The 60948-nt window shown below is 54.7% G+C and overlaps 3 protein-coding genes across 5 annotated transcripts in view; 1 reads left to right on the plus strand and 2 right to left on the minus strand.

The window, feature by feature from the left end:
- LOC119090430 (calcyphosin-like protein) overlaps window positions 1–8114 on the plus strand; it is a 9126-nt gene extending 1012 nt beyond the window's left edge. Inside the window, exons 2-5 of one of the 2 annotated variants that reach the window (XM_037213232.1) lie at window positions 2026–2175; window positions 4177–4354; window positions 4965–5174; window positions 7508–7609. In XM_037213232.1, coding sequence (XP_037069127.1) covers window positions 2027–2175; window positions 4177–4354; window positions 4965–5174; window positions 7508–7609 — 639 coding nt within the window. In that variant the 5' untranslated portion in view covers window position 2026. Of the gene's footprint in view, window positions 1–2025; window positions 2176–4176; window positions 4355–4964; window positions 5175–7507 lie in introns of those variants that run through there. The other variant, XM_037213231.1, reaches the window with a different exon arrangement.
- A 3458-nt stretch (window positions 8115–11572) lies between these two features.
- On the minus strand, window positions 11573–12757 carry LOC119090617 (DNA fragmentation factor subunit beta-like). The gene is made up of 2 exons (XM_037213457.1): window positions 12514–12757; window positions 11573–12157 (listed from the first exon to the last, which is right to left on the minus strand). Exons 1-2 carry the CDS (start codon window positions 12714–12716, stop codon window positions 11959–11961), a joined length of 402 nt encoding a protein of 133 aa, XP_037069352.1. The 5' UTR covers window positions 12717–12757; the 3' UTR covers window positions 11573–11958.
- Window positions 12758–23426: 10669 nt separating this feature from the next.
- On the minus strand, window positions 23427–53199 carry LOC119089674 (protein N-terminal glutamine amidohydrolase). Of its 2 annotated transcripts, none has more exons than XM_037212468.1 (6): window positions 53107–53199; window positions 51276–51385; window positions 44246–44399; window positions 37495–37640; window positions 27245–27369; window positions 23427–24532 (listed from the first exon to the last, which is right to left on the minus strand). In XM_037212468.1, exons 2-6 carry the CDS (start codon window positions 51356–51358, stop codon window positions 24417–24419), a joined length of 624 nt encoding a protein of 207 aa, XP_037068363.1. In that variant the 5' UTR covers window positions 51359–51385; window positions 53107–53199; the 3' UTR covers window positions 23427–24416. The 2 variants fall into 2 exon arrangements, with proteins under 2 accessions (XP_037068363.1, XP_037068364.1); XM_037212469.1 differs by lacking the exon at window positions 53107–53199 and adding an exon at window positions 53066–53100.
- Between the last annotated feature and the right edge of the window lie 7749 nt (window positions 53200–60948).

The raw sequence follows: 60948 nt of genomic DNA on the forward strand, positions 1-60948 counted from the left end.
GACGGCGCCCTGAGACGTTTCCTCATACTGAGCTCCTAGTTGGGAAGATGGCTTACCGCAACAGAACTGAGTACCATTGCAAGCCACAACTGCACTTTACCAAATAAATTTAGAAACGCCCTCGATACTTGACCTCTGCCCCAAGCAAACATTTGACTGGAACCCAAATGTGGTAAGAGGCCAAGACTGAAAGGTAACGGGTACGATTACGAGGACCTTTACGACTGCGGCAGTCGGTTGGGGCCCCCAAGTCGCGGTTACCTATCGCTTGTGTGCCCCGCAGACCCGTCGTAAACAGGTCATTTGCGCTAATGGGGCCAAGTGCATGCCACTCAACACAAGAATTGTTTTACTATGTCATCGTGGGAGATTATGGCATGCGTTGTAGACAATTCTTTATTTAGGAACAGATAAGTGGGCATATTGGTATAATGCGGCGTGAACCTCACGGGACACGACAATGCCTTAACCTGACAGCACGGCCCTCAGCCTTAACGGTGTTGTCGGTGTCGGTGTCGGTTTAACGGTGTTAATGTTGGCGTTTTTCATCGCAGCTCTGTGCATCACACCAGACAACGATTGTTTTAGATGGGGCCGCTTGTTTGACAACAGCTGTCAGACACTTAAGTATGAATCAATATAGTTACGTGAGCAATAATTTGGATGTCCAGCACCATAACGGCTGCGACAAAAGTTACTGCTACGGCGCCGTTATGAAGATTTAGTGACTTGATATAAGGAAGAAAGACCTTCAGCTCCTGGTTTTTTGGCATTATAAGTTGGAAGTTATTATGGCGAGTTAGCGACCTCATGTTGAATAAGAGACGTTCAATACAGCAGAAGATACTGGTCAAATGACGTTACAACGCTAAAGAACTATTAAATTGACGCCATTCAATATTTCGAGCTGTGCTCATCCTCACTATCGTGGATGAGCCCAGCCCGAAATAGTGCACTGGGCGTAGACCTGAGCTTGCACCTGACCTCCCGGTCACTTTGCAGCTCTGAGATGTGACGCGGGGCCTTTATTGGGGTGTAACCAAGACGCGACCCGGATGACCTAGTGACATGCGCGCTCCATACTGCATGCAAACGCTATCGACGCGGGTGATAGGGCCGGTGTGGGCGCTGGCCTCGCCCTGCAGGGCCGGCCGCATCCGAATGAATCACCATCGCCAGGAGGAGCGGCGCAGGGGCCGCAGACATTGCACAATGCAGCCGTTAGCAGCGGCGCGCAAAAGCTGCAGTCGCGTGCACGAAAAACCCAGCCGGCTGGGAAGCCTCACCAAACGTGTCGGCCTGGGCCGCTCCAGGTCTGGTTGGCGTGACTCGTGCGGCCGTGAGTCGCGCCGGCGTGACGGGTGACGTGACGCGTGAAGCGTGACAGGGGCGGGTGGTGACGTGTCGCCCCACGGCCGTCTGCCCTGGCGCTGCCGGGGCGGCCGAGACTGCGCGGCTGCGGTGCACCCACGGTCGAGACGGCACGGAAACCACGCCGACACCAGCAACAGATAGACGCTGACGAGTGTCCATGGACACGGAACCGGCCCCTGCAGCAATGCATGCCGGGCGGGCGCGGCGCGCGGGTCCGCGGCGGGAGAAACTGCTGGTCTCCGTGTGATCGGACGGCTTTAAAGTAGCGTGACGGTAACCACAAGTATCCCGTGGGGCATGCATAGCAAAGGAAGGCAGGAATTCGATGAAATACAATGAAGGCTTCTTAAGTTGATTCGCATGTCTAGTGCAAACAAGTGTGGATTTAGTTGACCTGAGTCGAGCGGCTCCACATGGACATACCACTTCTGCACTTAGTCCTGTTGGCTGACTCATCCAGATTAGATCGATGACCAACCCTCTGAAGGCCGTTTGCACCAACTTTTATGTCCCATAATATCCAACTTAAAGCACAATCTACTGATTGTTAAATAGCTTGCAGGGTGTTGCTCTTCTCAGCACGCAAATACGTGATTAGGACGCGCAAGGCCGCTGGCGCCTTCTGAAATGAAGGTGGCCCCTCTGCTTCAGGATGAACCGCCCCGCCACCGCCCAGACACGCAACGAACAGGAGATGATGGAGAAATCCAAGCGCGCGCTGGAGACGGCCACCGACCCCGTGGAGAAGCTGCGCTTGCAGCTGCTGTCCAGGGGATCATCTGGCATCATCGGTTTTGGCAGGTATGGAAGCGTCTCGTAGAGGGCCCTGCTGCCGTGGTGTGTACAGCTGGGTACCGGGGTCTGCTGAGTACAGGGATCTGCTAGTGCAGGGGCCTACTGTTACAGGGTTCTGCTGGTACAGGTATCTGCTGGTACAGGGTTCTGCTGGTACAGGGTTCTGCCGGTACAGGGGTCTGTTAAGCACAGGGGTCTGCTTGTACAGGGGTCTGCTGGTACAGGGGTCTTCTGATACAGGAGCCTGCTGGCACAGGGGTCTGCTGGCACAGGGGTCTGCTCCCACAGGGGTCTGCTGGTACAGGGTTCTGCTGGTACAGGGGTCTGTTAAGCACAGGGGTCTGCTTGTACAGGGGTCTGCTGGTACAGGGGTCTTCTGATACAGGAGCCTGCTGGCACAGGGGTCTGCTGGCACAGGGGTCTGCTGGTACATGGGTCAGCTGATTTAGAGGCCTGCAGGTACATGGGTCTGCTGGTAGGGGCCTGCCATCGGCGCGTGTGACGCTCACTGATGATGCAACCGTTACCATTGCGGGGATCTCCTGGTAAAAATGAGGCTTCCATGTCGGAAACAAGAAGCTAGCCATCGCACAGAAACCAGCTTGGAAAGTGCAGCTTCGCTGCCTTGGTAGCCGACACCCCATCCTTTGCCGAAATGGCGTAATTTCACCATTTCCTTGGCAGATGCAGTCGGTGCACCCTTAATCCTCAATCATTATCGTCATCATCTAGGTAGATGCACTCGGTCGGGCCGTTGCGGTTCAAACACTTTTCTCCGCATTCTCTACACTTGCTCTCATGTCCCGGAGCAATCGCCTCACACTTACAGAGCGTGACGCTGGCGCAGTGCGATTCAACAAACGTGACCAGTCTCGGCATCACGACTCAAAAATGTCAAGATCCGTGGACAACGCTTCCTACCACCGCACCCTTCACCGGCACTGGACCTGCTGTCAATCAAAACGGCGTGACCGGGTCCACACGAACCGGCACCGACCGAGCGACAGGACACGCCGCGATGACGTCACGCGTCCGGGAGCGGCTTCCGGTCCTAGCGCTGAGTCACAGCTGCGTGTCGGCCGGTCCGCAGTGGAACTCTCCGCCTTCCGTCTGCCCTCCGCACCGAGGCGGACCCGAAAGGAATGGTCCATTTATGAAATGGGGCGTGGAGATAAGTTTTCCGGAGTGAAGACTCGTGGGTTGGAGCTGTAGGCTGTGAGATAGCATCTAGTCGCACTATGCTTGCATGCAGTTCAAGTTTAGATTATATATATATATATATATATATATATATATTATATATATAGCGTATAGAGCCAGCGTATACATAGCCAGGGACAGCGGGGCTGTCGCTAGTGCTCAGACTCTGTATACAGGACCCCGCTCCGACAGCGGGGCCGCCGCCAGTGGCATACTCCGTATGCAGGACCCCGCTCCGACCCAGCGGGCAGACCACTGGGCGGACGGTCTCACCAGGCATTTACGCCACATTTGCTCTCGTCCGGGGGAGCAGGAAAAGGCATTTCAGGTCGTCACAGCGAAATTGCAGCTCATAACAGCTCAGACCGTGACGGCAGAAGTTCTGTGGTGATGTGAGAATAGGGTTGAGTTCGAATTCGACATCGCTTCTTTCGATGCACCACCAGTCAGACGTTGCCCGGGGATGGGACCAGCTACCCCGCCCCGCCCCCTTCCTGTCCCGCCGCCATGAATCTGGACCACACTGCAGTAACGGCATGCGGCCGGAAGTCGTCATGAGCGGGTCGATGCTGCGGTGCTGTGAGCCATGGCGGGCCACCCTCTCGCCAGGCGGCCAGGAACCGCATGCCGCGGGACATGGCCAAACCGGTTGCTGCTCGATGTGTGCGGATGGCACCAAACCGGCATCGCTCCACGAAGGTCCGCCATGAACGCACGGGGGAATGCGTGTTGTTCAGACTGGCGGCATGTGGCGACCCGCAGACGCCGCCCCGCGCCGTAGCTGACTTTTCTTCCGTCCGGCGGCAGGGTGTTCCGTCGCATGGACGACGACAAGAACCGCATGCTGAACCTGGAGGAGTTCGGCGAGGGCATGCGGGACTCCGGCCTCAAGCTGAATGACGCCGAGCTCAAGGCCATGTTCCAGGCGTTCGACAAGGACAAGTCGGGCTCCATCAGCTTCAACGAGTTCCTGGAGAATATTCGCGTGAGTGGGTGCTGCAGCGAACCGCCGCTGCTGGACGGCTGGCGGCTCAGAGGCCGCAAGAGCGCAGCACGCCTTTCTGGACGACAGTTGTCGACTTGTCGCGACCGGGGGCGCACTTTGAATTGTGGTAGATAAATGTGATGGGAAGATATATTACCCCGCCCCAGGTCCACGCCAATGCAGCGCGGACCGTGCTTTAGTCACGGCGGCACGCAATTCGATATTAACCGTTTGTTGTTCGCGCAAGGAGAAAGATAGTAATCTGGCCCCGGTTGGTAACCTGGCCTCAACCGGTAACCTGACCTCGGCCGGTATCCTGCTCCCGGCCGGTCCGCGATCTGGTCCGGTACCCTGACCTCAGACCGTACCCTGACCTCGTCTGGTACCCTGCCTCGGTCGTTACTCTGACCTCCTCTGGTACTGCCCTTAGCACGTGCCCCGACCTCGTCTGGTGCCCTGACCTCGGTTGGTACCCGGACCTCGTCTGATATCCTGACCCCGGTCGTTATCCTGACCTCGCTTGGTACTGACCTCAGCAAGTGTCCTGACCTCGACCGCTACGGTGACCTCGGCCGACACCCTGACCCCTGACCTCTATCGCCGCCGACAGCCCCCAATGTCGGCCGCCCGGCGGAACGTGCTGATGGAGGCGTTCCGCAAGATGGACACCAGCGGCGACGGCGTGCTCAGTCTGGAGGACATTCGGCAGACGTACAGCGTCGACTCGCACCCCAAGTACATTAGCGGCGAGCTCACCAAGGACCAGATCCTCAATCAGTACCTGGCCAACTTCGAGAAGAACGGCACGGTCGACGGCAAGGTGCGCCTGGAGGCTTAGGAGCTCGGGGCGGGTCTGCCCCTCGAGGAGCCTCCCAACTCATTCACGCGGGGGGGTTACCAATCCCACACGAAACCCATTTCATAGACGGATGCATGGCATATTGTTACTAACGGAACAAGTGGGAAACGAGAGCCAAAAGCTCAACACTTCTGTTGCATGGAACCTAATCGCATCCACTGAAAGCATCAGGCGTCCTGCATGTTTCATTGTCCAAGCCCGGCTTGTTCACATACACCGCATTGTGCGCGAAGGAACCGCTCGTGCTTTCGCATCCACAGCGCACTTTTTGCCGGCCGCCAGTGAGACAGCGCCCACCCTGGTCGCCCTGCCGTGACACCATCTCCCAGCGTCCCATTGTGGCGACGGCCGCGCCCGCTCCGCCTGCCCGCCCTCGCGCCACACCGCGGCGGCACCGTTTTTACGTGGCGTCTTCCGGCGCGGTAAAAACCTCGCGATCCCACCGGCGAAAGCGGGTCACACGCCGCCGGCCTCCCATGGCGGGGCTCTGGGACGGCCTCCGCCGGCCTGCAGGTGGTGGGGCTCTTGGTCACAAGCCGCCAGCCTGCCGGTGGCGGGGCTCTGGGACGGCCGCCGCCGGCCGCGGGGTCGGGTGGCAGCGGGAGGGCTCACTGGTCTGCTAGGGTCGCTGGGATTAGCTTGGGTTGTGTGGACCACGCCGAGAGGTGTCTTCACTGCCGCTGTCGTGCGTTGGCATGTGGAGGAAATCGCGGTGTCTTCCGTCCCACTGTCTCACCTTGGAGAGAATGATGAGACTTAAGGTCCGGATTCAGGAACGACCGTCCGGCTGATTCCTTCCTAAAGCCAACGCATTTATCTGACATATATGCATGAAGTGTGGATTCCGCGGGAGCGTAGCAAACGTGTCGTACACTCACACACTCCCCTCTCCCAGCCTGTCTACGCCTCACTTGTTGACTGTTCCTGCCTCATTCAAGCCACCTCCGCCCTCTTTCAGCTAGCTTCTGCGAGGCCGCAGTCTCACCTTCATGAGGTCACCCTTGGAAAGTTCAGCGGTTTTTAAGAGTGCAGCCTTCGTCCGATTGACTGCAGCGATGCTTGTTTGGCCGAACCGCCAGATCCCACCCAAGGAGGCTGAGGCCCGCCAACGCCACTCGATCTTCCACTAAGGCTGACAGCCTTGCTCGAGCCATTAGATCTTCCTCTAAGGCTGACAGCCTTGTTCGAGCCATCAGATCTTCCTCTTAGGCTGACAGCCTTGCTCGAGCTATTAGATCTTCCTCTAAGGCCGGCATCCTTGCTCGAGCCATTAGATCTTCCTCTTAGGCTGACAGCCTTGCTCGAGCCAATAGACCTTCCTCTAAGGCTGACAGCCTTGCTCGAGCCATTAGATCTTCCCTTAACGCTGACAGCCTTGCTCGAGCCATTTGATCTTCCTCTAGGCGCACAGCCTTGCTCAAGCCATTAGAGCTTCCTCTAATGCTGAACCCCGTCTGGATTGCCAGATCTTCGCCTGAGGTTGAGGCCTGTCCGAATTGCCAGGTCATTTCACTTTGGCTGAACGGATTTCTAGTGAACCGATTTAAGCCCCTTTGATCGCGGCTGCTTACTGCCCACAGCATATTGAGACACGCGAATGCGGCAGTATGGCATGACATAACACTTGCATGCAGCCACGAAGACGTTAAGCATCTTTCTCGCCGGTGGTTCACAAAACTTGTATTGCATTCCAAGCCGTATCCGAACGAGAAGATTACCTCGACATCCGGTTTTACTTCGTAGAACGTCACATCGATAGATGGCACAGCATAACAGCGTAGTTTACTACTTCCACTGCGGTTGATGGACCAGCCGCACGCTACAGCCAACAGCCGCCTAACTTCAGCGCGATTGCCCCTCCCCCCGCCCCCCGTGAGGCACCGCCCTTCCGCGGTGGGGGACTGTGTGCTTCAATGATCACGCGGACGGTCGGGAGGCTTGCAAAGCGCCCTCTCTGTTCAAAGGAGAGGAGCAAGACCAAACGCGCTTTGCGCGAGGGCTCTGACTTCGGTCAAAACAGGTATTGGTAGCCCCTTGGCCCCAGTTTTCCAGTTTTATTTGGGTCTCACCTTATCCCACTGTACCCACGGACATCGATGCAGAGATCCTGGGCATGGAGCGGGCTGCCCTGCGGGTAAGTCGGGGCAGCCAGCCAACGCATAGTCCCGTGAATCCCGCGCTCGTCCGCCGCCAGTGGCCCGGCACATCAGCCGAGCCCGCAAGGCGCGCCAATCAATGCGGTGTACAGCCGCCGCCGCGCCTGGCCGGCATAACCGATCGACCGCCGCCCGCAGGTGACCAAGGAGGAGTTCATCGACTACTACTCGGGCGTCAGCGCCTCCGTCGACACTGACGCCTACTTCGACCTCATGATCCGAAACGCCTACAAGTTGTAGGCGGCCGGCCGGAGGCGGGGCTCGGGAGTCTGCACGGCCAGCGCGTGCCACACCGCGCCGGGCCCGGCCCGGCCGGCGGAGAACGGCGCCATCTTTGACTGGAGCGTCTGCCACGAGGTTCCTCGCCCAGACGTCGCTGATGGCTCGGGGAGGTCGGGCGGTCGCGAGGGGCCCGGCGGAAGCCACTAGCAGGCGGTGCCAACGGCGGCGTCCCGAGCACGAGCTTCAGCCGCCCAGAACGGGCCACTGACGATCAGGAGGCGCCCTGCTGACGCCCCGAGCGCGCCCCTGGACGCGTGCGGAATGCGCTTGATGTTCGGCAGGTACACCGGCATGTGAAGGCAGGGTACGTCGGAGCCGCCGCATCCCTTCTCCGTTAATTGCGGATGCGACGCTATATTCTCAGAGGCTTCCTGTGTGACGTCAGGTAGAATAACTGTGTAGGACTCTTGTCACTTGGTAACATATGGTAAGGTTCACTGGTTTAATAAAGGGCAGAGCCGGAGTGTGGTATTACTGTTGCTGCTCGTCGTTCAGTGATATCTCACTAATTCTGAGGGCGATGTCTAAAAATGCCTGGCGCAGCTTGTGGTTTCTGCCGCAAAGAAGCGATGGGTGCAACGTGCGAGATACAGAGGACCAGCACCGATCCAGTACTAGCCCCTCTCTTGGGCGGCGACTGTGGTGTGACTGGGGCGACGACCGAAACCCAGGCGTCAAGAGAGACTGTAACAGTCCAAGGCACCGCAGTCATTAAACCTGTGCCCGTAGACGTCCCGAGTCTATACAGGGAAAACCGCGTCAGCAACACCCAGTTTGTGTGCTGCTCGTAAACTCGTACTTCCAAAGGTTATGGGGACCGACACACACTTGAACACAAGCGCTTATTAAACAAAATAGTCACGCGACCCTGGGAACATCGCGGTGGTTTTACAACCTCGCGATCGTCAATGCGCCGCTTTTTGGCGGTGAAATCCTAGTCATGCACCGTGCACTTCGGTCACCAACATCCCCTCAACACCATCCGATCCCCGCAGCACGCAGCTCCCCAGCTAGCGCCGGGCGAGCGCTCACCCCAGAGCCCGCCATCGAGCACGTCATCAGTGCACGCGACGCCGAGGCGGGGCCGGCCGCAGCGCCACCCGTCCGTCCGACAGACCGGCCGATAATCCATGACCTCAATTTTCGGACCCTTATTAGCCCAGATGCAACAAAGATTACACTGACAGGCTGCAACCGACAAGGCATGTGCGCACGTACACAGCGGGGGCGAGGGTAGAGGTTACCAGGCAGCGGGCATGCATACAGCATGGCATCCAGTGAAGTTCGCTGACCGGTCTGACCTACACATGGCATGTGTGGTGGCCGCCGGCAGTAACGCGGCCAACGCCCGCCCAGACAGCGGCGCTCTCTACGTGCTCGTGCATCGATAACTGTTCAATAAGCGGGGCGTGTGGGCAAGGGAAGTCTATGGCGCCACCATCCTGGGCCATTCGTTTGTTGAATGCAGGGGGTTTAAGATCCGTCTGCCTAACATTTTACGAAGGTTAGACGGTGGGCAGTTCTGCAGGTTTCAGTGCCAGTCTTGGAAATGTCAATTTTGCTAGCATTGCGCTTATTGCACTCAAGCATGTGAGCAACAGGCTTTGTTCGCTCACTTACATGTAGCACGCCTGATAATCCAGTAAACATGGAGAACTGTTCATTTCTCCTGTTTGCTTTTTCTCTCCAGCTCTGGATCCCCTCACATCTACCATTTTCATGCAGCGCCGTTCACGGCGCAGTGAGACCTGTCTGGAGCCTACTGCAGGCCCTGGGTCGCCAGATGACTACACCCCACACGACGGCGCCTGCCGGATGCGGCACTGCCCCGCGGCCGAGGGCTTGTTGGATGTGGCACTGCCCGGCGACGCCGCTCGACGGGCGGCGGCGCCTGACTCTCCCCAACCTGCGGACACCGGCCCGCCGGCCCGCCGCTGCCGCCAGCCTGCAGCAGCAGGAACGCGCGGTGTCCGCCTGCCCGCGGCCTGCCCCAGCCGCCGACGCCGGCTCGCTCGCGGCCTGCCTCAACCGGCGCCGGCTCGCTCACTTGCTCCAGCCGGCGCCGGTTCGCTCGCGGCCAGACCCAACCGGCGCCGGCTCCCTCACTTGCTCCAGCCGGCGCCGGTTCACTCGCGGCCTGCCCCACCCGACGCCGGCTCGCTCGCGGCTAGACCCAGCCAGCGTCGGCTCCCTTACTTGCTCCAGCCGGCGCCGGCTCGCTCGCGGCCAGACCCAGCCAGCGCCGACTCGCTCGCGGCGGTGTGGACGACATGCACCGCTTCCCGATCGATAGGCCTGGCACATGAGTTCCGGCGAGGCACCAGCCGCCTTAGGTACAGCCTTGCGAGCAAACAAACATCCTTCACAGAAATCTATAAATTCTCAAGTACCGCGTCGCATTACCACTGGCAAGTCACCACAGTCATTGCCGAAAGGCACGGACAGGGCGGTGGGGTAACTGGCACATAGACACGGGGGCATCGGTGCACCCCGATCCATAAGGACGACCACGGCCTCGCCGCAAACAATGTCAATTGAACACTAAATTACCACCCTTTTAAGGCACAAACAATGGTCACATCCGACTTTTCCTTCACAGCCTAGCCAAACCGCCCCAAACACTGCGTAGTATACACTAATGGCGTTTGGCAAGCATCAGTCGGCACCTTAGCGTTGTGAAACAATAGACAATGCAATGCGTACATGCAATGACAGCTCACTGCAGACAATGATCGGCCATCAACGGGAACGTGACTAACGGCCGCGTGACCACGTGCCTGATCAGATACGCATTTATCAAACGATAAGGCAGTTGGTTTGCAACCCCGATCCAGCGATAATGACAACAATTAAATCACACCGGCTAACAGCAAGGCAAGCACGAACGACGTACAAAGGCAACTGACAATTACTAACCAACAGGGGGCTGTCGGCGCAACAAAAACGGCTCGCCAGCAACTAAGCATGGTCAGGTTCTTTCCTTCGGGGAAGATTTCTCGCAAAACATACGGCCCATTCGAAATACTGAACGTCTTGTGGTCTGAATCAGCCAAATATCTTGGGAAACAATACGTACACATTTGACTTTTATCTAAAAAAATCGTAATCATGTGACACGGTCCCAAAAACACGAGATCGGAGAGATCACAAAAGTATGACAAAACTAGCTCATTTGTTGGTCGGCAGTAATCGCCGACCGTCCTGACAGAGATCTTCGTGACGACTTCAAATACCCAGCCCGACTGATCCACCGTCATCCGAGTGTGCCGAGCCGCTCCACATGCATACATTTCGTATAGTCCAACATTGGTTACCTTGGTCAGCCCAGTTGTTCACGCTCCGTTTATGCACATATGGAAGTCGTTTTACGTCCCGTTCTTAGCGCTCGGGGAAAGATTGTTATAATTGGCACGACAGTAGAGAAGCCGTGGTGATGAGCCGTCCCAAGGTAGTGTATGCCGTCCCAAGGTAGTGCACGCCGTCCCAAGGTCGTGTATGCCGTCACAAAGCCGTGTATGCCGTCCTAAGGCTATGCATGCCGTCCTAAGGGCATGCATCCCGTCACACGTTCGTCTATGCCGTCACAAGCTCGTCTATGCCGTCACAAGTTCGTCTATGCCGTCACAAGTTCGTCTGTGCCGTCACATGTTCGTCTATGCCGTCACAAGCTCATATATGCCGTCACACGACGTTCGTCTATGCCGTCACACGTTCGTCTATGCCGTCCACCTACGATCACTCCATATCGTATGAAACCGTTGCTCAATGTTCCTAGCATTCAGGCAAGATCGCCTGCACCCGCATGCGTGGGTGCAAATGATACTGCACCCCGTCTTTCAGTGTCGTACGTCGTGATCAGTCGTCCGAAATCACGGAATCTGAGAAGTAGGATTGTCAGTTCGCCGAATAGGACAAAAACATGTTTGCAGTTGTTAACCGTCATCGTGTTCATGTTCTAAATGTCCAATTACTTGCAAGATGGTCATCAGAGGAGGCAAATAGACGCGGCAAGATTGATCATGACTGTTGACATCACAAGGTTGGTATCATCACAACTCGAATGCAGTTATCACCAGACCGAGTGAGTTATACTAGCACTCCACCATTTGGTGTGGCAGTGCCATCGCTCTTGGCGCACCAAATCGCTGTGGCGATCCCCATATAAGCATTGAAAAACTAGATCGACCAAGCCAAAGGCATTGGCATCGAAAGTTAAAACAAAACTCCCTGGACACATCCTAAAACACGGCCGCCACCCATCGCCACATCGACGACACTCCACCTGGACCGCCGACCGCGGGGCGCCGTCAGCGGACGTACACCAGTTTGGGGTCGCATGTGAAGCGGTCATGCGAGCCCTTGTCGTGACAAACGACGTGCACCAGGCGCAGGTTCTCCGTGGTGAAGAGCAGCCGGTAGAAGTAGTCGGAGTTGACCCGGCGGTGCGGTCCGGCCGACTGAGCGGTCTCCACCAGCGTCGGCAGGATCGTCCGCGACCTCTCGATGCTGCCGGGGTAAGCGCCAGGTCAAGGTCATAGGTCACGGCGGTAGACAACAGGGGACGGCGCCTCACGACGACGCCCACGCTGTCAGAGATCAGGGGTCACGGCGGGGGTCAGATCGGCACGTACCGCGGCGGCGGAACCGCGCGCACGACCGTGCGCTACCGTTCCGGGTCATCGCGTGGTGACGGCCGGAGCGATCGGAGATGACAACGGAAGCCCCGGCCGCTGACGTGCGTCACGCTCCACCGATAAGCGCGGTCGGCCACGGCCGCGCCGCAGCCACGGCCGCGGCCGACAGAGCGGCACCCGGCCGCGATCCCCTCCACACAGCGCCGGCCGCCGCCCGCCAGGCCGTACCGGTGGTCCAGGTTCCACGTGGAGAACACGATGCGCTGCTCGCGGCTGCTGTAGGGGTTCACCCGGTGGTCGTCGTAGCCGCACCGCTCGGCGGCGAACTCGCCCTGGCAGGCGAACGTGCCGGCCGCGTCGCACAGCCGACCGGCGTGGCCGCGGTCGAAGCGGTGCCCGTGGAAGCGGTCGGCGCGCAGTCGGTCCAGCATGTCTGACAGCAGCGACGTCAGCAGCGGCTGCGCGGCGGCCGGCGCGGCGCGCAGCTGGTCGCGCGACTTGTAGAAGTAGCCGCGCACGCGCGCCTCGCACCGCCGCCGCATGTACTCCTCCTTGGTGGCGGCAGCCGTGTCCAGGCCTGCAGGCCGTTCGGACGGGGTCACGACAAAGTTCCGGGGGTGTGGTAGGGTATCGAAAAGAGAGCTGAAGGAGTGGCCATTCGGGATACAAGAGGACTTCTAGTGCGCTGCATTCAAAACGATAGCTATGAGTTGGGCGTTGAAGCAGAAAATAATATGCTATTCTGTCCCACTTTCGTTTCACAGAGCCGTAAATTTATTGGGCAAAGAAACACGACGCATGCCGTCGCGCACCCCTTCCGTACAGAATCAGCCACTGCAATCGCTATTTTAGCATTCTGGGGTCCTAGCGCACACTGGGTTCGAACTGGGCCCCCACGTGGGAGCCGAAGGCGGCGATCTGGGCCGCGTCGGGTCCGGTCGTGCCCACCTTGGAACCAGTCGGGATCGTCGGCCCGTCGGCTGAGTGCCGTGCGGCAGGGCCGGCCGGCAGGCGGCGCCAGCAGCGCGGCCGGCGTGCCGTCGTCGCGCAGCAGGGCTCGGATGCCGTCCTGCAGCTCGGTTGCCGCGCCACGTGCGCAGCAGCTGCTCCACCAGACCCACGACTGCCGGCGGCCGGCCTCGTCAGGCGGGTCGGCGCCGGCAGACAGGCACTCGGCATTGCGTGGGTTGGGTCAAGGAGGCGCGCAGAGTTGCGAATAGCAGTCACCCCCGTGCCGCCGTGATCGGTGCGGGGGCATGACCTGGCTCAGACCGGGGGTCACAGCCGGTGGTCACTGTGACCGATACAGCACAAAAATGGACGGGGGGAAGTGGCAGATAGGAGTCACCAGAATCCGGTAACCCTCCTCGCAACATCTCTGCTGGAGTCTTAACATAATTTTGCATAATGCTTTAGACGAGGCATTAGTATCATGGATGGAATAGTTGTGCGGTCTATCGTCCTTGTCTGGTGCGTTGGTATGTACGCAACGTTTTGGCCATTTTACTCTAAGGTCGTCATGGTTATTGAGTCCTGAGCAAGACCGGATGGTGCAAGGCTTTCAGCCGTGTAAATGTCAGGAATTGCTGGTAATCGAACCGAAGTCTCTTGATTATGAGTCCAGCGCTCTACCAACTGAGCTGGCTGGGGAGGATAGCTGCTCTTATGGTTAGCTCAGTTGGTGGAGCATTCTTTCCCAGATGTGCTTCCTGATTGGCTCAGTTTGTAGAGTGCTGGACCCGCGGTCAGAAGACCTCCTTTCGAATCCCCATAATTCCACGGAGAGAACTTGCCTTGTGATACAGACATGGCTGAAAAGTGCACTAACATCCAATCCTTACCAGGCTTCTATAGCACCTGACGACAACCGGTGACCTACATGGCAGCAACAATGTGCACGCACTAACACAAAAGACAATGGAGATAGTCCGAGCGACTTTTTCATCGGGTTCTCAACAGTTGTGCATGTCCACAACCAGGGTAAGCCAGAGAGGCACAGACGAGGCGCGCTTGTCCCCGTCGTGCAACCATCACCATTGTTGGACTTACTCGCAGTCGGCTGCAATGACTCGCCAGCCTTCAGAAGTACAACCGTGGTTTGGTTGTCTAGCACGTCGAAATAGTCCTTGTCGACCAGCGTGCCGTCCGGCAACGAGAGATAGAAACACCTTTCCGGCTGATCTGGAAGGAGGGAGATGTCTGTTTATTTCACGTCCAAGAACAAACACGCCACATACACGGATGTTGCCACACAACGTGTCTACAGATCAGCTGTACGCTGATGAGGGATTTCAAGGATCGTGGAGAGCACCTGCACTGCCGATCCGTGGGTTCAAAAACAGTTCATCCTAAAAAATATACAAGGTAATGAATGTTTGAAATCTCTAGAAACCCTGAGTGAGACAAATCGGTACGCGGTGAGGTTGGCTGGTGGTCAGCAGCGTTTGAAGTCCGTCTTCCAGGACAGACTGGAGGGTACACGCTTACTGCGCGGCGTTCCCACGCTTATGTTCAGATCGCCACTGCTCGACAAATGGCCGGAAAAAGGCGTGCTTAGGTCTGGTACTTTCAGACAACGAGAACGGCAAATTTCGAAATATTGACAATTTTTGATGACCTTGACCAAACATTGCGAAAAGGCACATTTTCGGTCCACATCGGTCAACTATGGACCGGCTTGGACTGGACGCCTGTGTACTTTTCATGCTGGAATCTCTCGGCTCGGCCGGAGGTGTGATGAAGTCGAGACCGGCCTCGACACAGGTGACGTTGACCGCCTCTCAGTCGCCTACTGGTGCACCTGTGAGTCGGACGTTATGGAGACCGCGACGCCAGGGTCAGCAATATCTTCGGCCGCCTCAGCCCACGCCGTTTGTTTTCTGACTTTGTAAATGTTACGTCTGCGTACCGAATAGAATGATGAACTTTTGTTCAAATTGCCATGCTGCAGGAAGGTCACGCCTGATTGCAGATGGTGTGAGATGCCTCACGGTTTATGCAGAACAGCTGAGGGAAATGCGCCTTTTGTTGTTGACAACCGTATGAATCTGCGATCAGTCGCTTCCAAAATATGATATTCCAGAAAGGATGATGGCAGAACCGAGGCCGGGTACAGCACCCACGTCAAAGCTTTCTGGCCGTTCGAACAAGATTTGTTTGGGCTACCCTCTCGCTTCAATCAATACTAGTTGATGCCTCCCAATGCATTAGCAGTGTTAATGATACATTAGAGGTTATGACACATCAGTAGTTGTGATGCATCAGGCATTTTGAACATAAGGTGTTATAATACATTAGTGTTTATGAACATCAGGTGCTGTGATAATCCCACTGCTGCCAAGGCCTTTGAAACACCATTAGTAAGATCTGCAAAGACAATTCAAACGTTTTTTCCTACCTAAGTGGGCAGTACTAACTCTCCATTCACTGAACTGATTGTCCTGGGCACCCACACAAAAAGTAAAACATTTAAATGGCTCATTTCAGAATTGCACACCCACCTGCAATCTTGCACATGCTTTGTTTATCAGGTCACTGAAAGATGAAGCAGCAACACCAATTTTTCTCTTGTTGCCCAAAGACGTGACCTTAATCCCTTTCAGCCTCTGCTTCCTACTAGATCGTGCAGTGTCATCACCAGCATCCATGGTGATAACACCTGGAAAGGAGAGAGAGGGTGTGATGCTTAATTATTTACAAATAATCATAACATGACACATGACATAGGTGTCATGCATACTGTGTTATATCTTCATCCCCCTCCCCTCCAAAAAATGAAGCTGTCTTCATCCAACACTTGGACTCCAATGTCTTCACAGTACCACTCTCTTTTCTCTCACCCAGATCCTTTTAGGGCTGACTACATAGGGGGCTGTACAGCACTTACATTGTGCATGGAGGGGGAGGGATAAATGGAAGGTTACCCAAGTGTGAGAAGATAGGATTTAGGGAACAGTGTACATTACACCCAGGAAAGGACTAAGGTTGCATGTCACCATAAAATCACAAAGGGAGTACTCGGCACATGTGTGTAGTTTTGAAGTAAAAGTCATCTTAGAGATATATGAGGACTATATTTACTAAATAGAGAAATCATGCTGTCTAAGAGCAGTCTTTTTCATGTAAAAGTATATCAGTACATTGGTCTAAAAGAATATCAGCCATTGTAAATGAATTAATTTATGATATATGATGCATGCTACACTAACCAAATGCGGACTTTTCCATTAATACAGGCAAAACCAGGGTAGGAATTGTTAAAATTGGTGTTTTACGCTGCAAGGTTATATTTTCATCTGTTGACGTTTTCAATGCATCACATGGATATTGGTTACACTGGAAAATGGCACCTGACAATGCAATAAAAATTGTTCATTACTTGAACCTTTAAAAACATCAGACACATAAGCAATCCTAAAATAGGGTGTGGGTGTACTTTCCTACCTAACGTTAGAAAAAATCATTGCACACCATTCGTCGTGTTCAAGGCGGCACATATCGTAAATCATCTCAAAACAGGTAGAATCATGCTCCTACCTTCGAATCTCAATAACTTCGATGGCGAGCTCCCGAGCGCCGCGCGCACCGCACCGCCTGGACTCCCAGCGCCGTTTCTGCTTTGCCGTTGCGTAAATACAATATTTCTGCTTACCAAGAACTCTACAAAATGTACGGGACCAAGGTAAACCATTCGTCGTGTTTAAGGCGGAACATATCGTAAATAATTTCAAAACAGATAGAATCATGCTCCTACCCTCGAATTTTAATAAATACGATAGCGAGCCCGAGCGCCGCACGCCCCGCACCGCACTGCCTCGACTTCCAAGCGCCGTTTCTACGTTGTTGCGAAAGCACAAATATTTCTGCTTATCAAGAACCATAAAACATGTATGGAACCAAGGTAACAATAATAAAGCAACCAAATCGTTCTTATCGAGTTAGGTACATTTATGAAATACGCAGGCCGGAATAGTCCAGAACATATCCTAACCTAACCTAGCCTAGCCTAGCCTAACCTAACCTAACCTAACCTAACCTAACCTAACCTAGCCTACCTAACCTAAAACCTAACCTAACCTAACCTAACCTAACCTAACCTAACCTAACCTAACCTAACTGAGAATAGACCAGAACCTAAGCTAAGCTAAGCAAGCTAGCCTGACCGCCTGACGACCTGACCTGACTAACTAACCTAACCAACCTAACCTAACCTACCTAGCCTAACCTAACTAACCTAACAGTCTACCTAACCTAACCTAACCTAACTAACCTAAACCTAACCTAACCTAACCTAACAACCTAACCTAACCAACCTAACCCAACCCAAACCTAACCTAACCTAACCTAACCTAACCTAACCTCCCCACCCTAAATCCCCTTCAACCCAGCATCCATTGGCATCCATGTTCCATGCCATATATAGGTGCCATATAGTGAGCTTTTATTTAGCTGCCATGTTCTCATTTTGCTTTACATTCCCCACCCAATCCCCCTGCAACCCATGGTCCCGTTGGCGTCGAGGATCAAATTTCATGGATTCTTTTCATGGATTCTTGCTACCTTGTCCCCGTACATTTATGGTTCGCAGTAGATATGGTTTATAGTTATAGTATGGTTTATATAGTATAGTTTATAGTTATAGTTATGGTTTATAGTATGGTTCGCAGTTAATATGGTTTATATGGTAAATACGGCTATGGTAAATATGGTTTATGTTAAGTAAATATTTTTATGGTTCGCAGTTAGGTTATGGTTGTCCTGCCTTAAACATGACGAATGGTTTACTTTGGTCCGGTACATTTTGTACAGTTCTTGGTACTGGTACGCAGAAATATTGTATTTACGCAACGGCAACGCGGAAACGGCACTGGGGAGTCCAGGCGGTGCGGTGCGCGCGGCGCTCGGGGGCACGCCATCAAAGTTATTGAAATTCGAAGGTAGGAGCATGATTCTACCTGTTTTGAGATTATTTACGATATGTCATGCCTTAAACACGACGAATGGTGTACAATGATTTTTTCTAACGGTAGGTAGGAAGTACACCCTGACCTAAAATAGGAATATATTCGGATTCTATCATCTTACCCTCCAAATTATCTATGGCAACAACCGCGGCCCCCGCTCACACACCAATCCCCACACTGATTAAACTAGCCATTGATATGGCACGATGCTGGCGCATCAAGGCCATTCCGATGGATCAACCAGCGATTCCTTTTTGACGCGGAGTGTTTGCGTACTTCTTGTTGATTGTCAACCTGGTGACTAAATATGACGTCTTAACATAAAGGAACGTGACAATGGGATGTGTCGTTGGTGCTAACTGGAGCTGGTCCTTCTCTAAATCTCAACTTAGTGTCCACTGTTCCATGTAGATCTTTCTTCTCTATCGCCCTTATCATATTTTACACCTATCAGATCCCTTCTAAGTCTACAATATTTCAATGCGCGCAGAGGCAAGTCCCTAAGCCTTTCTTTATATTCTAGAGTCGCATTTATCATCCTAGCTGCTTTCCGCTGCACCCTTTCCAGTCTAGCTATATTTTTGGGAAGGTAACAATATGCATAAATGCTGCGGCATGCCTTAAAGAGATCACCTCATTTTGCTTGTGCTGTTCACCGTTTGCTACATCATACCACTGATCTATCTGCTATGTTTATGTTACGTGCCTTAGTTAGACCCGTTGAGATTTGATCAGTAATATCACTTTGCTCAAAATTCTTCTAGATATCCCAGAACTTCGATTGGAAGTAGCCGACCCTTCATGCGAAATCTCGTTCTCATAAACGGTTTCCCTCAGAAAGGATTTCTCTCGGGATTTCTCTCAAAAGAAATTTCATAAAGGTGAAACACATACACCGCTACTTTGGCTTGCTTTTCCAATGTGTATGTCCGATAATGTTTGCAAAATGTTGATGTGCCAAAAAATGTGTGTAGCAGCGAACATAAATTCGCTATTATCCCGTTAATTCAACGAAAAAAGCAGAAATTATCGCTGTTATGGCTCTGATTTCTTCCCAACTTCTCAGAAAACAGGCCATGCCCCGCTGGGTCAATGACAATCGTTCTTTTACTCGCACCAGTAGAGGCACGCAAGGTTGTGGTCATGACGAAGGTGGCCGGCGACTTCGGGGAAGAAATATAGCAGCATTGAGTCGGTGCTGTTACAAAGCGCTGAAACAGAATTTCGGCTTGAGTACAGTTAAACTGCATGTCCTTATTATGTCCCCAAGGTGCTGCAGTGATACTAATCAGTGCTATTATAAAACTTAACTGGTCTTCAGGCCTCAATAGAGTATCCCTTTGAAGTATTCCCCAAAGTTGAAAAGCTCAAAGTTTGACGATCTTTTAACCTCTGAGGAAGTAAAATGTCACTTTAGGAGCACTTTTGAAAACAAGAGTAAATGATGCGGACGGAGTGCTATGGACCAAAAACAACGCAAAACATGGTTGCAGTCCCTGCTGTGGGGTTTAGTTAGGGGAGGGGCGGTGAGAGAGGTCCCTTATTTCCTTGTTGTCCGCCCCGGTATGGAAAATATGTACACCTTGAAAGGTTTAGAGGCTCAGCCTCAGCCCCACCACCACCACCAATGGCTCCCGCTAGGCACTCAAACCACTTGCTTAGAGGTCTCGTAATCGCATTCCGCAGCCCTCTCCCAATTAGCTCCAAGGCGGCACAGGGCAGCTAGCTAGTTCGTGGCCTGTCAACATCTTATTCAATGTGTTTGATAGAGACCGGCATCTAGCGTGCGAAAAAGGTGGAAGGAGCCGATCAACAAAATATTGTCAATTTGCACTCGAACGTTATGATTTGGTTCGGCGGAGGCGCTGCGAGCTAGTGGACGACTCGTGAAGCCTTGCTCATGTGCGCACGTGCTCGCCGTCATTCATGATTTAACCTTGTGTACTGCAGTGGGGAAAAGTCGCCGCCACCGCCTGTCACCTTCCATAAATTCCCTGCCACCCCACCCCGTCTTCCACTTCCTGCACTTCATGCTCCACAGCTACAGTAAATGCACCATTACACCCCATAAGTTCAATGACGACGGGTAATAAACGCGCGCACGCACATCAAGAGCGAGAGACACACATAACCGCACGCCGAGGAAGAAATGTCACATTAGACATCGAAGATTGTCCAAATCAGCTGTTGGAAGAGCCCAGTTCTAACGAAAGCTGCCCATTTGTACTAGAGATACACCAGCGTTTCTCCCAACCCCTAACATGACGCGCCTTAGTTTCATTCCCAAGACCTAGTATCCCCTTGTTGATGATGATTTGGGGTTTTTAGGGCGTATCGACTGCTATAGGTCATGCAGCGCCCATTAGTATCCCCTTGATATGCAACGATCATGACAAAAGCAGCATCAGCAAACAAACCTGTAGAAAGCGCTCGCCACTGAGGGAGAGAGGCCATTATGTGTCTGTGCGGCTGCATATCGTGCTCCACATCCACAATGTGGAGAACAATGGGCAGACGGGCGGAAAAGCTCACGAGACGGGCGGGAGCTAGAATCCCAGGGATAGCCGGGAGTCCACGTGGTCAACGCAATCGTTTTTTTAGCATTACAACGTCGTTTAACCGATATCTTCTGGCATATTAAAGGTCGTTAACCTATCAAAAAAACTTTCAACTTATAGCCGTCATATCATCATCGCATGCCTCAATCCAACACACTTGCCGCGCCGTTAACCCCGTTCCGTTCTCGCGATCTCCACTCCAGTCCGCCCGCCCTAAAACCTAGCCTTCTACAAGTAAGTCACGGGTCAACGTGCCTTGAGTTCCAGGTACGTACATCTGACATCGGCGCGCACGCCGGCAGGTCAGCCTGCTGGTAGCCGGTGCAGGAGCCGGGTAGCGTGCGCTCATGCCGCGGCTCGTTGGGAGGCGACGCCGCCGGTCACAGCGCGGCTCTCGCACGACACTATGGTGCCCAGTCACCTAGCATGACCCGGCCCCGGCCCCGACTCTCACGTAATGCCAGCCCGTGGACACGTGCTCCACAGAGAAATCTGGCATAACGCGAAAAGTCCCCCCCCCCCCCCGTCGTCTCGCAAACCACTGCCTGTCATGTCTTGTCTTGTCTTGTCTTGGATTAGGGCGCATAGCCTCCTGGGCTCAAGCGTAAACCACTGTCTGTCAGTCTACGCGCCGCCGCTGCAGTTACGGGGACGCCATTTGGCAGATGAGGTCTTCGCCCACACGGCCCGCTACAGCTAACGCTGGACGCACCGACGGTCGGATGGATGTCCATGAGAGGAGGGTGCTGTTCACCCCATTTGCTCCTGAAGTAACCTTGACAGCGACAGCCGGCTAAACAATGGGACCGACAGCAAGCATCGCGCCGAATTGCCGCCCTCCTCGACATCGGGAACATCCGTGTGTTTTACGGTTTGGCGTTTCTGATTGAATTAATCGTAAGGTGATCTCACCAAACGGCAGCTCTCCTCCTATGGCAGCGCACTCAGCCGATGGCGGATCGGATGGCCGCAAAGATAAAGACTAATCTCCGACACCACCGGTCTCTGCCCCACCCAGCCCGCCTTCCAGAGTCACACCACCGGTCTCGGTCCCACCTCGCCCTCCAAGCCACACCACCGGTCTCTGTCCCGTCTCGCCTTCCGAGCCACACCACCGGTCTCTGTCCCGTCTCGCCTTCCAAGCCACACCACCGGTCTCTGTCCCGTCTCGCCTTCCAAGCCAAACTGCTGGTCTCTGCCCCAGCTCGTTTTGGTTCGAACCACCCATCAAACAACAGCTGACGATATACATTTTATTGAAAGGTAAGTCGTAGCACCATTGCACATTGACGTATATGAGTAAGAGCATCAGAGCACGAAGGACCAGAACAAAACCCGTCGCACACGAATACCACAGAATGACGTGAACGTCCGTGCAGGGAAAGTCGGAAATGCAAAGGATATACCGGCATATGTCAGAAAGTTCGCGTACAAAGGACAATTTCCAGCAGACCATTCTTAACCTACGCAAGATCCCGACTAACAGTAAAACCCCTGCAAGATGTCACGCTCCCTGATGCTGAGAAAATCGCAGAGAGTGTGTCCAGTTAGCGATTGAAATTGCAAACTAAACCAAGGAGCCACGCATATTGAAAGATCGGCGACTGCTGACTGCCGACTGCCGACTGATGCCTAAGTCCAAACTACTTGCAATTTGACTGACTCTAGTCTAAATGAGCACATATGTACTTCAGAGGAAAGACATAAAGTGTATATCACTCGTATGCTTAGGTAGAAGAATTGAATGGACAAACGTACAAACGCGAGACAAACAGGTGGTCGGCGCATCTCGCCCGGCCCGCGCGGCGCCGCCTCACCGCAACAGGCGGGAGGACTCAACGGCGCGCAGCCCCACAGCTAACAAACACCACCACGACGAAGGAGTGGAAGACGCCCGCATAGCGGCGAAGCAAAGACGACCCCGCCGCCGGTGCGGCCGGCGCGCGTGCCGCCGCCCGGCGGCTGGGCTGAGGGCCTCTCTGACTGGCCCCTCCTCCAGCGCCGGCTCGGCCGCCGCGGCTCTGCCCGCACGCAGGCCCGTCCCCCGGCGGCGACGAGCGAGCTGTTCCGACGGCCGCCGGCCGCAGCCAGCCGCGTACGGAGAGGCCCCCGACGACACGTGCGCCGCCCGCCGCTGGGCGGCGGCGCTCCGGCCAGCCGGCCGCGGCCGCCGTGAGCAGCCTGCCCTCGGACCGGACGCCGCCGTCCGAGGTTTCGTGCAACGCCACGCGGCCGGCCCGCCTCCGCCGGAGCTTCCGGGCCCCGGGCCGCCAGTGCGGCAGGCCGTGGTCACACAACGCGGCCGTGTGACAGCAGACCGCCACAAGACGCCAACTATAGCTCTAGTACATCAAAACCACGACTGGAAACGGATCAAACCAGAGTACGAGCACAGACAGACACTCCCCCCTCCCCCCCCCCCCCCCCGGAGAGCGAAACAAAAGTACGCCAACGGCGGCAACTTACCGACGGCGCCCTTGCGTCAGCGATCACGGGGGCCATTGCAACAGAGTATGGAAGGCTGAGGCTAAACACTTGAAGACCGAAAAGCTCGCTAAGAGCTAACAAAAACTATCACACAAAAATGCGCTCTGTCAGCACTAATTCGAAGCGCTCGGGGGGTGGCACGATGGGTAAACGCCGATGAATATGTCTCGCAGAAAATCACAGCTGTTGACGGCGCCAAGACGGGCTTTGAACACATGCTTCACAACGTAATGAAACAGAACTACTTGCAATTTCTAACTGCGTCAATAAGTGGCACCAGGGATGCGCAGATCTAACGCCCTGTAGTCCGTAACAATGGAAAGGCAATCTTGGATCACACACCTGGACGCTCAACCACCGTGGCGGAGGGCAATTACACGTTTATGCGCAACACGCGATTTCTAAGAACGAAACGTCGCTGAGAGGAACTCGGGTTAACTTAGAAACTTGCTCAATAACGCATGGAAAATGAACACCGCTGAAAACAATGCTACCTGCCACTGGACCCAAAGTCGGCCCGACATGCGAAAGCGCGACAATGATGCGTTGTAAGCTGAAAGCAGTCGCAATAAGATATTGCACAAACTCCAAGGCAGCGTTCCCACACGCTCCGGGTCATCGCCTGCCCTCTTCCTGACAGCTCGCGGCGCCTCCCACGGCGCGCGGACCGCTCATCGCGACAAACTCCTCGGCTGCGACGGCCCGCAGCGGGCCAAACGGCGGCGGCGCTCCCCGCGCGTGTGACTCAGACGACAGCGCAGGCGGCCGGCCGTCGGGGCCGCCGGGGGCGCCCAGCGCGGGCCCGGCCAGGGGCACGGCTCTCACCCGACCACGCGTCACAGGGAGATGGTCGGCGGCGCGTCCGCCTCGCCAGACGGCAGCGCCGTCGCCACGCCTGCCCTGTCCAGTCTAGACTAACACCAAAATTAAGGCGAACAGTAAGGCGCTTTATCAATGAGGAATATATGTATGCCGAGAGATGCGCTGGCGGACGCCGGGCCACACTCGTTGAGTCTCGTTCTGCTAGCGTCCGCATGGATCGCGGTTCCGAACCTGGAGCCAGCCTGGTCGGAGGCTGCCAAAACTGAGTTTCGATTTCCGGCCGATAGGTGGACGCACACGCTCATATGTTAACGTAGTTTTTGTAGAATTTGTTGACGAAGTCCGGCAGGTTGAACACCTGGCCCTGGCCGACGCGAGGGTCCATCGAGATGAAGGCCTGCAGGTTGTTCTCCGATCCTGGAATTGAACCCCGCAGTCACACGTCAGGCCTGGTCAGCACGCCCAAAACCAGTCCGTGCACACACTACCCTGCGGACGCACAACACGACATACCAGTCATCAAACATCTCCTCGCGGGCGCCGTGACACAATGGCATATAAAAAGGTTCTTCGCCTATCTGGAGCAATCGACCCTGACTCACGCACCATTCACCAAACGGCATGACTGCCCCAGCCTCGCCAGGTATGCTGCAACGGGAATGTCCCCACAACTCGAATGGCTCGGTCCCGACAAGGTACCACACAGTGGCGCGCAGAGCACTGCTTGCCCGTGGTTGTCCGTGCTACTCAGCCACGTGCCTGTCACATCACCTCCAGTCATGACGAGGACCGCGCAGCGTGCAGTTCCACACCATTTCGCGATAGAGCTTTACACATGATTTCGTGGTAAATATTTCGGCGTGAATTTGTCCGTTGGTGCTCTGTCAGTACGCTATCAGCGCTTTGCCCAAGATCTGCCTGAGTTCTGTCGGCGCTCTGCCCGTGCTCGGTCGGTGTTCTGTCGGCGCTCTGCCCGTGCTTTGCCGCTGCTCTGTCCGTGCTCTAACGGCGAGCAGTCCATGCTCTGTCAGAGCTCTGCAAGTGCCGTGTCCGTGCTCTAGCGGTGAAGTGTCGGTGCTTTGCCGATGCAGTGCAGTGTCCGTGCCCTGCAGGTGCAGTGTCCGTGCTCTGACGGTGCAGTGTCGGTGTTTTGCCAATGCGGTGCAGTGTCCGTGCTCCGTCGGTGCAGTGTCCGTGCTCCGTCGGTGCAGTGTCCGTGCTCTGTCGGTGCAATGTTCGTGCTCTATCGGCGCTCTGTCCGTGCTCTATCGGCGATCAGTCCATGCTCTGTCAGCGCTCTGCCGGTGCCGTGTCCGTGCTCTGGCGATGCAGTGTCAGTGCTTTGCCGATGCAGTGCAGTGTCCGTGCTCTGTCGGTACATTGTCCGTGCTCTGTCGATGCAGTGTCCGTGCTCTGTCGGTGCAGTGTCCGTGCTCTGCCGGTGCATTGTCCGGGCTCTGTCGGTGCAGTGTCCGTGATCTGTCGGTGCAGTGTCCGTGCTCTGCAGGTGCAGTGTCCGTGCTCTGTCGGTACATTGTCCGCGCTCTGTCGGTACATTGTCCGTGCTCTGTCGGTGCAGTGTCCGTGCTCTGTCGGTGCAGTGTCCGTGCTCTGTCGGCGCTCTGTCCGTGCTCTATCGGCGATCAGTCGATGCTCCGTCAGGGCCCTGTCGGTGCAGTATCCGTGTTCTGTCTGGGCAGTGTCCGTGCTCTGCCGGTGCAGTGTCGTGCTCTGTCGGTGCAGTGTCGTGCTCTGCCGGTGCAGTGTCGTGCTCTGTCGGTACATTGTCCGTGCTCTGTCGGTGCAGTGTCCGTGCTCTGTCGGTACATTGTCCGTGCTCTGTCGATGCAGTGTCCGTGCTCTGTCGGTGCAGTGTCCGTGCTCTGCCGGTGCATTGTCCGGGCTCTGTCGGTGCAGTGTCCGTGATCTGTCGGTGCAGTGTCCGTGCTCTGCAGGTGCAGTGTCCGTGCTCTGTCGGTACATTGTCCGCGCTCTGTCGGTACATTGTCCGTGCTCTGTCGGTGCAGTGTCCGTGCTCTGTCGGTGCAGTGTCCGTGCTCTGTCGGCGCTCTGTCCGTGCTCTATCGGCGATCAGTCGATGCTCCGTCAGGGCCCTGTCGGTGCAGTATCCGTGTTCTGTCTGGGCAGTGTCCGTGCTCTGCCGGTGCAGTGTCGTGCTCTGTCGGTGCAGTGTCGTGCTCTGCCGGTGCAGTGTCGTGCTCTGTCGGTACATTGTCCGTGCTCTGTCGGTGCAGTGTCCGTGCTCTGTCGGCGCTCTGTCCGTGCTCTATCGGCGATCAGTCGATGCTCCGTCAGGGCCCTGTCGGTGCAGTATCCGTGTTCTGTCTGGGCAGTGTCCGTGCTCTGCCGGTGCAGTGTCGTGCTCTGCCGGTGCAGTGTCGTGCTCTGCCGGTGCAGTGTCGTGCTCTGTCGGTACATTGTCCGTGCTCTGTCGGTGCAGTATCCGTGCTCTGCCGGTGCAGTGTCGTGCTCTGCCGGTGCAGTGTCGTGCTCTGCCGGTACATTGTCCGTGCTCTGTCAGTGCAGTGTCCGTGCTCTGTCGGCGCTCTGTCCGTGCTCTGCCGGTGCATTGTCCGTGCTCTGTCGGTGCAGTGTCCGTGCTCTGTCGGCGCTCTGTCCGTGCTCTATCGGCGATCAGTCGATGCTCTGTCAGCGCTCTGTCGGTGCTGTCGGCGCTCAGCCGGCTCTGCGCTCAGGTCCGCCTGGCGCGTCCGTCAGAGCCTGGGACCCAGCGGCGGCTCCTCCCCGCGCCGGCTGCCGTGTCGGCCCCGCATCAGACCCGCTGATTAGATGGGGGCTCAGCCGGCTGACACGGCGCGCCGTCGCCGCCACACAGCGGCCGTGCCCACGCCACAATAGCCGGCAGAACCTCCGACGGGGCGGCACAACAGCGACGGCTTTGTTCTCGGCGGTCGTCATGTCGCATTTCTGCGCCGACAGGGCGACCAGGAAGTGATTTCTAGGCTATTGCGACGACTCCGCCGTGTGACGGCGCTCCGGGGCCGACGGGGCCGAGGCGTCAGCGGCTCTGGACCGCAGCCGTCGCCTCGCGACCGGCAGTGCCCGGGACGGCGGCGACCTCCGGAGCGGCCCGGCCGGCGCGCTCACCTTGTGTCCGGATCGGCGGGTACGGCGGCGGCGGCGACGCCCAGGCGCCGCTGTCACGCTTCATGTGAGACCGGTCCGACGCGAACGTCTCCAAGAACTCGGCGGCCGGCACCACGCGGAAGAACCTGCAACGGGGCCAGTCGCTCAGGCACACGCGGACAGCAAGCGGCCTGCTAGCCCGCCCACACGCGTATGTACGGCGGACGATCCCGTGCGGACCCTCACAAACGCACGCGCAGCACACGACCTGCGGACCAATCGCCTCACGTAGCTGGGTGATTGGTCCCATGACACCCAAGGCTCGTGCACCCGCGCATGCATACTGCAGACTACCTCAGAGCCCGCCACACACGTCACGCGCGGCACACGGACGGCTGGGCAGCCGCGCGGCCGTGCTGCTTCCTGGGGGCGGTCTGCAGCCGGCCGGCGCCACCCGAGGGTCAGAGAGGCCGCGGCGGCCGCGGCGCAGCACGGGTATGATTGAGTGGCTGGCCGTATGGACCGACCGCCCACTCGCCGGCAGCCGACCAAGCTGTCCTCATCAATTTTGGAGCGCGCCACAGTCTGCGAGGTCGGGAAGTGGCTGAACGGCAGGGCGGTAAGTGTACTTCGCCCTCGCTCTGATTCGCCGTTTTTCGTAACGCTGACCGCTCACGGGAGGGGGGGGGGCGATGCTATCCCCGCCGTTTCGGAATAAATACAGTTACAGCTTAGCGGAAAATGCCAGCGGGTTCGTCTCGACGAGATTTCGCGACTGGTAGTAGTTTTTATCCGGTCAATCATTGAATCTATCATTGTAGGTCAAAGGTCGAATAAAAAACACACTTCAGCTTTAAAACATCAGACCTACGCGACCTTATTGCGACATGAGACTTCAAGAGGCGGTGTTCCTTTCTGACGTTTGAGTACACTTGTGCATATTTTGATGCTCTGAAAATACATGTATTCTCATGGCTCCGTTAATGTAACAATGTCGGCCCGCCGCGCGCGTCCCGCAGCATCGTTGGTTGCCGCCCGCCCGCCCGCTCGGGTCGTGCACCGCCGTGCAGTGTTCCTAAAAAACCGCCGCCGCTCTGAAGCCAGAAAAAAACTAGGAAAACCTTTTGGTGTCGAAACACGCGCAATGGATGCCACATAGGCTTCTGGAACTTTCGGTGTTATTTCACAACGTGCCGGAAAGATATCCTAAAAAAAACCTTAGGAAGTTGCATCAACCCCCTCCAGAGAGCGAAGGTTTTAGCGAATATTCCACATCAGAAGATAATGAAGTAAGCATCAGATATGACGAAAACAGTTCACTTATAACTATTGGTATACTATTAGGTGGAAAATACTGCTCTAGACAACACAATTTCTCTGTTTGACCTTGACATTGATCGCCGTACGGCTAATGGAATTGCGGGATTTGAATGGCATGCCGTCATGGATGCCTGGGTGGCCTTCAAATCGTCTCCCAGAAATAGTCCGTGAACCTTCGCCGGCGGTAGGTCAGAAACTTAAGAGGTCTAAGCCTCAACAAGAGCAGGGCTGTGAACCGCACCGAATAACATTCAAGGTGGCTATTTCAGTTCGAAACGCCATACAAATGTGGAGCACTACCTTTAAAGTCCACGGCACAGCGGGCAAACCGACAGCAAAACCGGCGCCGGGGCGTGCGCGCCGTCCATAACTCGTTAACGGAGCGGCCGGGGTGGTTCTTTCACGTCAACAGCGTCGAGTGGCCGGCGGCGGGAGGCACTCAGGCTCCGCTCGGCCATTAGCCCGTTAGAGGCCGGTCCGACGGCGGTCGGACCCGGCGACCTCGGAGCCTGGAGGGGTGGTGGTGGTGGGACCCGGCGACCTCGGAGCCTGGAGGCGGGGTGGTGGTGGGACCTGGCGACCTCGGAGCCTGGAGGCGGGGTGGTGGTGGGACCCGGCGACCTCGGAGCCTGGAGGGAGGGGGTTGTGTGGGTGAGACCCGGCGACCTCCGAGCCTGAAGAGCGGGGGGGGGGGGGGGTGACGGTGGGACCCGGTCATGTCCGAGCCTGAAGAAAGGCGGTAGCCGGCACGAGTCCAACGGCCCTCGGCCCTCCCGCAGCCGGTCTAAAAGCTACACCTCAGTGCGGTCCAGAAGCCGAAGTTTGTCACCGACCTCCTTGCGCCTGGCGTTTTGTGTCTCATCGGCTTGGCCGCACAGTTGTGGCGTAAGGAGCATATGCGCGCGAAGTAAGCACTTGAATCGGGTTTTAATAAACGCTTCCCTTATCAGCTCATGCTATCATTTTTTTAAACTATTGGCAAGATTTCTGTACTTTGCATAATGACCTTTTTCCAGGACACGGGTATGAACGAACCAATGTTGAAATGTGCCAGTAGTTATAAGTGACCTTACTTCATCATGTCCGACCACTGCTTCAATATCGTCAAATGTGAAGCATTTCTCTTAACTTGCCTCAAGCGCAAGGGCAGCAGCGTGGGTAGTGGCAGGGGTGGGGGGCGGAGACGGGCGACCAGCATCACTGTTTTGTTTCAGCCAAGGCGGCAAGTGTCTCAGACATGGTGGCAGGCGCTTTAGATGGTTTATCGGGTAAGCCGAATGAATATGTGATACTTCATGTTACGGGGCACATCAAAAGCGATCTGGTATTGAGGTCAGATGAGTTACCCATCAAAGCACAGAAAGGTTATTTTCGAATGGGAAAGCGATTTTGGGGATTGCTATGGTATCTCTTCAAATCGGCTTTCGGTGACATCGCAAAAGTGGGGACTGGTATGCAAAGGCGTGTTTCCTTCTCCATGTATTCTAACTCCGCGAGTGATGAGATGTAGCAGTGAACCGGCTAGTTCGGAAGTGTCAAAGTAACAATCTGCTCGCCTCAAAACGGTCTCAGCAGTCGCCCAGCGAAGCGGGCGAACCACACTCGTCTAAAGACTTTTTTGGTGAGGACGCGTCTATCTGTCCCCGCGAAGCGCCGCGCGCGGATCGAACACGACGGGTCGCTGAGCGGTGAAAATTGGACGCGGCGCGCACCAGGCGGTTTTTCACGGGTGTATCGCGAGCCGCTGAGGTCCGAGACAGGGCGGGGCACGTGGCGAAGGGATCTGAGGTAGCTCAATGAACGGGGAATCGCGTGGTGCCAGATGCGCGCGTGTCCCATGTCGCGTGCGCAGAACCGGCCGAGATGGATTTGGCCCCTTTTCACGTGTTTTTTTTTTTAACGTTTTACGTCACAACTCGGCAACCAATGCGCGTAGAAGCGCGAATCCAATTGCAAAGCGTCGACCGACGTACCATCCGCAACTAAGTTGTCCACACGAGTTTGAGTGACGCATGGTTGCGCCGATAATCGTAGAGAAAGCCGGGAATGTCGGCATTACGACAAACGGCCCGATACACAACACGTCGTCGTTGAAAACTGCAGCCAGAGTCGTGGCGAAATTTACATCAACGCATGCAACGATTCGTTGCCCGTATTCACCAGCCATTTGATCGTCATTCTGGACACCATTCCCATCCATACATCAACTTAACCTGACGGATTGCAATTTCACATTTTTGCGTCGCCAAAATGCCAAGGCATCTCCGCTCACTTGCCAGCAGCGCGTATTTCAAATACAACGACCAACCACGCATGCGCAATATGTTGCCGGCGCCCAGCAGTAGTGCTTCCTTCATTCATGAATTCATTCATTCGCTGCGACAAATTGTTCTCAGCAAAGCTCACTTCTGCGGTGATAAGGCACTCTCACTGTCTTCGCGGGGTCTGCTTTGGAGTAACTGGAGATTCTGACAACACAGAAACATTGCAGTAACATCGACAAGTGGCGGTGGTGAAATTGGGAAGATCTAGCATTTGAAGTGGTAGTAAGTGCGGTTTTCTTGATTTTCTTTTGGAACGCGGAACAGCGCTCGAACTGCAGTGGAAGTCTGGAGAGCAAGGAATGAAGGCTGGGCAGTCGCTGAATTTGTCTTAGGAAGCAGATTTATAGCTAATAGCAGAGTCTTAAATGTTTTCGGATCGTTTGTTTTTACTATTTTCGGATCGGTTGTTTTTACTGTTTTCGGATCGTTTGCTTTTTGCTGTTTTGTCGCGCCTTGTCAGCTTTGGCGCATGACTAGGTGGCGCGAAATCGACAAGCGCCATTACAATATTCATTTCAGGTTCGAACTAATCGTATCTCCATGGGCTTACGATTGCGTCGTGAAATACATTAAATGGACATCTTTAAGCGTTTGGAGCAGCCATACGAATAAAGGAGGCAAGAGAGGTGTGAGCCGTCACCCCTTGATTTCCGTCAATGCTGCAAACGATGCACGATGACACTGCACGAAGAACTGGCTTACAGATGAAGTTTGCTTCCCATGATCCATCTACATCCCTGGTAGTCAGTACATCAAATCCCGTTCCAGCCAAGCATCCCGGCAGCCGGAGGTCGGATCGGCCACGGAATCCCATGAATGAATGGAATCTGCACTTCGCAATAATGCACACACAAATATTTCGTAGAAACTCTGACGCTTACCGAAGAACCAGCACCTGCATGCATCTAGTTCCGCCCGCAATGTATTCCCGCTCTAAATGAAACAGCCTTCTCTATGGTTCGCCGCTAAAAGTTCGGCAGGCCAGCGCGCCGCAGAAACGCCAGGCACCGCAGCGGTCGTTTGACCATCTGTGTTCTGTTCTGACCGCCGAAACGCTCGGCGCCCGTGTCCTGTTCTTCCCTCCGTTCTTGTCCACCGCTGGCTTACCTCATATCCAATGGCAAGCGTCTCGTGCGGAAAGCGCACGCGACGCCGCACTCCGCACGGGACATAGCAGCCGGGTTCGCCGCCGTGTCCGCGGCAGCTGTTTTGCTCACGTTCTCCCAGCCGACCATCAGGCCGGTTTCCTCCCCAGTCACGCACATCGCGTATCTCTTGTCGCTCGCGTAAATGCTCCTCGCTGACCGCGGGCCAGGCTCGGGACACATAACCCGCCAGCCCTCAATCGCCGACCACCGCGGCAGCCGCACGCAACCAACGCGAAGCGTGCCTCATAAATGAACTGTTTTCATTTATGACGGGTGGCAGTTTATGACTTCCAGATGTTTTTTTTTTCATTAAAGCAAGTTTCGTGAAGCATTCACGCGCCACAGGCCGTGAAAGCACAGGGCTCCATAAAGCGAGCATGCATTGTTTATGCATCAGACTGCAGGCGAAACCCTTGTCGTTTGACCCATCTATATGATGGAGCCTTTCTGTCGACCGGAGGACAGGAGGGCTGAGCGCGTGCAACGCTCGGTCGACCCGCACGCTGAGACCCGCATACAGCGCGGCGGACCCCGTCCGGTCGCGGCTGGGGCTCCGGCCTCGGCCTCGGCCTCAGCCTCGACACCGGCCGCCCCCATCGCGTGAGGTACACGACCCCTTGTAATTATGCCAATCTCACATAAACAGCGGCGGACGACGGCGGGCGTTATCGACCGGCGTGCGGCGGGCCGGCCAAGATCCGGGCAAGCGGCCACGGCCGGCGCGGAGCCCGGCGCACGCCCACGGCACCGTCTGTTTTGGCGCCTCCAGACGGCCCACTCGGTCGGCGGGTGTCGAGTTTGCTTCCGCCACCGCGGATTGTCTTCGAGGAAATGACATGACCCCAGAGCGACGGCGCAGCGGGGCTGTCTTCAGCTACAAGGACGGCCAACGCGGAGCCACCCGACTGCCCTGCCTCGGAGCGGCGGGACCGTCCCGTCCCGTCCCGTCCTCGCCTGCACCGACTCATCACGTCGGGCTGTCCCGCGTGCCCGTCTCCGCCAGGGTGTCGTCTGCGCCGCGTGCCGGCGCCGCCGTCGCCCGGTCCCCAGGGGCCGGCCGGCTATGTTGTCGGCGCCGTAATGACATTTGGGCCGGGCCGGGCCGGCACACCGCCGCCGGCGCCGGGCGGCCCGACGCGGCACGGCACGACGCCGCCGCCCGCGCCGGGCCGCGGCTGGTCCTGGTGAGACGACCGGCGGCGCTCGATTACACGTAGCGTCGTGACATGGTCAATCGTGTAATTTGAAGCGCCGCAACCCGGCCCCGCGTGACCGGTGAGCCCCTTGGGCGTCACTTCAAAGCTGGAAACGACTTGACGGAAGGCGTGCCACACGTGCTGCTTTGGGGGCGAGCCGACAAACGAACCGACATTGGCTAGTTTATTTAGTTCATTTAGTTGGTTCATTGGCAGCAGTCATCCACTGCGTGACTATAACAACGCAGCTCTCGAAAGCAGCACTCTAATCTATCGAACATTATCTCGGACTAATTTTATCGCCCGTATTAGCTTGACTTCGAGCCAAACTGACGGCTGACAGCAGTCTGTAATTGGAGCGTGGCATTTCCGCTTCGCCTGGATTACTCGCAGCCAGCACAGCCGATACCCTTTGCGCACTTCCGCTCCGGCGGCGCCCACGGTTGGGCGGCAGCTGACTTCGGCCGGCTTAACACGGACACGCCAGCGCGTCATCAACAAGAGCAAGATCACCCACGTACCCACCTGATACCCTTGAGCAAGTGCGAGTGGTTCCCTGGCGCAGGCGCAGCAACAGCCCGACACGCATCCCAGGATATGTGCTAAGGATGTTTCCAGAACTATGGCCGAGTGACAGACTTTCCCAGGAGCACTTTCTCATGAGCACGCCTTCGGGAGGAAAGCGTGCATGCAAAATACGCATTGGTGCTCTTTTTAAAACTTGCGGTCACTGTCACAAGTGAGCTGAATTTCACAGAATAAAGGGAGCGTTCCACATTTTGAAGGAAGCATCAGATAGATCTTGCAAGATCTCGAAGGAAGTATCAGATGTGATGGAACAAGTTCGCCTGTGACTACTGGTACAATTCAAGGTGTGAAATACTGCTCTAGACATCACAATATCTCGATTCAGCAAATATGCTCCTAAATGCGAAATGCGTCTCCGGGGGGGAGGGGGGGGGGGTGCCCACGGGTACGGTGTCTCTGGGGAGGCGAGTGCCCGCGGGTATGGTGTCCCGGTGCGAGTGCCTGGCGAGGCGAGAGCGAGTGCCTGCCCGCCTGCGCATTTACGGTGCTCTTGGCCTGTCATGGCGGCGATGGCTGGCAGTCGGGTGATTCGCTTCAAACCGTGGCTTCCACATGCCTCCGTTGCACTTTCACACCGGTCTCTGAAATTTTGCTGCCACTTCAACATTGAGTGTAATAAACATTACACTAATGATGATGTTACTGATACGTAAAAAGTAAAAGTAAAGGCGGTTTCACGTCTTTTGATGGTACGCACAATCTTTCGGAGTTGGGATCAAGCTCCAGTCACGGCCCGGATGTGCGAGGAGCCGTTTGGGAACAGCATGACCCAGGCTAGATAAGAGAAATCACCGCAATGCAACCTTGTTTTGTGCGCTTTAACATTCGGACAGAACAGGTTTTTTTAACTTGCTCTTGGAAACACGGAAGACCATGGCGTGTAACATTGCAGTTCCCCGTCAGAATCTGCCATTGCGTCGGCGGTCACCGAAGCTGCAGTTCCGTCGCTGGAAAGATTTGCACAAGTTTGCGAACAAAGACAAGCTGACACGACTTACCCAAGCCCTAGCTTGGGTTCCTGGTTTCCAGATCGGGTAATAACTGCCAACAGTCTCCGACTCACCAGCCCGAGTTTTTCAGCTACAACGTGTGGAACGAGTACTTTGTGCATGATCTGCCCCGCGATCTCCATTCTTATCTTACTAGCAATTCTTATTGCTGAGCAATTTCCCAAAGCGAGACCCAGCAATGATTTTACAAATCTATTTGAATGATTGAGCCTGCGGTGAACTTTGCGTTACTCCCGCGGTGTATTTTCGGGCAGTCATGCTTAAGTGATTCGCCACTTCCACACACACCGCGCGTACGCGGCGCGTACAGGTCAATCAACAAGCGCTAACCGGCGACACGGACCCACCTTCACATTCCCCGCCCCCACCTTCGCGCACGTTCTGGAAAGTAGCGTGGAAACCGACCGCACCCCATGAGCTGCCGGCGGCGGCGGCTGACTCGACACATCCGGAGCTCGCCCCAGGCGCGTAGGGGATGGGGTGAGTCGGGGTGGATGGTGGAGAACGGGCCTGAACGGCTGTTTACAACGATAAATCATGTCGGTGCTTTGAAAAGAGAGGCCTAATTTGGCGCAATGTTCCTCCTCTAAACAAGCGAGCAACTCCGACGCTTGCAGGCAACAGATGCAGCCACACGTGCCCGCCAGCTAAACTCGTGGTCAGGCGACGGTTGTAAGAGTATCAGTATGGATGAAATTTTGCTTAAATGACTTGAGTGCATCTCCCGTAAATATGCTAACAGACTTCAGAAAAGTACATCAAAACATCTGGGGACCACCCTAATGTTTATTCAACAGCACTTACGACACAAAACTGAAATACGATGTTACAAAATCTGATATTCCACGAACACTGAAAATGCACCTGTCTCCGACAATAACCACGCTTAGTTCAGCATATAACCAAGACACCTAGCACCCCAGCTAAGTCGGCGCCTAACCTGAGCTTTTCTACATTAACATGCCGGGACAAGCGGGAAAACTCAGAAGTTATTCATTCAGATTGATAAGTGAGTTATAACTACTTTATTGCCTGTCAATTTCTCCAGCAACTTGAAACCACGATCACAAACGGCTTCATTTACATGGATACGTTTTTAATGAAACTGGAACCGTCAGCCAAGGACGGGCCGTAGTTTTGCAGAGCCAGGTCGAGCCTGTCCTCCGGGCCGACGAACCTTGGGTGCCTCCAAATATTGCTTTCTCCTAAGATTCGGACCACATCACGTTCCCATTTGAGGAGCATTGGCACGCCACTTCACGGTGCTTTGGCTTTGCTAGTATTTCTCGGGTCTGCATCGGTGTGGTTTTAGGGCGCACAGTGCTGGAGAAGGGGGGGGGGGGGCATCTGTCGCGTTACAAACACTGAGCTTCAACTTGTGACTGCCCGTCCCTTAACCCTCAACAGAGGCGCCACTTCAAAAACAAATGTGGGGGTTCTTGACAGTAACTTGAAGCTTCCCTGAAGGCCTTCTTGTCATGCTTCGCGATACGCCTGTTAAATATGGAAAGATTGAGGGCCCCCGGCCTCAAAAGTGTATATGGGGATTTCCGTTAAAAATATCCGGTTTGTGCTGAACGTATGACATAGCAATATGCTCCCAGATGACACCACACTCCATTTTGGAAACAAACGGTAACATGTTTTGCTGTGCATCAAATTTGCTCCACGGACATACCAATACATCAATGGGCAAAGCCATTGCAGTCACGAAAATCGATGAGTTTTACGCACGTGCGTTAAGTGTGCGTCAATTGCACGCCAACTACGTGCAGACGGCAAAAACACACAGCGTGGTCACTTCCGTCCAGACCTGACAAGCTTGTCATACGAGTTACTGCAATCTGCCCACCAAGAGCTATGAGTCACGTCTCCGTCGTCCCTGTGCAGTTACGCTCTAGCACATCGGCTTTGGAGGCACTATCGGGGTCGTGGCAGCCCCGTGACGCCAAACATGGCGGAACGCCCGGTGCACGTGAGTGTTAAGTGATGTCAAAGCACGGCTATCTCACAATATGTGGGTTATATATGGGTTGCATCACATCAACTTATAACAATGCAAAAGTACTCAGACCATAGAGGCGGCTTCACAACCACCAACACGACACACAAGGTGACTGATCACTTACCGTCCGACCAGTGAACGATCTATGAGTGGCGCCGCGTGTGCAGCACCACTGTAATGGCCCACTGTACTGTTCAAAACGGGTGCGGTACCGCTCCAAGCGAGCCCATGATGGTCGGAAAGCGGGCGTTTCGCGGAACAGATGCTTCCAGGTGACCTGTGACGCATCACAGGTCACATCACATCACATCACATCATGTGATGTGATGCTCCGGGTGCGGATCCACTGGACGCTCCACTGGCACTGGCGTGGCTGTGAGGGGTGCAAGATCTGGTACCAGGCTTGTGATGATCAGGGAGCATGATCGGGCAACGAACCTGTGATGCTCGCGGTGTTGAATCTGGTAAATTGCCTGTGATGTTGCGGTGCGGGATCTGATCAACATCCAGTGATGCTTCGGGTGCGTGGATCTGGCCACTGACATGTGATGCTGCGGCGCCGGATATGGCCGACAAAGAGTGATGCTTAGTGTGCAGGATCTGGCATCCGACTTCCGAAGCGCGGGTGCAGGACCTGGTGACTGGCCTGTGATGCCCCTGTGTGGGATCTGGATACTGACCTGTGATGCTCGGGGTGCAGGATCTGGTCGGTGCGGAACGTCTCGGTGACGTATTTGTGAAAGTAGGTGGGGAACGGCAGCTCCGAGTCCATGTCGTACACCAGACACCGGTTGTCCGGCTGGTACATGAAGATCACGTGATAGTCCTGGCGGGCATGGCACAAAGGCGCTCGGTCAATGGGCGCCGGCCGGCTCCGGGCGCGGGCGGGGGCGCGGCCGGCGCACCGCAGGTCGGCCCCGGTGAGGTAACGGCCCGCGGTAAGCCGGCGGCGGCACGCAAGCCGCGCGCGGCGGCGGCGACGGCCGGTACGGGGTCGGCGGGCCGGCCGCTGCCGTCGACCTTTGACCGCTGCCCGGTCAGCAGTCACGACCCGCGCCGGCCGATCACAGAGCGCCAGCCGACTGGCCGGCGTCAGGCCGCCGCCAGCGGGGACAGCTCGGCCCCGGCTGAAACGGGCCGCCGGCCGGACGCGCTCACCTGAAACTAGTGATCAGATGCGAAAAGGCACCACGACTGCTCTATGGCAGTCACCGGCTGTCCCCTTCCCAAAGCCAGTGCATGAAAACGTTCATTTTTGTCCGGTCATGACAACGGTGCGGCTGCCACCATTTTTGCCCGTCGTATTACGCAAAGGTCATTCGTTCGTTAGTTTTTGGAAGATGGAATTTGAATCGCCTTCGTCTGACTAGATGAAAATCTGCAACGGGAAGTTATCACGCTTGCTGTAATCGGAGGAGACGCAAGATGTTGTCCAAAACAAACCAATCTCCACAAATAGGGAAAGTAATACAAAAATGAATTATTTTGCAATAAAACAACACAAAACGCTTAAATATGAATTATATATGGCATGACCCACACGATGCGGTAACAGCTTCTTTGTATTTGAGCCTAAATAAGCTGCAACTGGTGAAATGTACATGGGATTATTTTATTTTATTCCAATGCGCCGAGAAATGATCGCGAAACTGGAGCCTTTTTTACATCCCAAATAGCATCAACGTCCATGCAGCTTGCGCAAAAAAAGAATCGCACGCATTCAGGCTTACCCAGCCACAAAATTTAGAATCAGATCATAAACATAAAGCTGGCAGCATAAGTGGTAGCGTGTAATATCACGACCCTCAAAGCCTAGAAGCGCTACTCCCAGAACTGTGCCGCATTTTGCCGCGTTATTTAAACTCTTACCACGTCGTCGGCCTGTCTGGCTTGAGCTAGGGTATGGGGAGGGACGGGGGAGCGTCGTAAAACGTTCACGAAACAAAGACCGCTTTGATTGCCTCACATCTGCGGGCCTCCAGGAAATGAAAGTCTGTGACGCGCCCCACCCCGCTGCATCCTATCAAGCCAACGCGAAGCCATCCCACAAAACTCGCCGGCGCGACCGCAGCCGGTCCGGACAGTGGCGCGGCTACACCTCGTCCCCGCTGACGGTCGGCCGGCAGCGAGGCGCGTGACCGCCGTGAGCCGTCCCGGCGCCGGCCGCCTGAGCCCTGACCCGTCCCGGAGCCGGCGGCCTGAGCTCGGCGTACGCGGCGGGACGGCGGCGTCAGTGGCCGAGTCGGTGCGGCACAGAGCCCGTGGCCGGCCGGCCTGGGCGGGCATACAACAAACAAATCAATAGCGGAGTCCGACCCCGGCGTCCAGGGAGTGGCCACGCCCAGACGGAGCCGCCCGTTCTGACGGTTGCAGCGTGTCGAGACAGGCACACGCCCACACGGAGCAGCCCGTCATTAACGACTGCAGCGGTGTCGAGACAGGCACACGCCCAGACGGAGCAGCCCGTCTTTAGCGGCTGCAGCGTGTCGAGACAGGCACACGCCCAGACGGACCAGCCCGTTATTAACGGCTGCAGCGGTGTCGAGACAAGCACACGCCCAGATGGAACGGCCGGTTCCGACGGCTTCAGCGGTGTCGAGACAGGCGCACACGCCCAGACGGGGCCGCCCGTCCTGGCGGTTGCAGCGGTGTCGAGACAGGCGCGTACGCAGACGGAACGGCCGGTTCTGACGGCTGCAGCGGTGCCCAGACAGGCGCACACGCCCTGGTGGTACGCCAGAACCCAGACAGGCAAATACATCCTGACAGGCAAATGCAGCAGCATCGAAGCGAGCCAACGGCATGCCAGTACGGCGGCGTCGGGACCAACACACGCGATCCCGCAACACCGCAGCATAGAGACGGACACGGCCTGACGGGACAGCAGTGCCGGCGCGAGTCAACACACTCCGATGGCGCCACGGAACCGGACCAAAAACGCTCCATCCAGCTCAGCATCCCAGCAAAATGTAAGGCCATTTTCCAGCTTCACCAGGGAAGTTGAGACACCGCAAAATGAAGCAATGAATTTTCGAAGGCACGCGTAAAAGCCGTGCACGCGCGTTGCCTCCTTCACCGTGGTGGGAGTTATGAGATCTTCGATGCAACGAATCCGATCCGGATCGATCGATACATACTCAGATGGGATCTGGTGACCTAGACATGACAGCCTCCGCGTGTCATGCTGTATTTGTTGGGCAACAACTTGAAACCCGCTCGGCTTAGTCTATTCAGGAGCGTACGCAGAAGTTTCATAAGACTACTGACATCTGGGCTGGTCAACAGTACGTCATCAGCGTAAATACATACGCTAGGATATCGACCAGTAGCCGATGCATCATCGCGTGTTGAAGTAGGATAACTGGGCGCAGCACATTGACATCCGATATGAACAACACCTTTTAGATGTGACAGCGTAGAAGGCGCGTGGAAGCGTAGAAGGCGCAAATATTTTGCGATTCTTCAGACGTTTTTCAGCTCCAGAACGCCCACGTTACGTCTACCGAGGTTACAACGTTCCATCCATCAAACGAATACAGGAAATCGGCACGGCAAGGGAGCTCGAACTTTTCGGTAGCAGGCGCTTAGTAATCTCTCGCATGTCTTGGACAGTGCGGAACTCGGTGGAATTTCTCTTTGGAACCAGCATGACGAGAGGATTCCAGTCGCAGGGTTCGCCCACAGCAATAACGCCACTGGCCTGTGATGCGTCTGTTTGATGCTCTAACGCCTTCTCTTTGGCGCATGGCTCCAGATGCGGTTTCGAAAACCGGAGTGGCTCCTTCCTGGCCTAAGCTCCAAATCCACATCGCCTCCAGCGTAACATACCGTGTCTAGATAACCGCTAGAAAACACTCCGGCAAATGCTTGCAACAAGGTCATTTGCTTGCGTGACGCTTCCTCGATGTCATCGCTAATCGCAAACTGGGCCAAGATCTCCCCTGGTTCCATGCCACGAAACTACAGATCGCTACTGAACACAGCGTTCGTGTCTGCCGTGCCGAAGTTGACGTCGGGAGGTGCTGCGTCAGTTTCGCAAGCGCCATCGGCAGACTGCAAATGGCCAGCAACATTGCGTCTGTGAAGCGTCACAAGTCGGCCTGAGCGATTCCTCACAGACGGCACTGCTCCGGTCGCTAGCCAAGTTTATGTCAGGTTCGAATTACAGGAAATGTTTCACATTTCAGGATATTGAGGCAAGCATCAGATACGATGGAAAATCTCACTTGTACGTGGTGGTATACTTCTGCATGGAAAGGACTGCTCTAGACACCGCAATTTCTCTTTTGAGTGGACGTGCCCCTCACTGCGTTATTATTTGATCGGGTCATCACGCATTGCACAGCATTGATCGAGAGCCAATCGACGGTCGTTATATCTGGAAATCGTGCTCGCGAGCGCCAGATGTAAGCGACTCGAAAAATACATCTTTTTGGCCTTGATCGCCGCATGGGCAATGGAATGACAGGATTTGAATGACGTTATTGGGACGTCATGGATGCCTGGGTGATCTAGAGTCTCCTCCAAATAGTCTGCACACCTTCGCGGACGTGTAGCTTAGAAACCAGGAGGGCTTAGGTTTTTAGAAATGCCGGGCTGTGCGTTGCACTCAATGATCTTCAAAACGGCTATTTCAGTTCAAACCCCCATACAAATGTGGAACACCCTCTTTAACGTTATCCCCATTGTCTTACGATAGCTTCCTGATGCAAATAAAATAGGATTTTTTAGCATTTGGGACAGCCGTCTCCCAGTACGCTAGCGCATATAAAGAGGGCGAGGGAGGGGGTGGGCTATTACCAACCGTTTTCTGTGAAACTTGCAAACGACTGACCCGTGATGATGAACGAAAATTGGTTACAGGTTAAGTTTGTTTCTCATGACACACCTGCGTCCCTGACAGTCAGCACATCACAGCCGGTTCCCGGTAACGCATTTGGTCAGGCAGAGGCCAGGTCGGCCAGAGAATCCCGTGAATGATTTTGAATGAATCCTGAAATAACGCAAGCATAAATCGTCTACGGAAGTTCCGTCGCCTCGCAAAGAAAGCCCACAAGCACTTCATTTTTATAGTTGTTTAGAATTATCTGACGAGCCGAAAACCCGTTTCATGACCCAACATTAGAACAACGCGCTGCCGCGTTCAACATTGTGACAATCCGCCTCAAGAACACTGAGAACGTTGTAGAACACAGTTGTTCACTGCCTGCGGCTCTCTAGGAAACACCCAATGACTGTCGGGCGTTTCTTTCAAATGAACGTGAGCGATAACACCACTGCACGGGAAGACTCGATAGCTCGTCACACATATTGCAGAAACAGCACAAGGCTGGAAAAGACGATGCCACGAGAATGTTACTGCGCGGTAAGTAAGCTATTCGTGCGGAAAACATCACGTAATTACCTCTACGAGGGCGCAATTAGCCAAGCGAGAACTGTCGTCAAAAACCAGTGCTGTCCTCCCGTCAGTGCCAGACAAACAAACCAGCGCTGTCCTCCCGTCAGTGCCAGACAAACAAACCAGTGCTGTCCTCCCGTCAGTGCCAGACAAACAAACGTCAACGGCGTGGCGGCCTTCCGCCGCCGTTCACCACAGCAATTTGAGTGTGATGTGTACACTCCCCATGTCCCTGGGTGCGCCGTGCTGCTTCACATGGGCGGAGCCCCGACTTGTGGCGCTGGCAAACAGTCCGATGTCGCGGCGAACGTTTCGAACGTGTCGCCACACGGCAATCAATAGCATATCATACAGTGAGGCGACGCGGGAGGGTCCGTTAACACGCCCCGGCTGTTTGTCGTATCACCACGGCCGTAACGACTCGTATGGCCCGCAACGGCGCGGCGATGATCGATAGCGAGAGTGTCGCCATACGGCCAACGCCGAATCAACACGACTGCGAAATGACTCGAATAGCGGGGCCCCGAGTCAGCCGAGGGACACAGACAGGTGACATCAGCTGGCACGCGACGCGCCCGTCACGCGTGGCTGCCTCCGCCCCGTCACACGCTGGCGCTGGCAGCTCCACCGAGCCGACAGCGCGGTGCCGAATCACGCCCAAGTATGCGGATCGAAACGGGCCGTGGACTAGGGGCAGCGTGCAATGATATAAGCAATGCGCTCTCTGAGCCAATAGCAGCCTTAAATACCGACGTAAGGGACAGCATTACATGTCATACGATCAGCTTGGTTCAGCGCTGGAAAACTCGGGTTTCGTTTGATTGAGAAATAGTCAGCTTCCGCCCTTTCGGCAGGGGAGGTCAGTTCATGATGTAGATTGATTGCTACCGGCGTCATCTGCATCATTCAAACCTGAGTGAACAGCGACGCGTGATTATAGGATTGTCTGGCTCGTGTATGCTCTACAGGCCCCGCAACCCTGATACGCCTCCGCAACAGCACTTTGGAAAACTCTAAAAATGAGAAAATGAGAGAACATTTAACAAAGTCCACACACAATGCTGAGCAATAGCATGGAGCGGCTTCACCGGCTTCGGTGATGATATTCCTCACCCGGCTGCGACACACATTGACCCAGATGCTGATACGCCTCACCCGGCTCCGACACAATGACCCAGACGATGATACACCACACCCTGCTGCGTCACACATTGACCCAGATGATGATACACCTCACCCAGCTGCGTCACACATTGACCCAGATGATACACCTCACCCAGCTGCGTCACACATTGACCCAGATGATGATACACCTCACCCAGCTGCGTCACACGCTGACCCAGATGATACACCTCACCCAGCTGCGTCACACATTGACCCAGATGATGATACACCACACCCAGCTGCGTCACACATTGACTCAGATGATACACCTCACCCAGCTGCGTCACACACTGACCCAGATGATACACCCCACCCAGCTGCGTCACACACTGACCCAGATGATACACCTCACCCAGCTGCGTCACACACTGACCCAGATGATACACCTCACCTAGCTGCGTTACACACTGACCCAGATGATACATCACACCCAGCTGCGTCACACACTGACCCAGATGATGATACACCTCACCCAGCTGCGCCACAGTGACCCAGATGATGATTCACCTCATCCGGCTTGGACATGCACTGGCCCAGATGATGATGCACTTTACCCGGTTGCATCAAACACTGGCCAAGAGGATGATACACCTCGCCCAGCTTCGTCACACAATGACCCAGATGATGATACACCTCACCCAGCTGGATCACGCGTTGACCCAGATGATGATACACCTCCCCGGCTGTGATACACACACTGACCCAGATGATGATACATTTCACCAAGCTCGGTCACACACTGACCCAGATGATGATACACCTTACCTAACTGCGTCACACACTCACCCAATGATATTACACCTCACCCGGCCGCGCCACACATTGACCCAGACGATGACACACCGCGCCTGGCTGCGTCACACACTCACCCAGATGACGACCTTGTCGTCGGTGCGGCCGGCGCGCTGTCGCCACAGTGGCACCGTCTGGTTCTGGTTCGAGATGAAGACGGCGTGACAGAAGGGCAGCTCCTGTGCGAACTTCTCTCGCACGTGCCGGCAGAGTAGCCAGACGTTTTCCTCGCTGCGGCAGAGGTCAAGCCACGTCACGTCAAGTCGGCTCGCAAACCGCTGAACGGCTTGGCCCTGTCCTGAGACGTGCCTGGGGCGGTTGCCTGGGGCGGCATCGGGTGAACGGGGCAAGCCACATTTGTCTGTGTATGTGTCTGTGTCTGTGTCTGTGCCTGTGCCTGTGCCTGTGCCTGTATCTGCGACTGTCTCCGTCTCTCTGTTTCTGTTTCTGTCTGTTTCTGCCTCTGTCTCTGTCTTTGTCTCTGTCTCTGTCCCTGCCTCCGCCTCTGTGCCTCTGTCACTGTTGCTATTTTTGTCTTTGACTCGGTCTGTCTCTTCCTCTACCTCTACCTCTACCCCTGACTCTACCTCTGCCTCTGCATCTGCCTCTGCCCCTGCCCCTGCCCCTGCCCCTGCCCCTGCCTCTGCCTCTGTCTGTCCCCGTATCTATCTCCGTCTGTCTCTGCCTCTGGCTAGGCCTCTGTCTCTGCCTTCTACCTTCTGCCTTCTGCCTCTGCCTTTGCCTCTGTCACTGTCTTCTTGCCTTTGTCTTTGTCCTTGTGTTTGTCCTATTTGCTTGAAGACCAAAGACTGAGCCTTGCTGGACTAGGACATATGTCACGACACGAGGCACCACACTGGACTAGACGTCATGCGCCCCAGCCAGCCGCGGATAATGGCCGCCGGGCGCGGGCCTGTCCGCCGCGGCTCCGTCACGTCCTGGCCCTGATCAGCTGCGGCCGTCGGGCACCGCGCGCCACGACTCCTTACAAAGCGCGCACGTCCTGTGTCCAAACCGCGCTGACCTGGGCTAGATGCTCTCCGGGCCGACCGCAAAACGAGAGGGCTGTCAGCAGACGGCGGGAGTCCGCAGACGCCACTCACGCCACCTCTCGGCCCAGCAAACTAGCTTCCGCTACAGGGAAACTTATCTAACAGCCGTCGCGTAACTTCTCGCGAAGTCTTCAGGGAACTATTGCGCTGCGCAACTTGTCCTGATAGGCTCGCAATTCTCACGACACGTGGAGGCAGCAGAAGGCCGTATTCACGGAACAGGACACAACTTTTAAGGGAAGCGTTTTGGACACCCGAGCCGGCGTCACGCACGGGCAGTCGCCGTCAGGACACCGCTCTGCAGGACGGCCGTGCCGGCCGGCGACAGCGCGGCCGCAGCTCCGGTGTCACCGACACGGCCCGCTCTGTGCGTCGGCGGGCGCGGCGACACCGGACACCTGAGCCCTGAGCGCTGACGGCGACAGCGCGGCCGCAGCTCCAGTGTCACCGACACGGCCCGCCCTGTGCGTCGGCGGGCACCTGACACCTGAGCCTTGAGCGTCGGGTGACACCGGACACCTGAGCCCCGAGCTGACGGCGGCGGCGCGGCTGCAGCCCCGGTGTCACCGACACGGCCCGCTCTGTGCGTCGGCGGGCGCGGTGACACCGGACACCTGAGCCCTGAGCTGACAGCGGCGGCGCGTCCCTCGTGCCGGCCGGCCGGGATCGATGCCCGTCTGTGGACGCCGCCGGGCCAATACCACCGCCCGCGCCGCCCGCGCCGGCCGGCTGGCACGGCTGCTGCGGTCGCACCAGCCGAGAGGTGCCCAGAATAGGCACGCGCCACGTGTCCGGCGGCCTGAGGGAAGTCAGGCCGGCCCCGGGTGGCGCAGTCGCTCCGTGAAATGCAGGTCAACTGTTCACACGTCGACGGGGGATTGTACGAAAGGAATGCGAACACACTGAAGCATGCATTTCTGCAGCGATAACATCGCGAAGTGTAGGTCTAAGTTGTCGCCCGAATCTACGTAGATGCATTGTCTTCCGACTCATTTCAGGGAAGAGCAGTAATACGTGTATCAGTTGCAATTCCAAGCTGTAATAAGCCCTCTTCCCTGGGGCAAAAAGCATTGGGGTATGCATGCCCCACAAAAGCACATACAGAGCCAACGGCGTGCTATCATCACGAAAACATAGTGGAGAAAACCCCTATAACAGTGTAATCCAAGCGCAAATGGAGAGCGAAACATGAACGATAACTGCAGCCTGCCACAACAGCTGCTGGTAACCACAGCCGTCAATCCAAAGGTGTGCGTCATGGAGCATGGCCAGGTATATGCAGCCCCAACGTCCGCCATTATGCGGCTCCATGCACTCAGTGGCCCGTCGCTGCCCGGCGTCATGTCCTGCTGGCCTCCTGCGCGGCCCAGCGCCACTCCTCGCCGCCGGCCGGCTCCGGCGCACCGTCTGGAGTCGGCGCTCGCGTGCCCGCCGGATGCCGGTCCAATCTGGAGCTACCACTCATCGGCACGGCCCTCGGCGTACTGCGTCGGCGAATGATTGGCCCATCTGGCCGGCGGCCGGTGATGGAGGCGCGCCATTGCCTGAGATGGGCGGCCGCGCGCGCCACCCGCCGCCCACCGGAGCCTGAATGGGCCGGGCGGACGGCGGCCGCTGCGAAACTCCCCGAGGCAGCCGGCGCGCAGGCCGAGGCGGTGGGGTCACTCACGGTGACGCACGCGACAGCGAGCGTTCGCCGCCGGTAAGACACGATACGGCGACCCCACCAGCCAGAGACCATGGTGCGGTCTCTGGGCCTCTCTGTGGTGGTGGTATGAGGGTGTGTGGGACGCGTCTTCTGTTCGCTAGTGCAAGGTCAATTCCGATAATCCTGCGCGTGGCACACATCTGAGACTGCGGGGAATCATGATTGGAAGTGTCAAACTGGAATCTGGGGGGAAAATCTTACCCGATGACACTTACAACAGGAAAACATGAAAACGTGCACTATACGAAAAAAAATTGGAGTGAGACAAAACGCACTCTGAAAAAGTGGGGAGGGGTTAGGTGCCCCGCTCAGCCCCCAGCCCCGTAGTGATTATACCCATGCTAATGGTGTGCACTGGGCGGCTTAACCGGGGCGACCGTGCTGTGGTTAGGTTACTTAGGGCAGTCAAATACGCGCGTGCGTATCTCGTGCACTGGTACCTGCTTCTGCTGATCCGATCCGCGTGCTCAATAGTCAATGCGCTCGTCAGCATTTACGGACGGCCCAGTACGAACTACGACCAGCAAACCACAGTGTCCGCGGTTTGGAAAAGATACGGAGCACCAGGATCCATTACGGTAGCAAAACGCTCCAAGCTTTTCGTCACAGCCGTCAACGAGGATTTACGCGGTCCGACTTCCGAAACGAGTGCCCCTCGGGTGCAAAGTTCATACGTATGAGGTCATAACACACGCTTCGGGAGCCGATGCGGCCTAAACCGTGTCAGGTCACGGGGCTTTGACGTCATCCTGTGCGCTTTGGGCCGCTGCGGGCAGCGCCCGGAGCTTGATGTGCCCCGGCTGGGGCCGATCAATGGCACGTGACGCGGAAGTTGGCCGCGTGACGCGAGTGGAGACTTCTTAACGGTGGAATTCCACGGAGTACGATCACAAACACTCGAAAGAGCGACTGCCAGACCGACATCCTGCATCATTCATGCCGTTTTAAACAGTTTGATATGGTTTTTCATGTTCATCTTCATGCCGCGCTTAACGACGATAAGAAATCATGCGACTACGAGAAGCATTTTAAGAACGCCAAGCGACCGTTTTGAGCTGCGTTAAGTCCAACGGTAATGTGCGCAAATCACATGTTGTGCCTACTGGAACTTGTCCTGTTGTTACTTCGCCCGCCCCACAGGCGCATATCCATACCCCGAACTATCATTAAACTTACAGGTCACAACGCCATTGGAAGCATTGCCATCAGCTGTATGACAAGCGTGTTTCCGGGATGGACGAAGCCAATGCATTACAGGGCCAGGAAAGCCTCCTTCCCCTGCTTGGCCCGGTCGCGAGCGCGCGGCGGCACCTACAAAGGTCCGCCTGGTCGCGCGCCAGGCCTTTCGGCATGTTCACTGCCGCGCCGCGCGGCGCATTCGGCTAAAACACGGCGGAGAACACATAAACACACATGCAGCGCGCAATCGATCAGCGGCGAACACGTCCGGCGCCGCCCAGAGCCGGAGCCGGAGCCGGAGCCGGGCCCTGCCGCCTAGACCCGGCTCGACAGGGAGATGACGGCTGCGTCGAGACCAGGCAGCGCAGCCGGGCGGCGCGGCAGCCGGCGCGGTCGGGGTGGTCCGCCGGTGGCAGCGCGACAAAGGCGCAAGGCACGCCGCCAGGTGGCGACGCTGGCGTGCCTGCCGAGCCGGCCGGCTCTCCGCTGCAGCCGTCACCGGCAGCATTTGCACCGCCAGCCGTACGTGGTACTGAAAGGCGCTCGTCGACACAGATGTTTTCCAGGCCAGCAGTGCCTCGGCAGATGTTTAGCGGGCTCTGATTTTGGTCATGGTGAGCACGTCACGGTTTGTGGGCGGGTGGTGTGACGCACGACAACTTTTCTCACACTCAAAGTTCATGAGAACTTCTGACCCAGACCGGTCTTATTCCGGAAGGCAAGCCAATCCTTCTGAGCCCATGTCAACAGACTGCTTCCAGCGCCTATCTCTCAGCCTGCACATGACCTCCAACACAACCTCCAGCAGAATGACCTCCAGGTGGCAGAACAGAGCGACTGGAGCCCAAGCCGTCTGAGCACGTCACCGAGGAACGAATAACCTGGTCATTTCTCGTTCTTAAAAGGAGAAAACGACATACGTCGTCACATTCCTTTTGTGGAGCACCAGCGACTTCACTGGCCATATCAACATTCAAGGGTCATGGCGCAACCGGGATTCGAACCTGGGCCTCCCACATGACAGTCCGACAGACAACCACTCGGTCATTACGCCCCCTGTCATTGCTCCACAAAATGGTCATCGCTCAGTAATTTCCCATTATATGTGTACAATGCATAGAAGCACCCTCACAACTTAGTTCGTGCGCTACATCAACAATTAGCCCGGTGAGCGCTCTGTCCCGCATCCCACTGACGGGAAGCACACCCCCCGTGGCCCATCAGTGGCGGTGGCGCGGCCCATCAGCGGCGGCCCGCCTGGGTGCAGTACACACCAGGGAACCGGAGTCGATCCCCGGCAGCCGGCCACGGTCGGAAGTGTCGGCCGGGCCGGCGACGCCCCGACAGCACCGCACCACACAGCGGCGCGTGCTGCAGCGCCCAGGGCCATCCTCAACTCAGCGCTATGCAATAAGCGAGGTTCTGGTACGTGTTTGTTCAAATATTCGGACATGCAGCAAGTAGCATCATTCTTTCCAGAAAGGTGGTGCTGACGCCAGGTCCTGGTACGAGCTAGGTTGCGGGTCGATGACTCTTCCTTGAACTTTAATAAAACTCTAAAACGCACTAGACCTGCCTGGCCATGCCGCCAAACTTGCTGGAAAAAAACATTTTTGAAAACACTCATGTGGTTAAAAAAAACACTGTGATTATGCTATCCTGCATGAACGGTTACAAATCTCCACGCAAGTCAACTGACATGCGAATTTTACCAGCAGCATTTCAATGTCAAAAATATTTCTCGTCTCACAACAGTTGACAAGAAAAAGGCAAAATTTTCAGCCTGCGCAAAAGCTGAAGGAGCCAAATCGGAGCCGAATCCAGCTCCCGCCGCACCGGCGCCGCAGCCCGCAACACTAACATGGAGAACACGGCCCGTCACATGGAGTGGGGCAAGGCGTGCAGGCAGCCGCGCGCTCGCATACGCAAACAATGGGGTCTGCACGTCCTGGGTCATTTTTCAGGATTGTTGTCAGATTCCAGCAGCAAGAGAAGATAACGACGTTGAACTACGAAAACGCTGTAAGCCAGTGGACCTGCTACACTCGTCGGCGAACATCAAAGCCGTCCGACCCATGGAACCGAGCGGGCGGCGGCCAGTGTCATCTGTTTGGAAACCTACCTCCGATGCAAGACCTTGTTGGCTTTTTCGTGTTTGTGTGTATGTGTATATGCGGCATTGAGGCTTTATGACGCAATCAGCTGCTGAGGCTATGTGGCGTCGCCTGCCTCCCACTCTGGCGGGAAGGCCGGGCACCGTGGGGAATGGAACCCCGTACCTCTGGTTTCCCAGACGTGCAATAGTCACCGCAGACGCGTTAGCCGCCCCATTATCGGCACCCTGTTATAAGCTTAACAGAGAAGCTGTTTTTAACACGTTGTTTGATACATTCAACTCACAGGTACGTGTGGGCTGTCGTGTGGGGTGGGGTGTCACAGCTTAATACTTTCGCCAGCATCTCGGATTACTCGGGCCAGGCACTTTATGACCTCATTTTGTAAATATGCCAACAACCCATTTGCGAGGTCATGTGATTGTTGGACCATATTATCCATCATAGGTCCGCACCACACCACACGGCACGCACAGCCCAGCTGGCCTATCCAAATCTTGGGACACTACGCCGGTACTCTCGATGTTCGAAACTATTTGGGGGGGGGGGAGGGGCATCTGCAGCACATAGTGATGGCACCCAGATGGCGGCAATCTTAAGCAACGATGAAAGCAAGGGTTGGGAGGCTAGGAGATAATGGCAAAAACATGTTCTGAATATGTTCTGAATAGGCATGGGCAATGACAAAATGTGCTGCAGTGCAATAGCCGCCCATTCACCTATTGGGTAGATCCCCACACAAATACTGCAAATGGAAACAGAGCAGCATTTACCCAGCACATGAAAGTTCATGGCTTTCAACCAGTGCTTGGGGGGGGAGGGGTTGCAAATAGGTTCAAATGCTTCCTGCTCTTCCCAGAAAATTTGTGTTTCTGCATGACCTGAGAAAATTATGTTTTCAAAGAGCACTTACAAATTGATGTCATAGTTGGGCCATTAAAAGGGCAGACCATCCTGCTGCCAGGTTATTGAAATTATGAATGCCAGATGGAATATTGCCATAATCATCTCCACCTGCAGACAATGTGGCAGTGTCTCACAGCTTATAACTTACCAGTAATGTAGAGTGTGGCTGCATTCCTTCACAGGTGGTAGAATCGCCTTCACCTTTTGCCGCTGTGGACTTTCTGCAGCCATACTGATATGCAACTTTGATGGAACAATCTGAAAACACAAGCTCATTAGCCCTGAGAAACAACAATTAACTGACCAGTGACTAATTATCTTAATAATTGAGTCAAATGACCACAAAGCTTTGTGAGATACACACATAGCCCACAAAATGGAAACTACAAGAGTTTTTGATAAGCCAGCCATCAGCTCAGTGGCTGGAGCAATCATAGAAGATCTGAGGTATGACTTTCATAAGGCTGCTTGGTTGGCAGCTTCAGTAACTTCCCCTCTCATGTAAGCTCTTGCCCCATGAAGACCTTTGGATATTCAATACATAGATATCATTTACAGATATGCTGGACTGTTTCAAAAGACTGCATGCCAACTTGCCACTTAAAAGGTTCCAATGCATCATTCTCTCAATAAAGGTCATCTGACAATTCAATTATTACCCTCTGTGTGCAGTACCTACAAAATATGATGGTTGAGACAGAAATAATCAAGGAAAGGAATTAAGGAAGTGATACTAATGTCATACAACAAGCAAACCATTTGTCATTTGATTTCCATAATTTTACTGCTTTATAAGAATTTTGAATCCAGAGTTACAAATAAATTGATGGAATCTCAGACAAATGCCAGAATGTCATGTGTTAAGGCAATCTAACAAAATGCATTACAGAATGTAAAAAGTAGTAGTCACATGATGTAAAAAAATTATTGATGCTAACCACAACACATAACTGAGATGCATACCTATTGCTCAATTATATCATATCCTTCTAGGCATGCAGGCACCCAGATGGCACAGACTGGTGCGCATGCTCCTCTCCAGATGGGAAATGGCCTGTTCAACCCACCTCATACAGATCTGCCTCACTTAAGCTAATGAAGCTATCAGTTATTGGTCTAAGTAACCTGGAAGTTCATGCTTTCACAGGATACTGATATTGCTATGGTTTCCTTCTGATTTGATGAACCAGACATTATCACAGCTTACCTCTTCAGACTAAATCAGTTTATGTTTCAAGTTGGTGGCCACACAGATGCTATGAAAAATAGCTCAGATGTGGTAGCTGTGTTGAGTTGCATTTACTGGTCACCACAAAATCAGAAAAGCCTAACTCATGTCCAGTCAGGATTTTTATCAAGAGCTTATTCTTTGTTGTTTATCAATGCATTCCTAAAATCTTTAATATTGCAACTTCTGAATGACTGTATCTGGTGACCAAAATCATGGGGTCAAAATGCATTGCAAGCCCTCTCAATTAAAAACTGGGAGCAGGCCAATATGGCTTCATCACAGTAGCTCAGCTTTACTAAGACAGGGATGTTTGATTACATTCTGCTGGACACAGTTTGAGGACAACTTGCAGTTCAGTGCAATCAGTTTCAAAAATCAGCCTGAAAGGGCCCTCCCACCTTGAAAACCCTCCAATCTTTGATGCCACCTGATGACAATATCCAAGCAACACAAGCAAAGCAGATAGATGCCAGTACTTTCACCTGCCCCCAATGGAAATAAGAAGATCCAAACACAACAAAAAAGCAATATTAAGGGACCCTAGCCAAAACGTCAGCATCAGTCTTCTCCAAGCAGTACCCCTCCTTTTTGGAAGGTGCCAATTTTCTTCCCGCAAAAAACGATGGGTAGAACTTGGAAGTAGCCCATGTGTCAACCCATTGTAGAGCCACACGGGGATACTTAAAACTTCTTACCAACGTACGTACAAAATACGACACCCAGTGACAGCTTTACAGCTCGCTCTTGCCTTCCTTTCTAAAGAGCAGCAGCAGCCGCAGCAGCAGCACAACACAGGGATTGCCACTTCACACCGCAGTCGGGACACCCCGACGCCTCCAACCACGCCTCCGCATTCAAACACAACACTGTGGAGCAAGGCCGTGTAAGGGGCGCCGGATCGGCCGGCGATTTTAGCACCCCATCCGGTCAGCGCTAGCGTGACGTCATTGAAGCTTTCCCCTCAGCGGACGCTGCGCGCGGCCTTATGCGTTGCGCAATCTTCCGAACGGAATCATTGCTTACCTGTTGGTTTAAGTCACCTCGAACACTGCATGTTAACTCAAGAGTGAGTATCTATTCGTTTTTTTGGTATTTATGCGGACGTCGTCAAGAAATTAAAGTCACTTTATCAAAAGGTGACCTCTGTGTGGATTCGGAAACCTTAACTGTGTTTGTAGTTTTCATTTCAATTGGGGGGGGCCTTAGCCCTTCCTCGAACTTGGGCTCCAGTTTCCTTCCCCCAAATTGTGACAGAAATTGGACCAAGTCTAGTAACCTGGTTGTTGGCATATTTTCAATACAGCAAGTCAGGCTTACACAGTCATGCTCATCGTTCTCGCTCCTTCCGCCGCCGTCGGTTTCTGTGTCACCCCACTCGCGGGCGCTCACGGCCCTCGAAACAGGTCAGCCTGGAGGTCAAACAGTCCTGAATCTCGAGTCCGGGCTTCCGGCTGAGCTTGTTCAGACAGCTTGTGATACACTAGCTGTGAACCACGATGGTTAGCGCGATATTTCCAGAGCAGGCCTCAGGTGCATGGCAGAGAGACAGGTCCCGCTTTGACCTCAGTAGCCTCCGCACAGAGTCCGCACCATATGTCCCAAGGTGGTCACTGATGCCTCGGCAGGCTCCGTACAGTCAGGCAAGGCGTCCTGCTGTGATCTCCGCAGGCTCCACAAAGATCCCAGGTCATGCGTCCAAAGGCGGTCCCTGTGACCTCAGCAGACTCCTGACACAGCCCACCTCATGCGTTCCAAGGTGCTATATGATTATAAGTCAACCCACAGCTCAATTCAAGTGTCTTAAAAAGGCCGTTGCCACCCCAGTCGGTCCCACATAGGTAGGTCAGGTCCGGTGCCATAAATCGGCCGGAGTTCCGGCCCTTTGCTATTTGCCTGAGGCAGTGTGAACAGGAGTTGTTGCGTCCCGTTCATGTCCAGCCCCAACCAGGGCGGATCCAGAGGGGGGCGGGGTCATGCTCTCCTTGGGACTCGAAGGGACCCATCAGCTCTGAGCGGCCCATTGCTGGCCGAACAGACGCATTTTTCCACAGATCGCGATAAAATTGGACGTCTTTGGGCTTCTAGGCGACTAGTAACAGTCGCAAGCAAAAGTGAAGGGCCCAACAGTAGACAACAATTATGATTCACTGATTGAGGGATCGTGATTAGCAGGTTTTAAGACTGCTTACGCTGTTCAGAGGCCCTACACTGTTTCCGGGTCCCTATATGTTCACCTGCGGGGGCAGCTTGATCGTTAAGGAACCTTCTATGTTACCCATGATTTCTCTGCATTTACTCGGAGGGCTTCGCCCTGTTGATGGGGCCCGTCTCGCCAGCCTGCCGAGGCACTCTTGGCCAATCAGAGCCCTTCCATGGATTCTTTTTTATTCGTCCGAAACGTTCTATACGCTGAAGCCGGGGCCGTATGCTGACATGCCGGGGTATTTTCAGTCGCTCAGGGGCTTTTCACGTTGGTCACGGTTAACCTACCGGCACACTCACGATATGCTTGGGCCTCCTACATTGGTCCTTACAATTTTCTGTCACTTGCGTAGGGCCCTACGCTCTTGTCTGGGGCCCATCTGCTAACCTTCTTGGGCTTACTTGGTCGTTCGGGCCGTCCAAATGGGTTCTTGGCTACTTTTTATTTGCATGGAGGGGTCCAACGCACCTCTTAGGATCCCATTCGTTGACTTCCTTGGGCACACTAGACTGTTCGGGGGGGGGGGGGGCGCATATTGGGTCCTGGTATTTGAATGTAGGGCCCTACGCCCCTGTCAGGGGCCATCTGATAGCCTTCACTGCCACACGCGATCTTTCGGGGGCCCACACATTGGGTCTTGGGTGTTTCTCATTTGAATGGAGGGCCCTACGCCCTTGTCGAGACCCCTTCTGATAACCTGCTCTAGCACACTCGATCGGTAGGAAGTCATCTACATTGGGTCTTGGGTACTTTCTATTTGAATGGAGGGTCCCACACTCTTGTCGGGGGCCCTATCTGTTAGCCTGCTCGGGTGCACTCAATCGGTTGGGGCCCCCTCACATTGTGTTGTGGATATTTTTCTTGAAGGGAGCGTCCTACACCTTTGTTGTCCCACCCCCCCCCCCCCCCCTTCGCCACCTGTTAACCGGCTCGGGCACACTCGATCATTTCTGGGCCATCCATATCGTGTCTTGGGTACTTCTTATTTGAATGGATGGCCCAATGTACTTGTCGGGGCACCATCTATCAAACTGCTGGGGCCAATGGCGGATTCAGAGGGGGGCACGGAAGCGTGCTCCCCCTGAGCCCCGAGGGAACCCATAGGCTCTGAAGGGGACCCTGACCAGGCGAACGGACGCAGTTTTCAAACATAAAACACAACAAAATTGGACGTCTTTGGGCCTACACACGACCGAGAACCGCCAAGAGCGAAAGGGAATCCCGTGAGCAGATAAACTAAATATGCTCTCCAGAAGCGCACGCTGCTGCCGGAGCCATACATGTCCTGATTGCCGGATCAATCTTTGCATTTTCTCGGAGGGCCCTACGCTGCTGTTGGGACAATATCTCCTAACATGCCTGGGCACTCTTGAGCGTACACCACGAGAGCACTCTTGAGCGTGCGAGCGCACACGCGAGTACACTCAGTTACTGAGGGGCGCTTCATACTGGTCCCGGGTTCTTTCCACTTGCTCGGAGGGCCTTGCTCTGTTGCTGGGCCCGATATAAGGCAAGGTACTGAGCCACTCCATGCTTAGGTCTCTCTTCATTGATCTAGGGTTCTTCCTTTTGATTTCGTTTGCGGAAAACCCTTCACTCCCATCGTGACCCTTTCCCTTAACCTCCCCGGGCACCCTTGGTCGTACAGGGCATTCATTTATGCATACTGGTAGTGCGCACACACGCACACTGGCCCCTCTGCTCAAAGGACCCTGTGCTCTGGCAAGGGTCCTGAATGTCAGCCTGCTGGGCACCCCCGATCGTTCAGGGGCGTGCCACGTTGGTCTTGGGTTCTTTTCCCTTACTTTGAGGGCCCCATACTAGTTGACGGAAGTTGTGTTGTTGGCCTGCCGCGGTACTCATTATCGCTCAGTTTTCGGTCGCTGTTGGCCTTGGTGCCTTAGGACTTAGAGTAACAGTCGGATGTGGGCCGATTAATTTTGATTGGCAACTGTCGTAAATAGTTTTACGTTCCGCCGACGCCATCTGTGATATTTCGGTTCGTTATTTAATTCGTGGCACCTTTCATGCTTGAGCATCATATGCTTGTTCGTTTTATATCGTACATTTTAATGTTAGGATGTTTTGTACCCCCCTCATAACAAAAACAGCAAAACTCCGCATTAGTCATCAGCCACCAGCTGAGCATATCGATCAGCCGGTTAGCTGGAAATATGCTTGGAATCAAGTTTGTGCTTGATTTTAAGGCTATTTAGAAACCAACTTTAGCTTATTTTGCCTAAAAACTTAGCTTCAAAATGGTAGGATTCACCATGGTGTGGAGAAAATGAATAAGCTCCGTGTATGTGCATACGTAGCACGCCTAGCTCTTTAGGGATACGCACAGTAAAGTGGGTTTCCGTACACAAATGGCATGCCAAAAATCTTAAAATCTGGTAGCCGGACTTCAGCGATTTTTTTTTGGGGGGGGGGGCGGGGAGGCTGAACTCTAGGGGGGCCACAATGCTGCGTGTCCCCCACGAAATCCTAGATCTGCCCCTGGTCCCAATACGATCTGATTATCAAAACGCTCTATGCTGACGCTGGGGCACCTCAGTGAATCCGGCTGGGCAGTGGCCAGTCCTCAAGTTACGCACTTCGGGGAACGACACCGGAGCCGTGCCCAGCACAGCCAAAACGACATGCAAGACCACTCACGCCTCGCTACGAGCTTCTCACCGCTCCTCACTCCCGTGACAAGAGGACTGTGCATAAACTCCCTGGAGTTCCAAACGCGTCACGTCGTAATACCGCAACATCAAGAGAGCGCAGAGGTAGTTGCCGCAGTTTAAAAACATCAGAGCGACCACGCAACCAGTGCCGTGTGTGGCGTGGTGCTAGTTACGCCACCATCTTGTAAATCCGGCTGGTGGCGTTGTGCGATCTACAGTTCCGCGATGCTGGTACGTCAGCACCGGCCGCGCCCAGCGTAATAAAAGCGTGTCGCACCAGCAACGGACGGCAGCGACAGCGGATAGCCCACACGTCTCAGTGAGTAGTTTGAACGGAGTGAGCCAAACATTGCTGGCAGTGCAGCAGTCCCACAGCTCACGAACGAATCGCCACCGGCGAGCCACGCAAGCTAGCAGGACACCAGTCCGAGCCAGCGGGAGGCCCCGCCCGTCGGCAGGAATCGCATGCACCAGTCGTGCCACAAATGCAACCTTGTTTAACACTTAAGTCAATCTTTAAAGCATTAAACACTGCGCCAGATGCGATATTTCCTGCGCGATGTGGCGACGGAACCAGCGGGCGCAGCAGCGGCGGAACCGGAATGCTCCAATGACGTCATCGCCCTGTACTGAACCGTTCGGCATCTCACCAATGCGAAATACCATCCCCCCCCCCCCCTCCCCGCTACTATTCAGTTTTGTGGCAGCGAAAAATTGCTCTATCTGAAAGTTTTTCAGTGGATTTTCTCCACCGGTGACGATTCTTAACCACCGGCATAAATGCGCATGCGCAGATCAGCCTGCAACTAGATCATTCTAGGATGCTCTGATCTGGGGCTGTGTGACCGTGCTCCTATTCAAACAGGACTAGGTGAGGCCGCTCGTTCCGTTCCAAGACAAACTGTCGTATGGCGTTTAAATCACATGTCATTCCACTTCACGTGGAAGACCTGTACGTTTTACCGCTGTCCTTTGCCGGCATGTTAAAAGGACAAGCGGCTAAAAGGCGGAGATAATAGTGACGTCTGTGTGGTTGCTGACGTGCAAGTCGTCGAAGAGCAAATCAGTAGAGATCCTAATTAGCCGAAAATTAATTAGTCGTAAATGTTGACTTGTCGAGTGCCAATGTATCGAAATAGGATTTAGGCGAATGGCAACTGAACGAATGGGAGATCGCCGAATGGACAATCGACCGAATGCCTTTTTGCGAATTGAGCCTGGCGAATGACAATGCGATGAACGCAAATTTTTCGTACAGTCAATTAGCCAAATTAGCTTGGCTGAAAGGCGGCTCAGGCGATTGAAGATCATCTGAGGTGCGCAAGGTCGTAAGGTGCAGTCGATGACAAACACTACGCATAGATAGGAAGTGGTAGGCTAAAAGTGATGAACAGTGTTAAGGACGTAGAGCAATTTTGTTTGATTTTGTTTGCCTGCCTCTTGGTAAAACTGGAGGGGCTGATTGAACAACAACCCACACCCTGTTGACCAGACGTGGCGTTACGTGTCACATCTGTCAATGTCTACTTATACCCATCCGACGACGCTAATAATTCTACTACTATTACTTTTCTATTCGGCTGCTTTTCTAGTTAGCGCCGTTTGTCGTATTGTCGTAGCCTTCTCAGTTCTTGAGTCTGGCGGTGGTAACATAAACGACATTATTAAGTGCTAACTGGACTCCTATACCCTGATGTGACCCGTCAAATGTCACATTCGCCACTGTTAAGTCCAATATATCCATGCAGCTTCATCAGAGCTTTTCATTGCCGTCATTCCAATCTCGTGGCACTAACTCACTTGGTTTTTCCGCTTCTGGTCTCCTTCACAAGGTGAATGTGGAAAAAAACCTCCGTGGGGCAACGGTTATATTAAGAGTCCGCATCAGTGTACAATCTGTTAACAGCATTTCAACTTATGCACATTCGACTAAAGAACATTTGGCTGATTAGCATTCAATTAAAGAACGGATCGGCATATTGTCATTTCACTAAAGGTCATTTACATGAATTGACATTCGACTAAAGACCAGTTCAGTAAATTGGCGTTCGGTATATTGGCAACTCGGCCATCGACTATTATCCGTGGATTCTGTAAACATTCGTCGATTTGATACGCCAGCTCAAAGGCGTGCCGGCGAATTACTATTCGACTCTTCATTTCGCCTTATTGTCACAAACAGCAGACCCAAACAAACAAAATATGCCGACAACATAGCCTTCGTTTAAAGCGAATGTTTCACATTCGAAGACATTGAAACGAACATGAAATATGTTAGAATGAGCTCATTTATAACTTTTGATATACTTTTCATGTGGAAAGGCTGTTATGGGCAACAAAATATCCTTGTTTAGTAAATGTGTTGTTAAATACGTCATAGTTCCATTGCGTCATCGTAACCTTCATAACATTGACTGAGAGCTAATTGGCCGCCGTTGTACCTTGAATGCATGCTCACGAACGTCAGATATGAATGACTCGACCACTATATTTTTCTTGGCCTTGATCGTCGCGCGACTTGCGAAATGACAGAATTTGAATGACGTTTTATGACGTCATGAATGTCAAGGTGACCTTGAAATACTATCCCGAAATAGTCTCCCCATTTCCGTGGCGCAAAGCATAGAAACTAGAGGGCTCTAGGTCTTAAGGACAGGCTGTGAACTGCACTAGAAGGTCTTGAAGATGCCTGTTTCAGTTCAAAAACCCCAGACAAATGTAGAACTTTCTCTTTAAATGTATTTGAATGACATTTCACTCAGTGCATTTCGGTTATTGCTTTGGATGCTGAACTTGCTTGTGCTGATCCAAAACCGGTTAGTACGGTTGGTTGGTTGATTGGGTGGTCTGTTGATTGGCAGGCTTCTCGTTGGCTGCCTGGCTGGTCCGTTGGCTGACTGGATGGTTGAGTTGTGGTCGATCGGTCGGTCAGTCCGTTGCTGGTTGGTTGGTTAGTTGGTCGGGTTGGTTGGTTGGTTGGTCGTTTGGTTGGTTGCTGGCTGTTCTGTTGGTGGATGACTGGCTGGTCCGTTGGTTGGTTGGTTGGTCGGTTGGTTGGTTGGTTGGCTGGTTGGTTGGCTGGTTGACTGGCTGGTTGGTTGGTTTGTTGGTCGGTTGGCTGGTTGGTCCGTTGGTTGATTGGCTGTTCCGCTGGTTGGATCGTTGGTTGGTCCGTTGGTTGATTGGTTGGGTGGTTGTTTGGTTGGTTGGTCGGGTGGTTGGTTGGTTGGTTGGTTGTTGGTTGGTTAGTTGGTTGGCTGTTCCGCTGGTTGGATCGTTGGCTGGTCCGTTGGTTGGTTGGTTGGTCGGATAGTTGGTTGGTTGGTTGGTCAGTCGGCTGGTTAGCTGGTTGGTTAGTTGGTTGGTTGGCTGTTCCGCTGGTTGGATCATTGGCTGGTCCGTTGGTTGGTTGGTCGGGTGGTTGGTTAGTTGGATGGTTGGTTGGTGGGTTGGATATGCGGGCCCTATGCTGGCACATTATTGGGTCCCGGTGATTGCATGTCGTGCTGACTCCGGACCGAAATCTGCGGACGATGCTAACAAGGGCCGCCATGTCCGCGCCGACTAGTGCTGGAGATCGTATCGCCACGCCGCCATGTCAGAGCGGGACATGGTCGCTGTACGGCCCTTGTCGTGCAGCTCCGGGTCGGCCAGGGACGTCGGTCATCCGCTCGAGCTGTAGCACGAGACGTGGTCATGCTGGCCCGCGCCCTGA

Source organism: Pollicipes pollicipes, unplaced genomic scaffold (assembly GCF_011947565.3).
Source record: "Pollicipes pollicipes isolate AB1234 unplaced genomic scaffold, Ppol_2.1 Scaffold_3087;HRSCAF=3621_pilon_pilon_pilon, whole genome shotgun sequence".
NCBI lineage: Eukaryota > Metazoa > Arthropoda > Thecostraca > Pollicipedomorpha > Pollicipedidae > Pollicipes > Pollicipes pollicipes.

Bases quoted from the DNA above. Each gene is read 5' to 3' on its own strand.
- LOC119090617 (XM_037213457.1), bottom strand. From the start codon at position 12,716: ATGCTGGACCGACTGCGCGCCGACCGCTTCCACGGGCACCGCTTCGAC. The intron at 12,158-12,513 runs GTACGGCCTGGC...TTACCCCGGCAG, and splicing joins ACGTGGAACCTGGACCACCG to CATCGAGAGGTCGCGGACGA.
- LOC119089674 (XM_037212468.1), bottom strand. From the start codon at position 51,358: ATGGCTGCAGAAAGTCCACAGCGGCAAAAGGTGAAGGCGATTCTACCA. The intron at 44,400-51,275 runs GTAAGTTATAAG...CCTCTGCCGCAG, and splicing joins AGCCACACTCTACATTACTG to CGAGGAAAACGTCTGGCTAC. The intron at 27,370-37,494 runs GTCAGTATCCAG...GCCCCGTTGCAG, and splicing joins CTGCACCCCGAGCATCACAG to GTTCTTCCGCGTGGTGCCGG.